At 33.2% G+C, this 72089-nt stretch overlaps 1 protein-coding gene across 5 annotated transcripts; it reads left to right on the top strand.

Annotated features, from left to right (window-relative positions):
• The first annotated feature begins 30582 nt into the window (after window positions 1-30582).
• LOC143083720 (E3 SUMO-protein ligase KIAA1586-like) lies at window positions 30583-41702 on the top strand. Of its 5 annotated transcripts, XM_076260004.1 has the most exons (8): window positions 30583-31000; window positions 31276-31544; window positions 31805-31923; window positions 32319-32442; window positions 32675-32937; window positions 33254-33400; window positions 34708-35913; window positions 40805-41702. In XM_076260004.1, the coding sequence occupies exons 4-6, from the start codon at window positions 32384-32386 to the stop codon at window positions 33361-33363; spliced, it is 432 nt and encodes a 143-aa protein (XP_076116119.1). In that variant the 5' UTR covers window positions 30583-31000; window positions 31276-31544; window positions 31805-31923; window positions 32319-32383; the 3' UTR covers window positions 33364-33400; window positions 34708-35913; window positions 40805-41702. The 5 variants fall into 5 exon arrangements, with proteins under 5 accessions (XP_076116119.1, XP_076116117.1, XP_076116116.1 ...); XM_076260002.1 differs by lacking the exon at window positions 32319-32442 and having other exon boundaries at window positions 35750-35913; XM_076260001.1 differs by lacking the exon at window positions 32319-32442.
• Window positions 41703-72089: the final 30387 nt, after the last annotated feature.

The following is a 72089-nucleotide window of genomic DNA, read 5'->3' as shown; positions in this document are numbered from 1 at the left end:
ACATCTTCTTTTTTTTTATTTACGATTCAATACGTTTCATGCATTTCTTGTTAGTTTGCACTAACCGAAGACAAGTGGATAAATCGAGGAACCAAACTGAGGGAATCGCATGAGCTCTTAAGGGAGTGATACCAAGTGCATCGACATGATAAGCGTCTCCTGAAATACATCCTGCATGTTCCATATGAAAAGTTACTCAGACAAAATTTTGAAATCGGGAAAAGGACAAAATCGGAAGCATTACAGATGAAACGACTTTTACAGTATTAAAAGATCTGAGAATGCGAAACCATGTGGTTAGTGAGACATATCACACGGGTCAGCTTGTGAGGACTGTAAAATGTTAAGTTTCAGTTGTCTTTTATATAACTGTGTGGGATAAGTTTTGGGTACGTGTAAGACAGTATTTGCTAACTGACTGTGATTATGAATCTTCCTACAAGTCCTATGATACTAATTATAAGTCAATTCCTTTAAGGTAGCTACATATGGACTGGTGCATATAGTCCTGGTCAAGACGGAAATTTTGTATTTGCTGTAGACAATGGTGTTTTTAACTATACGAATGTTCCCTTTGGAAGCGGTAAGTTTTATCTTCTAATATAGTTAAGTAAAACAAATATGGTTTAAAATATACTGTTTATAATAATAATGTCAGGTATGTGTAATTGAAAGAAACTTCGATATTTATGAAAAAAGCAGAAGAATTTTGAATTCAGAGTTTGGGATATATGGATAAAATTGATGTGAGATACACGTCAATGGGACAGTAACCCAACAACAACAAAAAAAGACATAACGAGGTCAAAATACTCCTGGTACTTTCATCAACAGAAGAAGTCTTAAATTCGGAGGTTGCAAAATTTCGAATAAAACTTTTTAAAGAAATAACATTCATCACTTCTAATATAAATGGAGTACGCGAATGAGAATACAATAAACAAAAGTACAGCAAACTTAATATCCGTTAAAAGACGATATAACGATAACGATACCACAAATAAAGGCAACAGTACATACCCGATGTTCTGATATCACAAAAACATAACAAGGAGCAATACCGGATGTTTCGAAAGTCTTTTTCTATGCATACACCTTCCACCATACAAATATACAGTCAGTTAAAATGTCATAATATGGAATGGGAAACTATCAATCAAATTGTATATAAGACATCTCTTCTAACATCTACAGATCTAAGTCTAAGAAAAGACAGAAAACATGTGGCAAGTGAGTTGAAACATTGATATATCGATCATTTCGGTCAACTTATTTGTGATGATGACATGTTATCTTATGTAGTGTGATTTTCAGTCGGTTACCTCTGTTAGAGCGGTTTTTTTAGTAAGAAGCGCATCCCTATGACTAGAGTCAGTAGTATGTGAACATACTCGATTAGGAATGTGCTACCTACACAAAAAACTAAGATATTAACAACTGAAGTCGGCACTACAGAAGATAACATGTCACCATCACGAATTGGTTGACCGAAACGATGTGTCTTTGTTTCAACTCACTTACCACAGGTGAATGTGTCAATTAAGAGATGTAAACACTATACGATTGGGCAGAGGGTATGTTATGAAACATTCATCTGGTACAGTCAAATCTGTATGTTTGAAAGCATTATTCTGAAAAGAATTTTCCTAAAAGGACTTTGTTTTTATAAAAGCAATCTCTGCTGCTTTCTCGAAATGACAAACTTTCTCTGATATTTCCTTTTAATGAGATTTTCCCCTTCGTATGCTTTCCAAAAACCATATCAAATAGAGAGAAACTAAATAAATATATATATATTGTATGCTTCTAAAAATAGATAAGCATCCTGCAATTATACTGAAGAGATGAGTAGATGATCATTTCTGTACACTAAAAATAAATACTTCGTGTATTGTATCAGAGATCCTTGTTTAATTCCTACAAGAAGGTAACACCTCCCGAAACGAAAGCTTATTTTAATAAGCTAGAGTTAGAGGAGGGGATAAGGTCTCTGCGCAATGCTAGGCGGTGTTGTCGTAGAAGTTAGAAAATAAAGTACAGGTTCCAGCCCCGTCGCCGGGGAGGAAGTTACGAATCAAATCTACTCTAACATCGTTAGGTTGATTTTCTAGGCACTTTATATATATTCTAAGGCCTGGTATTTCTTAATCATAAGAAATCCGATGGACAAGGTATAATTTGCGGTTGTCACTACACACAGGCAGACATATACATATATTTATTTACAGTGATTGTATGCTTATAAAAATAGATTAGCATCCTGCAATTATACTGAAGAGATGAGTAGATGATCATTTCTGTACACTAAAAATAAATACTTCGTGTATTGTATCAGAGATCCTTGTTTAATTCCTACAAGAAGGTAACACCTCCGAAACGAAAGCTTATTTTAATAAGCTAGAGTTAGAGGAGGGGATAAGGTCTCTGCGCAATGCTAGGCGGTGTTGTCGTAGAAGTTAGAAAATAAAGTACAGGTTCCAGCCCCGGCGCCGGGGAGGAAGTTACGAATCAAATCTACTCTACCATCGTTAGGTTGATTTTCTAGGCACTTTATACATATTCTAAGGCCTGGTATTTCTTAATCATAAGAAATCCGATGGACAAGGTATAATTTGCAGTTGTCACTACACACAGGCAGACATATACATATATTTATTTACAGTGATTGTATGCTTCTAAAAAATAGATTAGCATCCTGCAATTATACTGAAGAGATGAGTAGATGATCATTTCTGTACACTAAAAATAAATACTTCGTGTATTGTATCAGAGATCCTTGTTTAATTCCTACAAGAAGGTAACACCTCCCGAAACGAAAGCTTATTTTAATAAGCTAGAGTTAGAGGAGGGGATAAGGTCTCTGCGCAATGCTAGGCGGTGTTGTCGTAGAAGTTAGAAAATAAAGTACAGGTTCCAGCCCCGGCGCCGGGGAGGAAGTTACGAATCAAATCTACTCTAACATCGTTAGGTTGATTTTCTAGGCACTTTATATATATATATATATATATATATATATATATATATATTATATATACAACTCGTCTAAACATCAACCCAACAATGTTAGATCTGTAAATTTGCTTTCGCAAATTTTTCGTTCTTCCCTCGCCGGGATTCGAACCCATGCTACTGTGATATCGTGACACCAAATCGCCTGCACTGCAGCCGTCCCGCTAGACCACACGACCACCTGGGCTCTCAAAAAAAGAGCTTTCGCTGGCCGTGTGTTACCTTTCTTCGTCAGTTTTAATCTAGCGGCGTACTACAGTACATGATATATAAGGCATGAAGATGTTATTGTTACAGATCAGCTAAATTATCTGTAGTATATATATATATATGTTACAGTGAATTTGTATAATCAGTGATTATGTAGAATCCCTGAAATTTTCAGGGATTATGTACATTTGTAGAATCACTGGCCAGTTTAGGGATTATATATAATCACTAAAATTTTCAGGGATTATGCATAATCACTAGAAAAAAAGTCAGGGATTATACATAATAACTGAAATGAAGAAAAAGTTTTAATTTATAAAGAAAATGAATAAAAGTCAAATAATTTATGCTATAAATGATCATAATAAAACAGTATTACACTGTATAAACATAAACTGTAAAATGTTAAGCACAAAATATCAAAATGATAACCCAATTTTTTTAAAATGTTAGGCACAATATATTAAAATGTTAAACACAATATATTAAAATAAATGCCTCTCATCTGTTATTTCCACAATATCCACATTTTAGAAACCATTTTCATTCACATATCGAATCAGATTTTATGACCCGCTTAAGCGAAATAAAGTGTTCAGTAAAATATCTGTGGGTACCCCCCAAAAAGGGAATTAGCAACACCTATGTGGTTCGAGCAAGAAACCATGATTTTTGGCCAGGCGATATCCTTTTTCACACTTTTGGTGAATATATAGTTATCAAAAGTACCAGGATAATTATCATTTAGTTTTTTGGTATCCCCTTTCCTTTTTTACCCTGTGGAATCATGCTAAGAGAATATTACACCAAATGCCAGCTTCCTCTAAACTTTTGTTCTAATTGTCAATCCTTAGTTTTTCTATACATTTAAATACGTAAGTTCTCTCTGTTTAAATTTCTTGTTCATTTGAACAAAAAAACAAAAAAACAACAGATGTTCCATAATCGTCTTCATTATTTGTTTTCCATGTACCACAAATAACATGCTCTGTGGATTTACAAATAGAACATGAATATCCATTGGACTCTGGCTTTTAATAAACAAACAATACATGTAAAGTTATCGCTTTAAAGTGAATCTTGATAATATTAATTTTGAAAGTGTTCAACTTTATCTCTAGACCTTCAATTGGTTGTATCTTTAAGATCATCCTCTCTGTTAAAAAGCAAAATTATTTCATCTACAAGGAATATGAAAGTATGATTTACTCGTGTCTAATCCATTTTGCTTTAATTCAGCAAATAAAATATGTTTAAACTAAAATATGAAAGTAAAAAATGATTATTAGTCTATATGTATTATTCTTGTTTATCAAACAAAGGATCCTTAAATTATTCATAATCCCTGAAAAAAATATTAGGGAATTTGTAGAATAATTATTAAATTGTTCAGTGATTATGTAAAATCACTGGTCATTTTCAGGGATTATATATAATTACTAATGATTTTAGTGATTCTACATATTCCCTGAAAAATCAGGGATTCTACATAATCCCTGATTATACAAATTCACTGTTATAATCATTTCACCATGCTTGCATGATGTTGAACACGCGCGTCTTATCGATCAGCCCCTTTAACAAATACCGCTGCTTTAAAAGAAATAAAGCTTCTTTCAGCTATCATTCTTATTAATTTTAACTAAAATATTTATTTCTTCCGAATTATTATTAACAAGAATGTGTCCACAGTACACGGATGCCCCACTCGCACTATCATTTTCTATGTTTACTGGACCGTGAAATTGGAATAAATTCTCTAATTTGGCATTAAAATTAGAATGATCTTATCAATTTCAATTCTTTATTACTTTGAGCAAATGATGCTCATCAGTACAAATATAATATATATGCAAATACAATATATCATAAATAAATACATAAAACATACATAACTGATAAATGAATACATCCGAGAAGAATAATAATCTATATTAAGTATTGGTTATAACATGTCTGTTCTACGTTTAAATGCATGGAAAAGAAATTTACAAAGGTTACATATGTCTTTTACATTTTCTGTGCTCAACAACTGTAAAAGCGTAAATGACGATGGACGCTTATAATAATATGGCTTAATATACTGTCTCCTAATTGCATTATAACAATCACACTGTAAAATGAAATGAAACTCGTCTTCTATTGTATTTAAAGTACAGAGAGTGCATTTTCTTTCAGATCTATTAACACCGTGATATCGTCCTGTTTCAACAAATAAGTTATGTGAAGACAATCTTATTCTCGTTAGATACACTCTAAAATTCACATGTTTAGTAAGGTAAAATTGTAAACGAACATTATTTATACAGTATTTATATAAAAATCACTTTGGCGAGCCATCCAATAATTGATTCAAATGTTGATTAGCTTGATCAAATATTCTAGTTTTGACAAAATACTTAAGAGTGTCATTTACAACTAAATTATCTTGGTTATACCAGAAGTCATTCAGACCCAAATTAAACAATAAATTCTTCAGTTGATAAATCCAACTATTTCTGTTATTACATTGATTCCGTACCTGCTCTTTGTAACAATTTTCAAGAATACAATTATTCGTTGATAAAAGTTTAAACCAGTATCTTATAATATTATACAATCTAGAATATATCAAAGGATATCTTCCAAGCTCATAATACACCATTACATTTGTTGTACATTGTTTGACACCTAAAATATTTTTGCAAAAATCTAACTGAACTTTTTCAATATTAGGAGCTTTATGAAAGCCCCATATCTCACTGCCATAGCATAAAATACTACTTATATATGTATCAAACAAATTAAGGTATGTGAAAACATTCAAATATAAGGATGACACTTTTGATTTCAAGGCAAATACAGCTTTCCTGCCTTGCTCAGCTAATTGTTTTTGAGTTTTTAAAAATTTTCCGTTATAATTCAACAGAATACCTAAATAACAAAATTCATCAACAATGTCAATAACACTACCATCAAAATACCACTTTTCTTCAACCTTCACATTACCACCATTTCTAAATACCATTATTTTTGTTTTAGCATTGTTCACAGTTAAACCCCATTTTTGAGTATACAATACAAGTGTGTCTAACATATCTTGTAAACCTTTTACAGAATCAGAAAATAGTATCATATCATCGGCGTACATAAGCAAAAATAGAGACAATTCCTGTACTTCATACGGTACATTACCGTTATTTAAAAATTCCATTTCAAAATCGTTTACGTACAATGAAAAAAGGATTGGAGAGAGTACTTCCCCTTGCATTAAGCCAACTGTACTCGTGAACTGCTCTGAATAAAAACCATCAACTCGTACACATGATTTCACATTTGAATACATTGATTTTAGTATTGATAAAAGTTTCCCTGTTATACCAACTTTTGACAATTTCAACCATAAATTCAGTCTACATATTGTATCAAACGCCTGTTTGTAGTCTACAAAACAGCAATACAAACGATTCTTACTGGAGAGTGTTTTTTGAATGACAGTTAATAAACTAAACATCGCGTCAACTGTACTGCTGCCCGGCCGAAATCCAAACTGTGCATCAGTTATAATGTCATAGGTATCGGACCAAAGTAATAATCTCATATTAATAATGGACGTGAACAATTTGGCTAAATTACTAACCAAACTTATGCCGCGATAGTTTACAGGATCAGACGGATCGCCCTTTTTAAAAACTGGAACAAGTATCGCAACTGTCCATGTTGTCGGAAAGTAACCAGAAGACAATACCCTGTTGAACATTTCCTCTAAGAACGGAATCAGCACATCCTTATATTCAATTAACATTTCGTTCAGAATCCCGTCAATTCCATGACTTTTCCCACGTTTCAATTTGGAAATACATTTCAAAATTTCGTCCTGCGTGATAACACGGTCAAGTTCTTCGTATGTAGTGTCTTGTATACTCTGTGTGTCATTGACTATTGGAGTGTTACTTGATAACTCTTTAAAATGTTCAAAAAATGACGAAAGGGGGACTTCTGTATTATTAGAGCGCTTCTTTTGGAACATTCTATAAAACTTTTTAGGGTCGCTTTTACGTAGATGCTCCAGCATGTCACCTTCTTGACGTTTATACTGCCGTTTTAACTTATTTTCGAACACTTTGTATTGTCTCTTCGTAGAGATTAGAAGGGAACATGTATACTAAGTTTCAAGTTGATTGGACTTCAGTCAACTTCATCAAAAACTACCTTGACCAAAAACTTTAACCTGAAGTGTAACAGACGGACGAACGGACGGACGGACAAACGAACGGACGAACGGACGTAAGACCAGAAAACATAATGCCCCTCTACTATCGTAGGTAGGGCATAAAAATGCTTTGTTATGTATACATTGAATTTCTGTTATCAATAGGTTTTTGTCGGACTATAGTTAAACTCAACATTTTGATTGCAACAGGCGATACACGTATTAATTAATAAACGTCTCTTAATATAAGATAAGATAAGATATATTTTATTTCCAATAGTGGACCCATTACAGGCATAATCAGTACATTGATTTTTTATCACACAATTGCAATAGACAATAAACAAAAATAAAAATAGAAATACGTTTGACAAAAACATGAAATATAAATTGAGTTACAGTTCTTCTTTTAAAGCATGCAAAACAAACAATTGGTTAACTTGCTTGCTATATTTGTTTGGATGTTTGTAAACAACAGGTAGGTAGTCTATTTCAGTGTGTTTACTATTTACTGGAATATGATTGGACAATTAACCTTAAATTCATTTCATGTCAATTCTTATTGTCCAATCAAATCCCAGTATATATAAAAACAGACTGAAACTCCACCTACCTATTGTTTGCAAACAACCAAGCAAACATAGCAAGCATGTTGATCAATGTTTTGTTTTGCATGCTTTTATAGAAGAACTGTAATAGTACATGTAGTCACATGTATATCAAAATCTAAATATTTAGTGATTATTGACCATGCACTAGAACCAGCATGACATCCATTATAGAAAAGAAAAACACTTTGAGTTAAGTCCTTCCTCGTGGCTGGTGCAAATTAGCAAATAGTATTGTTGTTCATATTATATGGAATGTGATATAACTATTGTTTCTGCCCTTTCTACATATAGTTTCTTCGTATATTGCATCAACCCGTTTAAGAGCATTGTAAATGGTATATTTTCGATCTAATTTTCTTAGATGAATGTTTAATTATTTTGAGAACAAATGTTATTTTGAGGGTGACAAACAAATTCTGTCGCACACGTAATTTTCCGTATATCGTCAAGTTATACGGAATTCCTATGGCCGGCACTAAGTGTGCACCGCTTATTGGGGACCTGCTTCTGTATTGTTACAATTTATTACGAAAATAAGCAAAGACCTTTAAGAAATTTATCCTGCCGAACTGACTTTAAATAAAGATAATGCTGTTGTCTGTTCTATGGTCGGGTTGTGTTCTCTTTGATACATTCCCCATTTCCATTCTCACTTTTAACAATGAACACTACATCCTTTCCTGGATCATGATATCTTTAACGGGAAGCTCAGTCATACCAAAATTTATGATAAAAGAGATGATTTTTCATTTCCCATTGTTAATTGTCCATTGTTACCATTGTACCTTTGTCAACATCTTATGGTGTTTATATATATCAACTTGTTCGATTCGCTCGTGTAGCGTATTTAATTTCAACGAAAGAAATCTCTGTATTACTGAAAAGTTATTACACCAAGGATTTTCGATATCACAAACTAGTCTACATTAGTGTAGAGTAGTATGCTGATCGGAACTGGAACCGCATGGGATTTTGTAGCCTCTGGCCTTTGATAGTCTTGTATATTTTTAAGTTTACTACATTTATATATTTTGGAGTTTAGTGTGACGTCCATTTTCACTGAACTAGTACACAATTGTATTAAAGGGCCAGTCGAGGACCACCTCCGGGTGCACCGGGAATTTTCTCGCTGACGGTTGAAGACCCATTGGTGGCCTTCGGCTGTTCTCTGCTTGTTGTCTCTTCGAAATATTCCCTAATTTCCATTCTCAATTTTATCATAATATTAGAAGAGTTATCTGTTTATTTATGATTAAATTAAAATTAAAAAAAAATCTAGTTTATACCCTCAACATATTCCTGTGACAGTCCTTACCTCGTCAGTTTTTGTCTTGATAAGATATTTAATCCGGAGAATATGGTAATGATAATAGATATTTGATGTTAAATTATGTTTAATTATAACCTTCATATACTTGAGGTAATTTGCATGTGTAATTGTTTAAAATCCTACATTGATAAAAGCTGACTGACGACCTATGTCGTGTATTCTTTTAACTTGATAAAATTGAGAATGGAAATGGGGAATGTATCAAAGAGACAACAACCCGACCATAGAAAAAACAACAGCAGAAGGTCACCAACCTTCAATGTAACGAGAAATTATTAAAGTATTTTGTTGAAACACTATAAATCAAACACGGCTTATCATATTTTCCGAAACCAAACCATTATGTTATGCATTTATCTTTTTTAAATCGTGAACAACAGAAGTCTTTTTTTTTAAATCTCTGATAACCAATTTCTCTTACACCCCATTTACACTGGCAACGAAATTGGAGCGATCTTTATTTGAATTGATCTCAAAATGACCAGTTCGCGTTTACATTGCACAAGCAAGATCGTCTTAGTTAATCCAGTGCGTTTACACTATAACATAAAAAGCACCGATCTGACCTTTATTTCCATATCTAACTATAACATTCACCGGAAAAAAGATCGATCGCAATCAATCTAAACGTTTACACCAAAAAATAATCGATTCAAATAAGAATCTTTTTCAAACCACCTCAAGAGGTACAGTCGGTATATAGGTATAACCCTTTTCCGTTAATATTTCCTTGCGACCTGTCAGATACTGACAATATCAATTCAGATAGTGAAATATGCTGCATGTAACCTTTTATTGTTAGATCATAACGGAAAGAAGTGTTACATTTTGTTAATTTTATTTGCTTTGTTTATCTGTACTAATATGTTTGCATTTTAACCCGCCAGGAATTCATGTTTTGCAATAAAGATTATTTATTTGATAAATTTCCTTTTTTTTTAACTTGCCTATGTCTGCCGAAACATAGATGTAATAGTCGAAACAATAATACTTTCTACTCGTCTATATTACAAATATTCGTAATAAAGGTCAAATTACTTGTTTAAGTAATAGTACCCATCCAAATAATATTACACGAATACTTTATATCACGAACTATAAATGAGGATACACAAAATAAAAAAAACTAAGCGAAATTGTGAATCCCGCATTGCACGAAAAAATGTGTTGTATTTCAGTAAATAACACGTGTTTTGGTTGATTGTAAACACGTAGTTGTCCATCATGCATTGTGACTCATTTACTGGATTGGTAAAAAAAACTAGGTAAAAATAAATTGCGACACATGTAAATAAACAATTACATGTGCGAGAACATAAGTATGCTAATTTATGCATTTCCATATACATTGTAAGGTAGTGGTCCCGACCTGTTTAAAGTGTTTACGATGATTTAAACGTGTCTTTTCGAAAAGTTTTATGCACAAAAGCTTAGGGAGCTACAAGGACGTATAACTAACTCTAATATACGTCCTTGGGAGCTACCATTTGATTTTTATGGGGGGGGGGGGGGGGATGAAATTTAAAAAAAAAGGCAGGACAGGATTTTGAGTAAAAAAAAAAAAGGCAGGATAAGTAACTTGGCAAAAAAAAAAAAGGCAGGATGACAATTGTTGTAAAAAAGTCAGGATAAGCTAAGAAAAAAAGGCAGGACCGAATAGACTGAAAAATAAAAAGGCAGGACAGAGATTACAAATAAAAAAAAGGCAGGACACAATTTTTCATCCTAGCCCCCCCCCCCCCCCCCCCCCCACAAAAATCAAATATTGACAATTAAAGTAATAGAGAAGTTTGTTTCTGCCTAGACCCGAAGAGCAGATTTTGGACAATTTTGAGTAAATTCTGTATCACAAATAATTTCATTTTATGTGAATTTTATTGTGCGTATTATTATGCGTTTACTTTTCTGCATTGGCTAGAGGTATAGGGGGAGGGTTGAGATCTCACAAACATGTTTAACCCCGCCGCATTTTTGCGCCTGTCCCAAGTCAGGAGCCTCTGACCTTTGTTAGTCTTGTATTATTTTAACTTTTAGTTTCTTGTGTACAATTTGGAGTTTAGTATGGCGTTCATTATCACTGAACTAGTATATATTTGTTTAGAGGCCAGCTGAAGGACACCTCCGGGTGCGGGAATTTCTTGATGCATTGAAGACCTGTTGGTGACCTCCTGCTGTTGTCTGCTCTGTGGTTGGGTTGTTGTCTCTTTGGCACATTCCCCATTTCCATTCTCAATTTTGTTGTTTATGTATTACTCTATTCAAAAGATTTATTAATAGTTTTACATTCATAAATTTTTTATAAGTCCTATCTACATCAGGGGCGGATGCAGGAATTTTCGAAAGGGGGGGTGCTAACCCAGGGCAAAGGGGGGGGTGCAAAACATATGTCCCGATACAAATGCATTGATCGGCAAAAATAAAGGGGGGGTGCGCACCCCCAGAACCCCCCCCCCCCTGGATCCGCCACTGATCTACATATAGCTCCTCTTTAAACCGTCCTATGACCGAAAACCGGAAAAGAAAACATTTTTCTGCATAAAAAGGTCTCAAAAATTGCTCCGCTCGGCAGAAGTTGCTTGCACATTATTTCTTTCTAGCTACGCCCCTGAATAGTTACTTCCGTCTGACTTTATTTATCTGTGTATACATTTACCAAAGTGGCTAAATTACAAAATTTATCCTTTTTTTACCATTAATAGGATTGAAGACTGCAAGCTGTTCTTTAGAGAGGTAATAAGACCTTTTAAGTACAGGTCCGTGTAAGAGGCAAATCAAATAAAAACTGATAAGTCCATAAACACGGAATATGGTGAAATTTTGGGAACTTTGTAATCATTTATAAAAGTGACAAAACCATAGTATTACATCGATGTATGCCATATTTGTCTTGAAAAAAATATGTTGAATGCATTCGCCGTCCGCATATATACAGCAGTGTAATGGCATTGAAAGTACATGAAGTAGGTCAACATCGATATATTTGATTTTCTGTAAACAGCAGATGCCTAGCACACAATTTTTTTTATATTTGAAATCAGTTGATACATATCTTCTCTTTCAATGAATAAAAAGTTTGGAAATTTTTATTTGAAAAATGTTATTCACTAAAGTAAAGTCATCGAAACGCGTCATTCACCGTATTGTTTATCTCCCTTGCTTGGTTACCTCTTTTTAAAAAAAGGCGCTTAGTCTGCACAACAACAATAACAAATGGCAGACGAGATGGTCCCGCCAGACATGAAGGGCAGTATACCCCTGTGAGATGATAATGAATAATTCATGAATATGCATGAACATTTCATGAACTGTTCATGAACAGATTTCATGAACAGTTCATCATATCTTCATGAACATTTGATGAACAATTCATGAACTGAAAATCGACAGTAATGTTCATGAACTTTAATGTTCATGAACAATTCATGAACAAGAAAGGGTTCATGATCATTGTTGTTCATGAACATTTAAATGTTCATGAACCTTTCTTGTTCATGAATTGTTCATGAACATTAAAGTTCATGAACATTACTGTCGATTTTCAGTTCATGAATTGCTCATCAAATGTTCATGAAGATATGATGAACTGTTCATGAAATGTTCATGCATATTCATGAATTATTCATTATCATCTCACAGGGGTAAATTACTGTCAAGAAGAGGATTCTGGGGGGGATTGGAACCCACCCTTTTTTAGCAAGATCAATGCATATGAAAGGGTTTATAGTACATAGTTTGAACCCCACACCTTTTTTAAAATGGCTGGATCTGCACCTGTACCCACCCAATATTAAAACTAAAGTAACTATGCGTCAGATATAATAATATAAAAGGATACATGTAAAGTTTCTGCTTCTTTCTGTAATATTTTGTTGTCTCTGTTCTTCCAAGTAGAATCGCTGAATAAATGTAACTAAAATCTCCACGGAATCTGTTTTACTATCAAAACTGGCAGCTCCAGTTTGATATTTAATCATTCAATCCCCTAAAAGTATAAAAAAAAATCCACAAAGAATCAATTGTTCTAGATGTTTTAAAGCAATAAAATTCAATTGAAATGTTGTTGCCTGTTTATACACTACATCTGAAGCTGTTAATGAATCAAATTCATTTCAAAACCCTCCCCCTTTTTATCCCCTGAAGATTAAAAAAACTGGCTACTTATTATTTTCACAAAAGAACAATTCAAACAATTCAAAAACTATAAATTTTAGGTAACTACCAATAATCATATGTGGAAACAATTATTCATTTTGTTTATATAATTAAAAATAAATTTTCAAATATGCTTTCAGACTTTCTGATGTTGCTTTGCTCAAAGAAACCATAAAAAAATTATATTTCCTCAACAAATTATATTTTATAATAATATACACATGTCTGTCATGTTAAATTAAATTTGTAATGCACTTATCTGAAATCTTTCTGACTGGAAATGTCTTTTCCGTGTTTCCATCAGCGTAATCTCCATTTTGGTGACGTATTACCCAAGAGTGCACTTACGCTGACGTTGAGACTGTGACAATCTCGCCCCAGATAATATCGGCCAGAAGTTGATCTGTGCCGTAACGGAAGTATGAAAATAAATCAAGGGTGTCGCAAACAAATATTTATTAATATGCAGTTTTATTAAGTATAATAAAAAAAAAATCTTTAGTTTAAACGGCACATGGTGCATGTGAATAAACAAGTGGACTCACTTGGAAGGTATTTTTAGGGCCGAACTGTTCAGTACGATTAAAACCACGAGGTCAAGGTTTGTTTACATTGTACATACGTTGAGAAACGTCTGTCGTTGGGCCTATCTATCATTGATCTGATATTTTTCTAAGTTATTTATATGCCGGACGACAATTAATAGAAAGGCACATATGTGAACTTGGAGAAAATCAGAATTTACATCTTTAGCAGTTTAGGGAAAGGAAGAGTAAAAAAAACCTTCTTGCAGCAAACCAGTAACAGCAGTGACAGTCCCACACGCAGTGTTACCAGTTACTAAATCATCTATTATTCATAACACATGCATATGACAGATGAACATTTCAAGAATTTCAATGATCAGCTCGTGATTCATCAAAACTTCATGAACATTCATAAAATACTTTTAATGAACATTTCATGAATTTTTATGAGCAGCTACTGATTCATCAAAACTTCATGAACATTCATAAAATACTTTTAATGAACATTTCATGAATTTTTATGAACATCTAGTGATTCATCAAAACTTCATGAACATTCATAAATACTTTTAATGAACATTTCATGAATTTTTATGAGCAGCTAGTGATTCATCAAAACTTCATGAACATTCATAAAATACTTTTAATGAACAGTTCATGAATTAAATTCATGAACCTTCATTTATGAATTATTTATGAATTTTCATGTACCATTCATGAACATTCACGAACCATTCATGATAGTTCATGAAGTCATGAATTTCTTCTCGCCGGGGTAAGTCTGCAGGGTTTCCCCTGGGTCAATTATTTTTTTCGCCACCTCTTTCGCCAAAACAATATATTTTTCGCCACTCTATTATTTTTTTCGCCAAGTAACATAAATATATTTTTCCTGTTAATTTGTGCCCTTTTGTACTAAGAAGTAATTTTTACAACAAAACAAAAGCTTTTATAAATCACATGAAATTGATCCCTCATTTCATGTGTAGTCATTACATTGAAGGGTTACTCTCATTCGAGGGGTTGTTCCCAGCCTTTTGGATAGATTTTTTCATAACGACAGTTTTCTTTTCTTGACCATCGTAAATGAAAAAGTTGAGTCGTAAAACTATGCTTGAAACACGTGCATGTGTCACTCAAACGACTTTAGTAAAGTCAAAGGATAAAAGAATTAAAGTTTTAAATCAGAGATTTTTCTTGCTTTTGAACAATTGTCGTCACAACAACAGCTTTCTTTTCAAAACTTTCTTTAAAGGGAGAGATGTCAAAAGTTTGCTTCAAACACGTGCGTCGCAAAGATGTAAATAAATTCTGTATGTGACATTTATAGCGGAAGCCATTTGACCATATCATTTTGTGAAACAATTCAATCAACACCTTTATTAATTAGTCCTTTGTTGTCGATACATGTAGCTATAAAATGCAATCAGCTGATTATTGATTTTCTGTCTAAATCTTAATGAGGTCAAGGTGAATTCCCAGTATTGTCTGATCAGGTAAAGTCCGAGAAACTCAAAAAAAAGTAAATAAACAAGATGGAGGAAAATAAATCGGTTTATATTTTTCTTTCGCCAAATTCTTTCGCAAATGACTAATTTTTATCGCCACAATTATTAGTTTTTTGCAAATTGCGAAAATGGCGACCGCCAGCGGAAACCCTGAGTCTGTCTTAACCCATTCATGTGGGATTTAATCCTGTATGTAATCAGGATAAAAGTGTACGAAAGCTCACTGAATGTAATGAAGACATAACGCCGCTGTATTGACAGACCTCAGACTGCATGGAGGTTGCCAGACTATCCACGAACCAGCCGTGGACAATGCCAATGAAGGAGAGTTGATTATGATATCACTGAGATGTGTTTTTTTCAGGTAAATCAATATGCTGTCTCTGTCCCCACACTCTGTTTGCACAATAAGTAATACCAACTGGAGTCTTCAACAAAGATCCTTGGCTCACACCGAACAACAAGCTATGAAGGGCCCCAAAATTACTAGTGTAAAATCATTCAAACAGGAAAACCAAAATATGCTTATTTGTAAATCATGTATAAGGTTTTTCTGAGTTTGAGACTGTTTAGCAATTTTTTTATATATATAAAACATGATCAATTGGAACTTTATATAATTTTTCATTGTGTTCTTACATGTATCACACTAACTATAAAAAACAAAAAATTCCTTGATTTAAGATTCTAATGGAATAGATTCTTATGAAATGAATATAAATAAATGTACATGTAGTCTTTTATTTGGAATGAATTCAGTATCAATTTACATCTATAAAAATTGTCTTGTGCATTTCTTTTTCAGCATACAATTTTCACCTATGTTTTAGAATCTGTGAAACAGGATTGGTCGTGTGTGGCTTCACTTCTTGAGAATTTTATAATGACTATAAATATCAACTTCTTTAAAGTAAGACGTTGTTCTTCTATCAGATAATGCAGCATGCTACATGTACCACTGTGGACGTATCTGGTTATGCTTACAAGAAGTAAGAGAAGTAAAAGAACAGGTAACATACAATGTATATTACAGAAAAAATTGTGCTAAGTAAATATATGATTTAAAATTTTAGTTTCTTGTGTATAATTCGAACGTCCATTATCACTGTACTAGTATGCATATTTTTAGGGGCCAGCTGAAGGACACCTACGGGTGCGGGAATTCTCGCTACATTGAATACCCATTGGTTACCTTCAGCTGTTGTCTGCTCTATGGTCGGGTGGTCGTCGCTTTGATATATTCACCATTTCCTTTCTCAATTTTATATGGTAAAAGCAGAAGACAACAATTGAGAATTAGCATGATTAGGGTCGAAATCAAAAGTTCAATGTAGGATAAACACTGACCCCCTTACTCTCCTCTTAACTTAATTTGGGCAAAATAGATTGACCACAGGAAAGTATAAAATCATTTCAATTAAAGAAAAATTGCAGCAATTTTTACCCCCACCCCAAACTATTTGAATTAAGTTTATTATCCTTCATTGATTTTTTTTATGTTTTCCCTAAGCATGCTAAGTGACAGTAGTTTAATGTTTAAGCTTTGTACAACGTAAGACTGACATCTTCATACAATAAATATAGGCAAACGTAAACCTGTAAATATAATGGTTAAAAGCAATTGGATGTTATCTAAATTACTATTGTACAATATACAAACAAAGTAAAAAAAGTCTTGCCCTTCATGCATTAGGAAATTAGCTATAATCTTTATTTTTATTAAAGCACATATGTTTCTTGAGACATTGCTTTGGAAAAAACAACCTAGAGATATCATATAAGTTATATAAATATCTATAAAATAATATAATTATAGTTTTGGGAAAACTAAAGTAGTAAAATTGTTCACCATGTCAAAAGCTTTCTAACAAGAAATTTAATCAGACAACACTTGAAGGGTTATTGCTCTTTTTCTAAAGAAAATTTGGGTGCATTTTGTTATAACCTTGATATAATTCTAGATTTACAAATGTACAAATGTTACGTACAATGTACATGTATGTATACTCATAAACTTATTTTATGCCCCATGCCATAGTGGAGGTGCTTTAAGTTTAACCCTTGTTTATAAAAAAAAAGAGGATGTGGTATGATTGCCAATAAGACAACTCTCCACAAGGGACCAAATGACACATAAAGTAACAACTATAGGTCACAGTACAGCCTTCAAGAATGAGCAAAGTCCAAACCGCACAGTCAGCTATAAAAAGCCTGGAAATGGCGAGGTAAATCAATTCAAAAGAGAAAACTTACAGCCTGATAAATGAACCAATAATGAGAGAAAAACAAATATGTAACATAAACACAGTCTGCGACGTTAATCGGTAGCCCGCAGTCTTCACGTTGAACTGCTAAATCTACAGGCCCGCAGCTCAATTTTTGAAAATTTTTAGTTAGATTCTGTTGGCCTGTAGGTCTGATTTTTACAGGCCCAAGAGCAATTTTACCAGCCTGGGCTGCCTGGGCTGTCACTCGGCGTGAAGACTGAGCCCGAAGCCCGTGTCTAGTTTAATTAAGCTCGGACTAGTAAAAGTACACTGCCGATAGTCCGACCGGTCTAGTGCATATCTGTGTGCATTTTTTTAATCGTTACCGTAAGTTAACTGCCGACTGCCTACTATACAGAACAATTAAAAATAGCCAAGACCAACAAAAGCTACAAACAGATTTGGAACAACTAGAAATCTGGGCCGACAAATGGGGAATGCGATTCAACGCCAAAAAGTGCTATGTTCTATCCATAAACAAAAAAGCAGACAAATTCTACACACTTAATAAACACATCCTACAAGAAGTACAAGTGAACCCCTACTTAGGACTCCAAATCTCAAACGATCTGAAATGGAGCTTCCACATAAATAACATCAGCAAGAAAGCCAACGCCACCTTGGGCTTTCTTCGGAGGAACTTGAGGAACGTACCAGAAGCATGTAGGAAAGTAGCATATATATCCCTTGTAAGATCAACCATGGAATATGGCGCAACAATCTGGAACCCATATATGAAAGGGGATATTGACAAACTAGAACGTATCCAAAACAGAGGCTTACGATTCATAAAGAAAAACTACAGGAGTCGGGAAACAGGGTCCATAACTAATATGAGACGCCAGCTTGAAATGGAGACGCTAGAGGAAAGAAGACACAGCCTCCGTCTTATCCTGATTTACAAGGTGGTTGAGGGTCTGGTGCCGGCTCTACCAGCCGACAATTTTGTCATACCAGCAAGACCGAAACGAACAATTAAAGCCAAAACGTACTTAAACTGTGAAACTGACAATATCATCGAACGTCAAGTTATTAATAACACCAGAGGACTGAAAGTACCAAATAGCAACAAACCACAGTACAAACATTCATTTTTTGTGGAAACAACTATTCACTGGAACCAGCTACCAGATAAAGTTGTGCATGCAGGTTCTGTAGAGGCATTTAAGACCGCTCTACAAGAACACCGCCCATAACAACGGCGCTCTTCTCCACCGTGTATAAAAGCCTTAATAGGATTCTACACGTACCACTACAGATACAGAATGTGTCAATACAACGCCATCGAGATCAATAAACTGATACTCACTTCCTTGCAAAAGTAGCGTAAACCAGTTTTTACGGTCTCCCTAATAACCGATTGTTCAAAATAAATAAAAAAAGCGCAAAAACGGTCAGTACCACGTGTTTTCAAAATTTCAAATTTCGGTAGTTATTGATTAATTTGTGTTGCATATGTTGTAAAGGTGCAATAATTCGATATACCTTTCCTAATATAAGATGTTGTCTTGGTAGAATATACTGATAGGGCAGGAATCCCAGGGCTGGAGTTCACCACAAGTGGGTCGTCTGAGCTCCGGATATATTCTGCGAGGTTGCGCAGTAAATACTAACTGAAGTTCCGGTAACAAATCTGGTTGTGGCAATCACTTTCCGGACATTTACTACATTCCTCCCCGTTTTATTAAAACGTCAGCCATCAATGCTGACACTAATAACGATATGCTAAAATCCTTCACCGAACCAAAAAACAAATTCATAACTGTCAATCAATCAATAATCTGGTTAAAAGCATATATACAAATTCCTTCATCCTGCATTTAATTTATATTATACAGTTGACTGGCATTCCGAGTTGTCACCCTAGCTATTTCCTCGGAGTGTACGTCAAACATGGATGCGAGCTTCCAGATGATTTCCTTAAGTAGTCCAGGAGATGCCTCATTGTGTCCTTGAGGTTTAAGATAGGGTGAATCGGTCTCCAAAACTAGATCCTCCAACTTCATCTCACAAACGGTTGCTCTATATCCTGGATACTTGTTATCCATGAGTAGGAACGGAGAGATACCAAATTTACCGTTTGGAAACATGGCTTTACATTGTCTGTATTCTTCAGTGTCACCATTAAAACAATGCCAATGTATTGGATGATCTTCCTCTAGGAAATTGGTTAATGAATCCCTGCACATATTCATTATTTTCTTGTCTCCCCTGCAATGAATCACCACAGGAAGATGTTGCCTCTTAGCTAGTTTAAGCTGCTCCTCAAATACGTGGACCTGTTTCTTGAGTTCTTTGCTATTTGGTTTATCAGAGGAGTCTAACCCACATTCTCCAACTGCAATCATTCTGTTCACACAGATTAACATCTCTAAATCGGTAATCCATGAACTCAGTACACTCATCTCCTCCCCCTTCACTATCCGTGGATGTATACCAGCAGTACTTCTTATACGTCGATCTCTCCTGATTTCTCCCATCTCTTCTATTGTTGGCCAGCGTCTTGGGAAGGCATAATTAGCTATCAGATGTCTTATTTGGTATACTGATTCTCCATCTTTCCATTTGTAGATCGGTAAGCCAGAAAATCTGGCTTGTTGTTTCATCTTATCCAAATGGAAATGAGAATCAGTAACCATAATAGCCTTTTGGATACTGCATTGATAGAGGGATATTTCCTTTTCAAATGTAATAAGATTTTCGGCATCCTCAGTTCCTTTTAATAATAAAGCCAAAATTTTCCAATGTACCAAAGAATATATTGCAGATGGAGGAAATACAGCATGAATGACTTCCACATCAAATCTGTTTTTTTTATTGTAGAAATTCAATAAGGGTATATCTGTCCAATGGAATACAGCTGATTGACATTGTTTAAAGACAGCTTCTGTTCGTACATACTCCACCAGATGATCAAGGGTCTTTTTGTCATAGCGCTGGCAAAGTTCCAATAGGAGACCATTCATCAATTCTGTCCATACTGACTGGTACTCTTCTTTGAAAATATTATCAGCAATATTGCAGTTGTGGAGTTCAAGGCAATGATTTTCTAACATCTTGTTCTGACCAAATTGTTTATGGCAAGTCCAACATGCAGTTAGTGGATTAGTGTACCAGGGCAAATGTTGGTGAAATACATGCCTTCTTACATTAGTGAAACGACCTGGACATACCGGACAGAGTCTTGCCTTACTCAGATTCCTACTACTGCCTTTTATCCTGGTATCTTCCTCCAATCTTTCAGGGATTTCACCATCAAATGGACCATAATCAAGCTCATCCTCCATACTTAAAATAAATTAACGAACATGTAAATATATACATAATAATCCTATTTACACTATTTCAAAATATCTACTGTACATAATCATGTAAGTAGGATGGCATTTGTCTTTTGCGCCTACCTACTTGTCCCTGTTTGGACCCATTATCTAATTTGTCTGTATCGCGATTTATATCATCACTATTCGGAAGCAGCGAATTTTGACTCAAGTCATAAGCGAGTGTTGCGTCTAAATCGGACGGGATATCAATAAGTGAATGAAGATCTTTAATAATTATCTGTTCATTATTATAATTGTTTGTCAGAGAATCTGACACCAAGAAGGGATCATTGTTATCAAGATCGTCAGTCAGAGATTCTGACAGAGGATTCAAACCATTTTGAGTATTCTGATTCTCACCACTAAATAAAATATCCGGATATAAATCCTCCAGCTCCATATTAGTGTCTCGCTCCAATTTATTCTCAGCTCGTCCAAGAATATCATTTCTAAGTCTCTGTAACCATAACGGTATTTCTCTGTCAATGCACAGCTTGAGTCTATCATGATGCACGACTTCCTCTCTTTTTCTGTCTTTAATCTTTAGCAATGCTGGAGACTTAACTTCAATGACCACATATGGACCTTTCCATGGAGCTTTTAATTTTGGGGATATCCCTACTTTCCTGGCTGTATCTAATTTTAGTACAATATCTCCTACACAATATTTTCTAAAGTTGAGATTTAAATCATAATCTTGCTTTTGACGTTTTTGCGCAGATTTTAGATTATCTCTGGCGATATCATGAGCGTCCTTTAAAGAATTTCTTAAACTTTGAACATACTTACAAATATCTTGATCTGGAAAACGTTCCTTTATTTGTCCTAAAACCAGATCAATAGGCTGATTTACCTCTCGTCCGAAAACCATAAAATTCGGTGTAAAACCAGTCTGTCGATTCTCTGTTGCTCTGATAGCACCTGCTAGTTGTTGTAGGTGGATATCCCATCTGTTTTGATTCTTCTTTAAGAAACAACGGATTAATTGAGTAATTATTCTATTATATCTCTCCACCTGACCGTTGGAAGCAGGATGGTATGCAGATGTTCTTGTCTTGGAAACTTCAAGAAGATCACATAGTTGTCTAATAACCCTCCCATCTACATTTTTGCCTTGGTCTGTATGTAGCTCCATGGGACAACCGAATCTAGATATAGTGCTATCCATCAAAGCTTTTGCTACCACTTCAGCATTTTGGTTTGGCAAGGGACAACATTCCAACCACTTAGTAAATTGATCTATGATGACCAGAACATACTTATTATTCTGTTGAGTGACTGGCAATGGTCCAAGTATATCCAAATGAATACGTTCAAAGGGAACGCCTGAATGGTACCTACCCAATTCTGCTTTGGCTCTCTTCAAAGGTTTTTTGTATCTATTGCATATATGGCATGTTGAAACATAAAGTTTACAGTCCATTGTCATTCCATACCAGTAAACTGTGTGTCTTAATTTTGCCAAGGTTTTATCTTGTCCTAAATGTCCAGCTGATCGTAAATCATGACAAAGATGAAGCATTTCCTGTCTTAATTTCCTTGGTGTTATAAACAAGAGCCTTGGTGCAACTGCATCATCCCAAAAATAGTAGAGTATACCATTTCTAAACTCAAGTTGAGATTTTGACTGCCACAAATGCCTTACCAATGGACTACTCATCTGTAAGTCTTGTTTTGAAGGAGAGAAATCAGTAGATAACCAGGCAATAACAGTACTCAGATCTATGTCATTTTTTTGTGCGTCTCTTAATTCATTTTCAGTATAAGGCTGTAATATCTTCCCTTTTGTGGATGTGACATCTTTAATGCTTACAGCACGTACGGTTAGTGGTTTAACAAAGTCTACTTCTTCTTCAAATGTGGACCACTGACTCCGGGCTCTTGTACAGTATTTACAACCTCCACATGGAAGATTATTAAGTGGAATACTTGGCAAGTATGAATTGCATTCATTAAGTGTATCTGGGATTCGTGAAAGAGCATCTGCGTTTACATGTTTTTTACCTGGTCTATGTTGAACTAACATGTTATATTGTGATAGTTCCTCAATCCACCGAGCTAGTTGACCTTCAATATTCTTGAAATTTAACAACCAAGTAAGACTATTATGATCTGTACGGACAACAAACTGGTTACCTAGTAAATAATGTCTATACTGCCTTGTAAAAGTGACAATAGCCAATAACTCCTTTCGAGTTGTGCAATACTTTTTCTGAGCTGGTGTTAAAACCTTACTCGAAAAGCTTATCGTTCTTTCTTTTCCATCTTGTAGTTGGCTAAGTTCAGCACCAATGGTTTTGTCCGAGGCATCAGTATCAAGTATGAAGGTAGCTTCCGGATCAGGATAGGCTAAAACAGAAGAATTTACTAGTGCTATTTTTAGTTGTTCGAAAGCATTTTCCTGTTCTTCAGTCCATACAAACTCTGATTTTCCTCCTGTTAATTTATGCAAAGACACAGCAATTTCAGCATAATTCTTTATGTGTTCCCTGTGGTAGTTTGTGAACCCGAGAAAAGATTCCAGCTCCTTTTTTTTCTTTGGTCTTGGCCAACTTTTTACAGTCTGCATATTCTCCGGATTTACTGAAATACCATCTTTGTTTACAATTTTCCCCAAAAACTTGACTTCTTTTTGAAATAAGAAACATTTGGACGGTTTAAGTTTTAAATTGTAGTACTGAAATCTTTTTAAGATGTGCAGAAGTTTAATCAAATGGTCATCAAACTGTGGCCTAAAACGATGACATCATCCAAATATGCAAGGCATTCTTTCCATGTCAGACCTTTCAAAACCAACTGAATGACTCGGCTGAAAGTAGCTGGTGAGTTACATAATCCAAAAGGCAGTCGGACATGCTCGAAAAGTCCATATTTCGTGACGAAAGCCGTTTTATGTCGATCTTTCTCATCGATCTCTATTTGCCAATAACCTGCAGCCATGTCCAACGTACTCATGTAGGCACTTCCTCTCAAAGTATCCATACAAGACTCAATCTTTGGCAAAGGAAACACGTCCTTAGTTGTCACTTTATTAAGGGGACGAAAATCAATACAGTACCTCAGACTGCCGTCCTTCTTTCTTACTAAAACAGGACAGGAACACCAATCTGAAATAGAAGGTTTAATAACCCCCTTATCTAACATTTGACTAAGATGTTTTTCTTCTTCATTTTCAAATTTCAGTGGAGTTCTACGCATTTGTTGTTTAATTGCAGCTGCCTCCCCTGTGTGAATTCGATGTTTAATATCCCCATTAAACAATCCCAGATCCATGTCGCCTTTAGAAAAAATATTTTGAAATTCAATGAGTACTTCAGCAATCTTTATGCTACGATCTATGTCAAAATCTTTTACTGTTCGAGTATACAAATCTTTTAGGTGTTCTGGAATCTTAGAATTGAGTTCTTTTAATTTGTTTAGTTTATTTACAGAATTTCCATCTTTTAGTATAGTACGAATTTCTGTGGACGGTTTGACAGAAAATCTGTCACCTTTGAGCGGTTTGACAGAAAATCTGTCACCTTGAGGCGGACTGACAGAAAATCTGTCACCTTGGGAAGGATTGACAGAAAATCTGTCACCTTGGGACGGACTGACAGAAAATCTGTCACCTTGAGGCGGACTGACAGAAAATCTGTCACCTTGGGATGGACCAGCAGAAACCCTGTCACCTACACGTACCTTTTCCAATGTCTCGAAATTACCAGTTGGCGAACTGACAGAAAATCTGTCACTTATGTTTTCTGACGTTTTACACGAATTTGCATTATCGACATTGACAGAAACTCTGTCACTATGTACTTCGGGGTCTTCAGCCAAATCACCCTGATCAGTTACAACATTGTATATCTCCATACCAATACCAAATTTATGACCTCCTTTCAATGTGATAAAAGTGTCTGTGTCATTTCGAAATACAGCCTTCACGGATTCATCCTTAGCAATTAAAGCATTTGGGGACAGAAGACCTTTTAAATTGGATTTCGGCTGAATGATGATATCATCTGCTTGGGGATGATCAATTTCCATATCAACTATTTTAAAACTATGAGGTGGCACAACTGTTTTCTTTTTTATACTAATCCTGTATAAGTTTATTTCTTCTCCCTCGTTCCCAACAAAACAGACCGCTGGTATAGCCTCATTGTTTATGTGGACTGTGTAGTTTGCCATATCAATAACTGCTCCAAATTTCTCCAAGAAATCAATACCCAGAATGATATTATCATTTATGTTAGCAGTTACAAACCTCCATTTTGATTTTAACTTCCCTATTTCGATAGGTATCTCCTCTGTATATCTAGCATCAATTTTAGAATTTTTTCCAGCTCCTCGCAAAACTAAATGTTCCTTTAGTTTAATTGTTGACTGTAAAAGTGGTAAAATTGAAGTACTCAAAACAGATATTTGTGCTGCACTATCTATTACAGCCTTAAATGTTCTTCCTAAAATTTTCATCTCAATGAACAAAGTTTTTGATTTTTTGCTTTTATCAAATGAAAAAATTTCTTGAATCGAAAACTTCTGTTCTTGACCAGACATTTCTGTTGGCGGTTGGCCTGTATCATCTGAAAAGGTCAAGGATTGGCCTACATCCTTGGCCCTGAGTCGTTTAAAGCTTTTGGTGATGGAGATCTATTACGATAGGGAGAACTATTTCTGGGCTTCTTGCAATCCCTACTAAAATGACCTTCTTCCCCGCAATTGTAGCAATTACCTCTTGCAGGACTATTGTACCTTCTTTGTGGCGAAAAAGCTCGATCTGTTCTTTGTGGTGACCTTGACCTCATATTCTGACTTACTATGCTCAATACTTTTTTTACCATGATCTTAGTTTCTAATAAATCATCTTCTGTCTTCTGTAATCTTTTCTCGAACACATTCATCTTATTTGTTCCTTCGTCAGACTTCATAATTGCACGGACTGATGTTTCCTGTGTATCCTCATTCTCATCATTTTGCTCCATAAAAGAAACCCTTTTAATTTCTGCTCTTCGTGTACCCATTATGACTTTTTGATTCGCCACTGCACTTCGTACATATTGTACCGCTTGATCCAGAGCATCTGGATTTTTGTCCATAGCAGTCAAAGCTGCACGCTTGTCTACACAACCTTTAAGAAAAGCATCTGTTGCCAAAGTTTGTACGAAATTATCTGGTGTATCCGGGTAGCCATCGGTAGCCAGCTCCTGTGCTCTTTCTGCAAATTCCTCTAACGATTCCTCTTGCTCTTGCTTAAGATCTTGTAAAAGTCTTCTTACAATGTGTGGCGGTTCCTTTCTACCAAAACGCTCTTCCATTTTCTTGCATAAGCTTTCATAATTAGTTTGTACTAACTTTGGTCTTGAGCTGTAAAATTTCAAAGCTTTATCTCGCAAACATTCAATCAATTTATACAACCTTTGCTCACTCTGCCATTTGCATCTATCAGCTATAGTGCTAAATTGTAGATAATAAGGACGCCAGTCATTTCTGCCATCATATGTTGACATCTTTGGTGCTGTGGGACCACCATAATCTGAGTGTTTATGATCATTAGCATTATATTTTCCTTTCAATAATTGAACAGGACTACTCTTTTCCTCTTTTTCGGCTATTACTTTTTCTACTTTAAGCAAAGTTTCTTTCTGCTGTAGTTGAGTCTGAATTTTCTTTGAATATTCATGTATATCTTTAATCTCTTCATTCTGTGATTTAATCATTTCTTTCATTTGTTCAATTTGTTCCTGTTTTTGTTTTGTATAAACGTCTCTTTGTTGTTCAAACATAAGCCTCTGTTCTTCTATATGTGCTTTACTCTGTTCAGAAATTTTCTCTATTTTTGTTTGAAAAGTCTCTGCCATATCATCTCTGGATTTTTCTACCGACAAAATCTTGTGACGTAATGATTCAATGGTATTTTTCAGGACCTCTTGACCTTCATCAGACTCCTCTGGGTCCTCAAAACAAATTATTTTCTCATTCAACAGTGCAGTCCACAATGATTGTGGTGCTTCTGGAATCTCCTTTAAATTATCTAAATTAAGTAATCCGTCTTCTTCTCTCTTTGCAATTATTGCTAAGGCTCTAGTTTCACCTATCTTTTTAATCGCTTTTAACTGTGTAAAGTTAGCTTTGTTTATATTAATAGGTTTCGCCATTTTATCTTTACGCAATGTTTATAATTATGCGATTTATTAATTACAAAATAACCGTGTAGCGATTTGTCGCGGTCCTGTCAGTAACACTGACACAATAATATAAATATGCAGTTTATTATTTACTGAATAACAATGTAGCGGCTTGTCAGTAACACTGACACAATAATATAAATATGCAGTTTATTATTTACTGAATAACAATGTAGCGGATTGTCAGTAACACTGACACTGTTTTATAACTATGCAATAATTTTTCAGTGATTAGCCGTATTGCGGAGTGTCAGTAAAACTGACACCAGGAATTTTCCAAATTTTCAAAAATTTTCAAAGTAGATATTTCTATGAAAACAAATGGATGTATGGGCAATCGGTTATCAGAAATTCTGATATTAAATTTCCATGATTATTATACTCATGAAATATGTAATGTTCTTTTCTATAGGTACAATAACTGTTTGTTTTCTTTATTGTGATTTTTCAGTTTTGCCGCCAAAATGTCAGGAAACAATGAATGTCTCGAGTCGATTTAAAGTAAATTCGAACCGACTTCTGACACCAATGTTGTAAAGGTGCAATAATTCGATATACCTTTCCTAATATAAGATGTTGTCTTGGTAGAATATACTGATAGGGCAGGAATCCCAGGGCTGGAGTTCACCACAAGTGGGTCGTCTGAGCTCCGGATATATTCTGCGAGGTTGCGCAGTAAATACTAACTGAAGTTCCGGTAACAAATCTGGTTGTGGCAATCACTTTCCGGACATTTACTACACATAAACTAAATAAAATATAATCATAACAGAAAATAAAAAAAAAATGTTCATTTTTGCATCGGAAGACATTAATTCGTAACTGTCCGCTTGACATCTTGTGTATTTAGACGATTGGTTATTAGGACGACCTCTGTGACTGGTTACCGTTAATTTTATGAAGAAGTGGTGCCAGTTTTGTTTTCATATCGAAAGATAAAAGTACACACATAATTTTACATCGTTACATGGCTTCATTGTTGAGGTGGTTGGATAGTGCGAGACCTGGAAAGGCACCAAAAAGACCGTCTCGCACTTCTGACCAAGTTACAGAAGCAAAGAAAAAATACGAGGACAAGCGCGTCAGAGAGTTCAAAACCCATTGGACGGACGGTCGTCCCTGGCTCAAGTATGATAATGAGAATTCCGTTATGTATTGTACATACTGTAAGGAGCAGGGAAAGGGAGGGAAATTCGTATCTGGGTGTACGAATTTTAGGATTGACACCATCTAAATCATGAAGTCAGTTCGCCTCACATCAGTGCAACATCTGTTGCCGAGAGGCCACTTCCTCAGAATTCACTGGCTGCAAAGGCCATTAACTCTATAAAACAAACTGAATATGACAGACTTAGCATTCTCTTTCGTAATGCCCATGCTGTTGCTAAACATTATCTAAGCTTTAAAACTTATAACGTTATATGTAAACTGGATCAAGCTAAAGGTCTTGATGTTGGCAATAGCTACCTGAATGACAAAAAGGCCTGTGAATTTGTCAAAAATATAGCCTGTGTTTCCAGAAATGAGACCAGAGACCTTTTGAAAAAAACACCATTTCTGAGCCTCACCTGTGATGGGTCATCTGACTTCATAGGGGATGAATATGAGTCATTGTGGGTAAGAAGTGCCCAAAATGGAAAGATAATTGAAAAGTTTTTAGATTTGGGTACTGCTGAATCTGCAGGATCTCAGGACATATTTAATTACATGGAAGCTGTTTGCTTTGAAAATTCAGAGGACAATACCAACCAACTGTGGAGTAAACTTATTGGCTTTTGCTCAGACGGTGCATCAAACATGCAAGGTAAATTTATTTTTTAATTTATTTATTATGTAATATACAATGTGGATGGGGTTGGTATGGGCTTTGCTTATTGTTGAAGGCTGTACGGTGTCCTATAGTTGTTAATGACTGTCAGTGTCATTTTGGTCTTTTGTAGATAGTTGTCCCATTGGCTATCATACCGCATCTTCTTTTTTATATTTACAGTAGAAAAAATGGTATCCATGTTGTAGACTGTACTATGACTTATAATGGTTTACTTTTACAATTTGTGACTTGGATTGAGAGTTGTCTCATTGACACTCTGACTCATGCCACATTTTCTTATCCATATAGATAAAATAATGAGGTGTAGATACAGTTATTTATTTTCACCTGTGCTTGGTGCGTAGCAAATATGTGTATGTTCTCTGTAGCTATATGTGTGACAGTGTATGTACGTACTAGTTTATAAACATGAAATCCTTCATTCATCATGTTCATATAAGGCCACGGTTTTTTAATTTGATGGTTTACGGATTTTCCCCATGAAAAAGTCGGATCGGTCGGTCGGGAAAAAAAAAAGAAAAAAAATCATCTTTGAAGACAGAAAAATATGCAAAATCAATATATATTTCACCTTTCTAACAATATGTTTGTTATGCTATTTTATCATCATTTCTTAAATTTTAGTTCGATGAAATATTATTGCTCAAATGTTATAAACATCGCATGACATTGTCTAATAAATTACAGTAAAAAAAGGGGGGTGCACGGACAAAGACGAAATTAAATCGTCATATCAGAAACAAGAAAAATAAATTCGCGTAGCTCTTTATCAATTCCAGAAAACTTGGTGAATAATGATCTTCAAGCACGAAAACTGATAAAGAAAAAAATGTAAAAACGTTGTACGGAAATAAGTTTCAACACACGTGTTGAAAACCTAATAGACTCGTCCACTGGAAAACGAGATTATCGGGTTAATCTGTTGTCTCGCATTCCCGTTTTTTATCCAAATGGACGATAATTTTTTTATTATCTATGAAACAAGAAAATTCCAAATGATTTGATAATACTCAGTACTTCAACTTGATGCCTTTACCCTGTCCACATTTGGACAAGTCTATTTCTATGAGATGATGATCTTACGGACTGATGACAAATAAGGGAAACGAACTTATTGTGTAATTGGTTTTAAAAACAAGTTTCGTTCCGCAATATTATTTGCGCAAACGACATTTCAAGGTCAGTTATAACTGATTTGTCTATTTTTAGAAACGTAAACTGGAAGTTTTATTTTTTCACAACAGAAAGTGTTATCAATTTTGTTAGTGATTAATGCATTTCATTTCATAAAAAAAAATTATTTCATTATTTTTCAGGGATAATGCATTTGTTAGGGTCGGCGGGAATAAAAAAAAATGAAAAGTCAATTTTATTTTTATTCTGGAAATTGGAAAAATCGGGTCGGCGGATCCGTAAACCAACAAATTAAAAAATCCTGGCCTAATATAAAGAATACAAAATAATGGGTATAAAGAAAAGACAAATGACCTAAAAAATTAAAAGAATATTATACTGAAACATGTGTAATGAAAGAACCTCAATCTAGACCTTCATATTGATTTAAAGTAAACATGGACCGTGGTAAACATATAGAATTTGAAAAAATTCTAAACATGATAAAGGAATTAAAACATTTTTACAGTATATGTCTATAATTAATTTAATGTACAATGTCAATGTAATGTTACAAAAATAGTTTGTTTTAAAGACATATTTTTTTCAGGTATAAGAAATGGTGTGGCTGCTTTGATGAAAAGAGAAAACCCAGAAATAGTTGTTACTCATTGCTTGGCTCACAGAGTTGAGTTAAGCTTTAAGGATGCTATTAAGTCATCTAAATTGTATGATAAAACCATAACTCTTCTTCTTGGTAAGTTATTATGTTTGGCAATAAAACAATTAATAATTATCATGATTAAAAAGTCCTAGTTCATTCAATTCAAATGCATTTAGCTTATTATATTTTACATGTATGCATATGCAATGTATGTCATGCATTGATGTATAGCAATTTAATGTCAAAAATTTATACATATACACCATGGCATACATTGTACCCTTATTTATTAATCATGTAAATTTATTTACATAAATTTGTCTTACAGAAGATGTCTTAAGTCAAATTTTCAAATAACTATTTTACAGGTCTTTACTACTTGTACCGCAGAGGTCCCAAACAGAAGAAAGCCTTAAAACGAGCTTTCAGTGCACTTAACATGACGAAAATACTTCCAACCCGTGTAGGAGGAACTCGTTGGATGCCACACATGCTTAGAGCAATAAATGTTATTATCAAAGGTTACAGGGGATTTAAAGCTCACCTAGAAAGTGCTTCACATGAAAATCCAAAAACTGAAGGACTTGCCAAAATTCTAACTGATGTAGCGGTTGTCACATTCATGTTAAATTTAAAGGTATACATGTAGAATAATAAATCATTATTAAAAACATACATTTAGAAGTCAAAATATTTTTAAGATTGCTTTATTGATTTTTGGTTTTCTTTATCTTGACATGTCTGTTTTGATTTTTGACAATTGTTACTACTCTTATACGTACAATGTAATTACTGCTTTACAAATAATGAATGTGAATATGAACTGCATATTTAAATTTCCATGTATATGACGAACTTATATATGTATTGAATTTTAATTAATTGCATTTCATTTAGGAAATCATATCACCTTTGAACAGACTATCCTTGATTCTGCAGAAACAGAACCTAACATTGTATAATGGACATGCACAGATCAAAGCAACTACAGAAGTTCTAAAAATATGCAAACCCAAGTAAGTTATCTTGTAATTGCATATATGTCATAGCATAACTGTCTCTGATTGTACAGGTTATAATAAGGGCTATTTCAGAAAAAAATGTATGGGGGGGGGGGGGGGGGGTTGGAAGGCACTTTGTAAAATAATACATGGGTGATGGGTATCAGAGCAACTTTTCACGCTATAATGCACTATAATTCTCAATTACAATTGTCTGGGTGGTGGGTGCTGACAAAAACTGCTTTCCAACCCTCCCATACATTTTTTTCTGGAATAGCCCTAAGTAATTAAATAAATACCTGTAATCATCAATATCTCAGTCTATAAGCAAATTGTGTTTTATGGTGCAAGCAAAAATATGTTTCTCATTTTTTAACATGTTTAATGAATAAGTTTTTTTGTCATTTTAGAGTATGGGGACCATGAGATTCATCTTGTAACGAAAAATCTCAAGTCCACCTTAATAAGGTCAGGCATGGATATAGAGGAAGTTAACACAGAGTGGGCCATTTTGAAATCTTTAATATATCAAAGGTAATTAATGTTTCTGCTCATTGTTTGGGTTGTTGTCTTTTTGGCACAATGTTTCCATTCTCTATTCTATAAAAACTAATTTTAGCTTAATGTTACCTATAGGGTAAACAACTCCTAACTCTGTATTCATTTACTCCAATTTTTTGCCTTGAACATCTTAATATTTTTAAAAATAAAATATCCATATATGTCTGATATTGAATATTTACAATTTTGTGTATTAATTTTTTAGGTACAGTAACAGACTTATAGATGGTGCCTTGACATGGGGATCTGTGTTTGAAACATTCAGGGATGGCCTTGACAATATAAAGCTTGTTATAGATGCTCTGCTCAGTCTACCACCAACAAGTGTCAATAACGAAACTACATTCAGCAGAACCAAACTCAGCAAAGGCAAGAGGCGGGGTCATTTGAAGACGGACACATTGAAGGACTTGATCCAAGTCGAAATTGAGACTGCTAATGTTGAGCAGTTTAACCCAAAGCTGGATGGTAATTGTTCATTCAAAATTATTTTTTTGTCTGCATGACAGAAAAAATTGGATAATATTAGCTCAAAGTTGAATTTATTCCTGTTTACTTATTTTCAATACTTACTGTCCTCAGTTCACTGTATCATTGTATGCCTTTTAAAACACATACTTAATGTCTTATGTATTTTCTCCCATGCTGTTAAGCTCTTTCAAGACAAAGTTTTAATAAGTTTAAGTTTCCTCTTTGATTACATATTAGTCTGAATAATTGTAAACTTAATTAAAATTTCTGACAAACACTGTTTATTTTTTTTAAATAATTTGTACTGTTTCAGATTACCCCTTCAGACAGAAGAAAAAGAGTTGGCTATTCCAGACCATCACGGTTAACCGAGACACTCCAAACAAACACAGTCGACCAAGAAACTGTTGTGGTTGGTCATGATGAGATTGATACACCAGCTGCTGGTCAAGACATCCAGGTATTTATTGTATTTAAAATACATCACATAGTTCATAAAAGCATTCAAATATTTGTAATTTAAAAAAAAACCATAAATACTTTTAAGAATGAGAACCAGCAAAGATATAAATTTCTGCAATATCTTAATTCTAATACACAACACAGCATAAATTATTTTTCTTTGTAGAGAACTAATTACTATATATCATGCAAATTATTATAGTCCAAAGTTGTTGTAATTATTATACCCCCGCTTTAAATTATACCCCCGCTTTAAAAAAGGGGGGGTGTACTGTTTTACCGCTGTCTGTCCGTCCGTCAGTCCATCCATCAGTCCGTCCGTCAGTCAGTCAGTCCGTCCCACAAAAATTTCGTCACATTTTTCTCAGGAACTACAATACAAGGATTTCTGAAATTTGGTTTCAGGGTTTATCTAAGTCAGCTATACCGTGTGATGCATTTTCAGATTGATCACTTGACAACTTCCTGTTTACCGAACACTTGTATGATTTTACACATGATAGCCAAGTTGAAAATTTTCGTCACATTTTTTTCAGAAACTACAATACAAGGAATTCTGAAATTTGGCTTCAGGGTTTATCTAAGTCAGCTATACTGTGTGATGCGTTTTCAGATTGATCACTTGACAACTTCCTGTTTACCGAACACTTGTATGATTTTACACATGATAGCCAAGTTGCAAATTTTCGTCACATTTTTCTCAGGAACTACAATACAAGGATTTCTGTAATTTGGTTTCAGGGTTTATCTAAGTCAGCTATACTGTGTGATGCGTTTTCAGATTGATCACTTGACAACTTCCTGTTTACCGAACACTTGTATGATTTTACACATGATAGCCAAGTTGAAAATTTTCGTCACATTTTTCTCAGGAACTACAATACAAGGATTTCTGTAATTTGGTTTCAGGGTTTATCTAAGTCAGCTATACCGTGTGATGCGTTTTCAGATTGATCACTTGACAACTTCCTGTTTACCGAACACTTGTATGATTTTACACATGATAGCCAAGTTGAAAATTTTCGTCACATTTTTCTCAGGAAATACAATACAAGGATTTCTGAAATTTGGTTTCAGGATTTATATAAGTCAGCTATACTGTGTGATGCGTTTTCAGATTCATCACTCGACAACTTCCTGTTTACCGAACACTTGCATATTTTTACACTATTAATATTATCCACTTGCGGCGGGGGTATCATCAGTGAGCAGTAGCTCGCAGTTTACTTGTATTCAACCATGATGTACATCCACATCAAATTGAAATGATTAATATTACAAGGTTTTGATATATATTTTTTTCAGATGATTGTTATCAACCAAGAAGAAGATTGCAGTACAGATGAGGATGAGGACAGTGGTGAAGAAAGTGAAGATGAAAATGAACTTGCTGAACAGGAGTTGTTCAGCAAATTGAAAAAAATCATGAAAAATCATGAAAAATTATGAAGAATAAATATATAATCAATTGATATAAGCTTTCTTCTATTTTTGGTCTGCATCAGAAAGAGTGATCTCTTTAACTTTCCAAAGTCAAATTTGAATAAACAATATGTGATGGCAAGGGGTTTATATCTACATGTATACATTTAATTTACATTTACATGTTTGTCTTCAATTCAAAGAATGGAGTCAGTTTTGTCAACAGCTTTGAGAAGGTTTTTATTGAAGGAAAGTAGAATTTTTCATATAACATGGAAAAAAAACTCTACATTTTTGACAAGATTTATACACAAAAATGTAACCTCAGAATGCAGGATTTTACATCTAATATTCCAAAATTTTCTTGGGGGGGCATGCCCCCAAACCTCCCTAGCTGGTTCGGATCACTTCGTGATCCTCACCAGGGACACAGATTTTATCCGGTCCAGTACATATAAATTCAGGCTAGTATTTTTTTTTTTTTACTACCCCATAGGGCTAGTTATTCAAATAGTTTTTGGCACAGACTGTAAACAAACAACAACCACTGTATGTCTGTACTCTAACTATTTATACAGAAAAGAAGATGTGGTATGATTGCCAATGAGATAACTCGCCACAAGAGACCAAATTGACACAGAAATTAACAACTATAGTTAACTTTAGATTGCCTTAACCAAATGTTAGTAAACTGTTATACAATGCTTATTACCACTAAACACAATCAAGTTTGAATATTGGGGGCGTCACTTTAGTCGTTCTAAAGTTATGCCCCTTTACAAATGGTAAAATTGCTATTTTTTTTAGTTTTCTTCCTATTTCTGTAGTTTGCCTTAATCTAATGTGATAAAACTTTTATACAATACTTTTTAGTTATTTTGTGTATATTTAAATTGCAGAGTAATGAATATCTTATATTTCATAGGGATCAATATACAGGGATATTGCTACTCTGAGGCCCATGCAGGAAAGTCATATTGTGATTCAAAGATGGCAAATAAGCGCAAAAAGATAAAAAGTTGGGTTGCAAGTTGGAAAAAAACATTGTAACAGCAGCTGATATGAAAACTGTCCTTGACTCTAGAACAGGTAAATTAACAAAATGTACATTGTTCAAACAGAAAACATAATTACAACACAAACTCACCGCGATCTAAATGTGACCTGTTAAAATAAGCAAATCTGGTTCTATACACAATTTCAGAGACAGTCTGATTCTCTTAAGTAAATTTCATTTCACAAATAAATCTGACATGATAATGACAAAATGTTAGACGAGTCACAGACTGAGGCTCACATACACATCAGGGGCGGATCCAGCCATTTTAAAAAGGGGGGTTTCAACTATATGTCCCCATTAAAATGCATTGATCGGCCAAAAAAAAGGGGGGGGGGGTTGCAACCCCAAGACTCCCCCCCCCCCTGGATCCGCCAATGCACATGTTACATAACCCATATTTAACAGAAAAAATTAAAGCATTGGATAAAATGATCCATGGCATGTTGTTTGAAGCCCCATGTGTGATATTATATTAACATAATTTTTCTGGTCTGTGTATCCATCTGCTTGACTGTTTGTCTGTCTGTTCCTTATAATACCTACCCCCACAACAGAATTTTATGATACTTGGTAGATAATAAGGACAAACTATGTAGATGTGCATATCAACAGGAAATTACGATTCAATTTTTTTCTATGTTACTCCCCTTTGAACTTATTTGCTTTAATTAACCCTTTCATGCCGAATGTATCCTTTTGGTACACCCGCGCGCATGCCGAATGTATCCTTTTGGCACACCGTTGTAGATGCCGAATATTTCTATTTTTAGACGGTCACAGTGCAAACAGTAAAAATAATGTTTAAACATGTTTCTTGGCCCCGTTGCTTCATGGATGTTATGATAAACATCAAATGCATTCGATATTTTAGTATCGGGCGTAAAAACACTGTTGAAATATGTTTTTTTAAAGATTGTTGAGGGAAAAAAAACTCGTGAAAAACAAAATGGCGGAATCATAAACAATCGTGGTCAGAAGTTTCATTTTGAGTTGAAACATTTAGAAAACTTGACCTGGGGTCATGAAAGTGGCTTAACTTGAACAAAAGTAGTTATTGTACGTATATTTTGGAGTTGTGAGAAGGATATTTGTAAAACAATCTGAAATCAAGACTTTGATTGTCACCATCAGGTGCACGACTGTAAATTATTATTTCTCGTTGCCGTTTGACAGTCAACCTTTAATTACCGATTGAGTCAGAGTCTTTTGTCATCGTTTCAGACACTCTCATGAGTCTGTAGTGCTACGGGTTTTCTTTCTTTTCATTGAAAGGCTGTACTGCAGTATGTACTAAGGTCGACAAAACGAAAGTCCAATTTCATTTAAAATAGAACCGGATATTGACAAAATTGACAGCTGAGTCTATAAATAGTGTGGTTCATAAAACATGTGTTGTTACATCTCAAAGCTTTATTATTTTACATAAAAATGCCAAGATGATTATTTTATTTTAACAAATCGTTTTCTTTCTCATTTAAAAAAAATATTGTAAAAGAAGGGAAGTGGAAAAAAAAAAATTGTTTTGGAAGGGAAGGGAAAATTATTTTTTTAGAATTGGGAAGGGGAAAAAAAAATTTGTTGAAGGGTAGTGATTTTCCCCCAAAGTGAAATAACATAATGTGTTGTCAGCTGCTTCTGATTAATCTTGAGATTTCATCATTTATTATTGTACAATGAGACAATTCTCCATCCAAGTCATAATCAGTTTGGGGACAACCCCTTAATGTTATTAATATCCTTTTTAGTAAATACATGTTTTATGAGGGATCAATATAAGTTTTAATATATTTGTTTGTACAAAAGGGCTCATATTTTCTCAAAGAACTATATATCTATCTGGTATTAAATGGTCAAAACATGTCCAAGAATTTTGTAATATTCCTGGACTTTAACCATTTTAACACATTTACTTTAACAGTTTAATATTATTCAAAATAAGTGAAAAAGTTGTTTAAAATATGATGTAACTCTCCTCTTTTTGAGTACAAAATTCTAAGTTTTCAAAGGTTTTGTATAGAAGAACTATACAAATCCTTGGTATTTCTATTTTCTTTTCTACATCAGTAAAATGACCCCTTGTCTGAGGGAGGGTTGTTCTCAACCTGATAATAACAAACACAGGTCAAAGTACGGCCTTTTACACAGGGCTTTGATACAGACCAAACAGCAGGCTATAAAGGACCCCAAAATTATTAGCGTACACAATTCGAACAGGAAAACCAACGATCTAATTTATATATCATGTATATCCAAATGGGAAAATACCAATGAACAACATCAACAAACGATAACTGCTGAACGACAGGTCCCTCAATCAATCAGGACAGGTGCATAAACATGCAGCGGCTATGGATAGTTTTGTTTCGCCAGCATACAATATAATTGCAGTTGAAGGCAAATCCTTCAGAAGTTCTTTGTACTTTATTCTAACATCGAATTTTTTTATAGGGAATATAAGTAAGGGGGAAAGTAACCAATTTTTTGTTCTTTACGCTGTTATAAATTTATATCGGAGCACTCCCGCTTTGGATAAATAGGTTTCATGCTGAAACAAATATTCTCACAGATATTTACAAAGTGGTGGGGTGCTTTTATGTTTAAAATCGTCATATACAGGTTAGACTGTGATTTTAAAAACAAATGTTGATATCTTTTTATAATATTTACACAAAAAAAACGGTGCGGGAAATGGACATGATTACATTTCCGGATGCGGGAAGCGGGAATATAAAAAAAAAGAAAAAAAGTCTGTTTTGAAAAAAATAGGTGCGGGCGGGTCCGTCGAACAAGGAATCAAATTGGTGTGGCCTAATGGGTTTATTTACTAACTTTTATTTATTGGAAAGCTTTATCTCATTCACATGTGGAAGAATTAAGGCATTACTGGGATTAAGTCATAAAGTAAAGAAGTCCCATCGACTATTATTGCAGTTAAACAATATTTTTAACTAGTTCAGTAATTGCACATCAAGGCTGGGGGTATTATACAACTCGTCTGGAAGAGTTATTGTCCGTTTTCGAACCCGAGTTATCTTTCTTCTTTCGAAACCGTAAACAAATGGTGGCCAAAAATCTACGTGAACGACAGTCTCGATTTACAAGTATTTTTGCCAAGAAAACGAAAACGGAAACGGGTTTTGAAAGAAAATAATTCAGTAGCTCATAGAAATAGAATTTCGAATCACACGTGTGCTTAAGAAATGTTGCTGAATGGAAGTGAAAGTGATATACGGTCATGACGGTAGGCAATGACAAAAATTATCTTCCGACTCAATCAATCTACGTTTTCAACACGCGTTTTTAAGGTAAACTAATTTTCACTCTATGAAAAGGTTACGGACGATCAACCTATGATATTTATCTACATTTTATCAAAATTTGACCGCATAACTCGCTACGGTTGCCGAGTTTTCAATGACCCAAACTACGAGGTCGTTTTTGCTGAAGCACATGTCAAATTAATCCCGGTCAGGCAAACGGCTCGTGCAAATATATTTCGGCCAGGAAATCCCGCGAAAAAAATAAATTCAGTAGCGAAATTGTTAATGTACTTCTGCAAAAGTGTCATTGTAACTCCTCTGAAACTACACAACAGAACTTCATGAAACTTTGTAGATAATAAGGACATACTATGCAGATGTGCATATCAACAGGAAATTATGATTCAATATTTTTTCTTGCACAATTTTTTTTTACTTACACTTACTATATTTCTTTAATGATAATTTGGGGATGTGGGGTATGTCCAGGATTTTGGCCAACCAACCAAGATGGCCGCCATGGCTAAAAATAGATGATAGGGGTAAAATGCAGTTTTTGGCTTGTAACTCAAAAACAAAAGCATTTAGAGCAAATCTGACATGGGGGTAAAATTGTTTATTAGGTCATGATTTATCTGCCCTGAAATTTTCAGATGAATCAGACAACCCGTTTTGAATTGGTAATTTTAAGGAAATTTTGCTGTTTTTTGGTTATTATCTTGAATATTATTATAGATAGAGATATTAATAACTGTAAACAGCAATCATGTTCGGCAAAGTAAGATTTACAAATAAGTCAACATGACTGTAATGGTCAATTGACCCCCTAAGGAGTTATTGTCCTTTATAGTCAATTTTTAACAATTTTCATAAAATTTGTAAATTTTTACTAACATTTTCCACTGAAACTACTGGTACAAGTTCATTATAGATAGAGATAATTGTAAGCAGCAAGAATTTTCGGTAAAGTTAGATGTACAAACACATCACCATCACCAAAACACAATTTTGTCATGAATCCATCTGCTTCCTTCACATAGACCAAGGTGAGCGACACTGGCTCTTTAGAGCCTCTAGTTTGAATAATGTTATAGATAGAGATAAACTGTAAACAGCAATAACGTTCAGCAAAGTGAGCTCTACAAATCAGTGAACAGGATCAAAATTGACAATTGACTTCATATGGAGTTATTGCACTTTAAAGTCAAATTTTACAATTTTTCGTAAATTTTTGCAATTTTTTTCAAAAATCTTTCCTGAAACAACTGAGACAAATTTAAATGTACTTGGACCCAAATAAAAATTATGGTATTTATTTTTTTTTAAAATGTAAAATGTGTCCAGTGACCCTGTCTGCCTAAAACATGGCAGACATGGCTAAAAATAGAACATAGGTAAAAAATGCAGTTTTTGACTTTTCCATACATGTATCTCTGAAACTAGAGCAAAAGTATAAAGGTTGCATTATTCCATGCATCAATTGTAAATAAAAATATCATGTGAGCAACACAGGCTCCTTGGAGCCTCTAGTTTAAAATGTTTTTCTTTTCTTCAAAATATCATGTTGATCTATGCTGTAATGTACACACATTTTGTTGAAGTTGAAAACATGACCTTTGAAACGGTTTATAATTCCCCTCATTATTATTTCTGTTCACAGGTGTTGCTGGATGTCAAGTCTCTAAATGTGCTAACAACACCTCATAACACAAACTGATAACACACAAGTTAGAAGGAATAAATGATTTTAATGAGTTGTGAGTTGAAAAAGATGGTATACTACTGAGGAAAGCCTACAACATCGGCAAGGTAAAATTTATTCCTAATAAATCCGTAGACCAAATGGATTTTGGTAAACGACAGGAAAATAAAACAGAATAATGTGTGATAATATCAGGATTTGATTTACCTGTTAATGTAACTGGAAAAATCAAAATGCCTAAAACAGTTGGTGCAGTTAATCTCCATGAAGGACCAGAAATAAAAAACAGAAAATGGTGAAGACTCATCCAGTTAACCTCTCGTCACTCAGAAAGTTCTGATTATATGCTGTTCTTTTGCTCAAAAGTTGGCTGTGTCATTAGATTTGCTACCTTAAATTGACTTGAAAACCATCTATTGATAGCTATATATATATATGTAGGAAAGCATTGTTAACAGTTGCAACAGGAAACAACCTGACACTAGTGGGCCAGGTTGTGAAATGAAGTGGTATTTACAACCAAAAAAAATATTTACAACCAAAAAAAACCAAACCAACATCAACAGATGGGACTGAAAATGAATTTTCTATAAGTAATAGGAGATAGGCTTTAAAGAAAGACAGGAGAATATCAAGATTTCCTTATTATTTTTTTTATAAAAGTATTTGTCACATATTATTAAAGTACATTTTACTAAGCATGCTAAGCAATCACTCTTTTGAATAGAAGGTTAAGATACATATTTGATCAATAAAAACTAAGTTATATTAGAATATATGTTAAAATGATTTTGCTTGTACCATCATGACCATATAATTATTTAGTTTTGAGAAAATTAAACATTTGAACAACTTATTATCTATCTTTTTTTTTATTCTTTACTTCCATTATCTCCAATTGACTTTCTTGCTTGTAGTAAACATTGAATTTAAGTTCAATATTATCAATATGCAAATAAGGGTGGTTTCACTTTATACATGTTAGTTCACTAAAGGGATAAAATTCAGTATGCAAGACCATTGACTTTTGCATATTTACACATTGACGAAGAGAATGGGGGCACCTGTTTATATTTGATTTTACTGCTTGTAACACTAAACAAATATTTTGCAGGAGTACATGTTTATCACATCTTAAATAAAAAAAATCAATGTGGGAGACACAAAACATAGTAATTGTTTGCTAAAATTTCTACACTAAAGTGCTGTGTGATATTTGGATCAATATATTGAGAAAACTATTTGGTTCTAAGAAATCAAATCCTTCATTTTTATCAATTCAGACCCTGTTGATGCTTGCAAGATAACAACACAATTATTGTGGACTTTGGCTCATTACTAATCGGCCTAGCCACAATCAGATGTGCATTTTGTGTTTCACATGAAGTCAAAAATGAGTATCACCTCAGGGAAAAACTCTTTTGATATTTTGGTTCAAAAATGGTTTAAATTATGAAAAATTGCCATCGTTAGGCTAACACTGGAAGCATTTATATAATTACATGCAGTTTTTGAAAGAAATATTTAATATTTTTATTAAATAAATGGTGTTTAAAAACTGTATAATTTTCTTTAATGGTTGCCTACAAGACATGATCACCAGTGACAGATTTTTGGTCAATGACAAAGACAACAAAATATGTTTAGAACTATTGAATATCAAACATTTTAATTGAAAAAAAAATAACAAGAACATGTTTGACTCATAGTTATTTCAAACAACAGTAGCTTTCTTTGATCATTAATCTTATCTGATAAAACTGTATCTAAAATTATCTATAAATAACAAAACTTCCAAAAGAACCCTTTCTTTTGGTGTATAGAACATTAAAATAACTTGATGCAAATTCTTACAATAAACAATCAAACTTAGCAATACAATTTATATGTTTTGTCTACGGACAAGACATTGTATTCATATTTAATGAAATGCATTATTAAAACCTAATTTTGATATAGCTGAAAGTGTTATCTTGAAAAAAAAAACATACATTTTATCAGGTTTATCTATCAAATGATGCTCAACTTTGAGGAAAATGGAAACAAATACATTTTGATAATGTCTACGGACAAGACATTTTATTGATATTCAATTAGATGCTTTCAAAGATGATTGTTAAAGTTAAGATTAAAAGTTACTAATTAAGTTTTAAGTGGTGTTTTTTAATTTTGGAAAATATAAAAATGTACCCATAATTCTTTACATATCTCAATAATTTATTGATTAAGCCAAAATGAAGACACATTCTTTTAACTGAAATCCATATATCTGACTGTTTAAAACAATCAAACTATTATTAAAACTCAATTTTGACATAGTTGAATGTGTTCTCTTGAGAAAATAACATACATTTTACCTATCAAATTAGGCTGAACTCAAGGAAATTGGATACTAATATATTGTGGTAATGTCTACGGACAAGACAATTTCAGTTAAAAAAAAATCTGTTAGAATTAATTGTGACTATATTTGTGTTGAAAATACTGAGTTTTAATTTGAATAGACAACTTTCATCACCTATAAATAAGATTTAAGTTCCATAGCAGACAAATAATTGAATTTAATACTTGTTATGTACAAGTGTCTTGTCCGTAGACACTTCCTCATCTGCTGTTAATACTGAAATGCAAAAGATAAAGTTAGAGAGAGAGAAATACTTTTTCTTCATTTGATTTAGTTAATCTTTTAAGGTATGCAGCAACTGGAATAAACAATATTGAAGTAAAATAAGGTATGCTTTTTATGACTGATAATCTGACACTTTTTAAAATCCACTCCTGTAAAGTAATTTTACAAAAATTGAGAACACTTAAATTACCATTTATTTATTAAAAATAAGATATTTCTAAGTTTAAATAACACATAGGACTAATTAAGACCCATAAAGCCAAGCAATATTGATAAAAAGACATGTCTACGGACAAGACATGTGTCTACGGACAAGACATTCTGACATATTTTTGAATTTTTTCCTCTATTAATAGATGGTAGAAAAACATGTTAGTAGTGTTTTCATATCTACAAAAGAACAGGAACTTAGCAATGCAACATTAATTTAATTATGCTTCCAGTTTACTAGGGAATGCATGTCTACGGACAAGACATTTTTTCACTTTATTTGTATATCCAACTTTGATGGCATATATCTCCAGCTAGGGTACTTCAAATCTGATAAATGAGGTAGTTTTTGATAATGTATATACTAGAAGAGAAAACAAAACACATAATAGCATAAATTTGATTTATTTTTCTCTTTTATCACTACACTGAGCAAGCTAAAAACAAAAGTACAAAATTTCATAACAAGCGCATAGTATTCAACTTTTTATCATAACTTTGTAACCACTGAAGATTTTTTGTTGCAACAAACAGTAAAAGAAAGATAAATAAATTGTCTATAGCAATGAACCCATAATGTAGTTCAAATTAAGTTCACTTATTAACTATCAATTGATTAAAACAGCGAAATTTTAAATGAAACAACATAACGTGAAATTTTGCCCATTTTCAGCGTGTATTTTAGTGTTTTTTTTTCAAAACGGTAACACCTATACATGATATTTGATATTCATTGTGAAGCCCTACATTCTCTTCTTCAGTTCAAAGATGTATTACTTATGTAAAGTTTATCTTCTTGTCTTTACAAGTCTATAACATAGACCCAATATGAAATGCACATCTGATCTTGGCTAGGCCGTAATGTAAATCATAACATTTTTCCCCATGGAAATAGTTCAAGCGACCCTCCTCCCCAATCATACACAAACAAACTATATATTGTTCCACTCAAAATGCAAAATATTAACCCTTTAAACCCTGATATATCATATGTATAGGAATTGGCATGACATAAGTGAATATTTCACCTATATTTGATCAGCATGGGACGTAAAAATCATAAATAACTCTGAAAAATTGACGATTTTGATGGTGCTGCCACCTACAACAGCGAAATATTTCCAAACTTTTTTTTGTTTCGATTTCTTCTATAGGGCTTCTACTAAAAGGGAATATATAATAAAAGTGTGTATACTGTTGCTGTTTCTTAAAAAAAATATAATGAAATTAGATGAAATTTGCATTTTTCTAAAATTCATTTTGATCACATTTCCATGGTTACGGTTGCTAGGGAAGAAAATATTTGAAATCAATTTTTAATCTGTTTTCATATTACTATACATATGAACTCTATTTAAAGTATAAACTTGCAACAAAAATTCTATTATTTAAGCAAGATAAATTACTTTAAAAACGTGCATTTTTGTAGTTTTTCTTGCTCATTTTTAGCGGCCATCAAGGGGAAATTTGAAAATGAATATTTTTAACACAAAAATTATTTAAAAAAAAAAAAATCATATTCAAGTTCTAATAGGGTAAATCCATATCTAGACTATGAAATTTGATCAATTTGCCAACATGGACTTATCACTGTTTGCCTGATTCTTACATGGACCTGCAGCTGTACTTAATATATATATGAGACAATATCTGAAAAAGTAGTTTTTGGCAATAAGAAAAAACCAAACAAAATTCTTTAGACCGGGTATTTTAATAGCACAAATCGAAGAACACGCATTGGGGATCTAGGAACTGTTGTCTGTAATTCAAACAATTGTTTAAAAAGGAAACAATGGCAATTTTAAAATTAGTACAAAAAAATCCAGTTCTTTCCTGTTACCAAAGTGAATCAATTTAAAAAAGTTTCTATTGGGAATACAGAATAAGTTTCAGACACTATTTGTGGTTTACTAGTATATCCTGCAATAGTTTATCAAATGCCAATTATTGATTTTAGCATTTGCAATACAAAAGGTTTAGAAATATACTTTAATATAGTCAGATATGTCGGTAACATGAAAGAATCTTGAGTAACAGGACAACGGTAACAGGACAGAGTTGGTAACAGAAAGGATTTTTCTGCTTTATTTTAAAGTTTAAGAAAAATACATCATTTTAGATTGGTCACAATTGGAAGATAACAGCAAACAATGTCATTTATTCTTTGAAACTGTATTTGCAAGATGAAAAATCTGCCTAGGTAATGAAAAATGCTAATATAAATTCCTTTCTGTTACTATCTACCATACTAGAATTGCACAATGTTCTCTGCTGTTATCAAAAGCAAAAAACCTATTTTTTTATTCAATATACTGTATATTATTTTGAAATTTATTTGATATGGTGGTGGTAACTTGTATTAAATGAAATGGTTGGCATATAGTAGATTAACTTTTCGATTCTTCTGTGAAAATGTCTTAAACATCCTTCCTGTTACTGATGATGGTTATGCTTTACTTTTTATCCGGTAACATGACAGAACGTAACAGAAAGGAATTACCCGATAGTTTTTGTCCTTTTTATCACATTATTAAATGTAAGTGTATTTCCTGTGACATATAACTTTTAAAAAGATGATATAAAAACACACCTTATGTTGTGGAGCACACTTAAAAATATTCTCAGAAAGTGTAAGAAAAGGCTATAACAGGATAGGACACCAATAAGTATTTTTCTATAAATTCTTACGTTGGATGGGCTTGAATTTTCAAACTATTTCTTTGTACTAATGCATTCAGAAAATGATGCGCTTCACAATACATAATGGGAAAATAACTATTGGTCTTGTAAACGTTTCCACAAGTAAAAAAAACTCAGTGGTAACAGGAGGGAAATCACCCCTGGGGACAAATTTTTTTTCTCTTAAAATTTGCAAAATTTTATTACATGCTTTAGTTATAATATAAAAAGACAAATGAGGGGCAAGTTTATTATATAATATATCATATATGTGAGGATCGGACGCCTGTTTAATTAATTTGGATATTATTTAAATGATTTAGTTTTCAAAAAAACACAGGGGACAACATGATTTTAGGGGGGGTTGAACATTTAAATTACTTATAGTATAACTAATCGCCGTATTTGAATATCAAAAATAAGACAACGCGTGACCGAACGACACATGGATTAAACGAGTGCGCATCACGAGTTTAATCCATAGCGGCGTTCGGTCACAAGTTTTTTTATTTTTGATATTCAAATACAGCGATTAGTTATACTTTTTATTACATTGGCTAATGGCCTTTTTTATGAAATTAGTGTAGATAATGTAAGGAACTATATGTTTTTCCTACGCATTGACAATTTGTTTTGATCCGACATTATCGACGTCTTGACAACACCTATGGTTGTATGACGTCAGAGAGTGAAATAACCACGTTTATTTCACATCTGAAATTATCGGTTTTTATTTAACTGGGAAATCAATGTAATTTATTACAACCAATGTAATAAAATATTTTATTGGAAGAAATATATAAGAATAAGTGTTTAATTGGCAAGAGTTGGTGCATTATATAATTTAGTTTATACTGAAACTTAAAATTTTCAAAAAAGATGGTTGAATAAAAAAATAATTGCTGGTGAAGTGCGGGACATGGAAATTAGACTTTTTCAGATATTGTCTCATATATACTTTATTTTACATGAAGGGCGAGCGCTATTTTGTGAACCAGTGGCAGTGCTGCAGCCTGAATATCTCAGGGCAGAAGGGTGCAATAATCCATTTTCAGGGAACCATTCAAAACCAAAATAAATGCCAAAAATTCTCAAATATGTGCCCTTAAAGGGAAACTTCGCAAAAAAATCAAAAATTGATATTATGTCCATTCTGTATAAAAATGCTCAAATTTATAGATATTAAAGTTTTATTCCGCTAAATAAGAGATCACCATCGATTTTAAATTTTGAGTATCAGTTCTCTACTCTCCGCCATCTTGTCACCTTCTCCGATGAAAAATCCCGATATGTCAATAAACCACAAAGGAACAAAACTACAGTAAACGATGTAGTCGTAATTGCGTGTCGATATCTTGTCAATCGTACGGTTGTTTTATCTGACTGACTAACTTGATACGGAAAATGGTCTTATATTTTTAAATAACCATATAGTCTGTTATTTTTAAACTGATAATATTGTAATTAGTTAAAAAGTCAAAGTTCAAATCATAAAATGATAAATAAGTGTTCCGTGGAAATTGTTTTCGAAAATCTAATTCGTTCATAATTCTTTCAAGTAATAAACTTTATTTAAATAAATTCGGATCTTCCCTCATCTGCGCCCCTCATCTGATCACCAGCATGGCTAAAGGTATTACTCCCAAAGGTATTGGAAGGGGTGTAAGGTGACACGTCCAGGTATTCAATCGATTTCCTGTCCGGCGGGCTTGCAAGTTCATGCATCGTTTCACTTCTGTAGGTATTGATCAGTGTACACGACCGTTACTTATAACTTTCCATTTTGAACTATCAGGTGCATGTATAATATACATTTTTGTCTTGCGTGTCCGAAAGTGATATAATATACTAGTCATTACTGAACTCATACGCTTGTTTATAAATAACATTTCTGGTGTAAAGAATATTATTTATAAAAAAAAAATAATACAAAAAAAAAATAATTGAAGAAATACAAATCTATTTACATACTTTTCCAAGGGTTAATTTGGGAAAATGTAATATATACTCGTTGTCAATAGTTTAGGACAGATTGGAACATACCAGAATTATTGATCTAAAAAAATGTGCGCACTTGTCAACGATTCGTGTATACATACGCCTGGTAGAAAGTTACGGAACTATAGTCAGTAGTGCAATTTAAAATATGTATACATGTATACATTGAACATAAGAAAGAAACATACATTTTGTGTAAATTGTGGTAAAAGTTTTGTAAATAGACTAGTCCACGTATGCCAACAGTATGTAATCAACGAATTCGATAGACTATTGTATACCAAAAGAAGAAGAAGAAAAAAAAGAAACAATTTGATTTAAATACAGGTCAATTTATAACTTGCTTTGGTTCATCGAAGTTAAGAACATAGTAAACTCACAGATTTATATATCAATTAAATTGTTCTCGAATAAAGGAAGAAATTCGTCATCATCACAATTGTTCCAACATTTATGTAAAATATATGCAACTGGACGTACACTAATAATCCCCAAGGAATGTGAATATTTTCTAGGAAAACTATTGAGTATCAATTTCGGGATTTATTTTCTTTCTTGATATTCAATGACAGCAATTTAAAGAATAAACTGCTTGTCGGATATTTGTCCGCTTTAGGGATATTCTTGCAAGTTGAACAGACTTATAATAACATTCAAAAATAGGGAAAGATAACATTAAATTCGTTGTCTTTTAATTTTAAACATCGTTGATCAAATAGTTATTTAAGTATATATATACGTTGGGAGACGACGATTATTATAGTTGTCTCAGATTTTAATTAGGACGTTCCTGATTATGAATAAATTTGGTTGACGTTTATCACACTTGAAAAGAATATCTATTCGTAATTTTTCGATTCCATTACAAAAATATTTTTTTCTTTATTCGTACATATTATATTCCGCTTCGGTAGAGTTATCTTTAGATAGTTTCATATATTAATTAATACATGGCTTTCAAAAGTCTAAATGTAAGTGTTCTCGTACATTTTTTCGCCTAATAAAGACAAATAAAAATGATTTAGTAAAGCTATTTCTAATTTCTAAGTCCCCCTTTTTTATGAGACATGAATCAAGGACAAGACTTGTATATCATTTCATTCTGACATATGAATTAAGTTTCCCGTCTTTAACCGAAAATTGTGTATTTCTTAGTAAATTAACTTATTTGAATTCAAATAAATAATAGCACCAAATATGATTAAATAATTCCACGGCGACCAATTTTTATTTGTCACCAACTTGAATATGTATTTTTAATGTGTGTATTAAATCCTACCACTGATTCGAATAGACAGTAACACCTGGCAAGGTGTGCCCTAGAGGCGTGGTTAAATACCGAAGTGCAAATAACAATTTACCTTTCAACAAGCCATCTACGAGTATTGCCACAGAACCGTGAATACACACATCGTATAAACCTAGCCATAGCAGAGATAGTAAAAGGTCAATAATAGTACACCAACATATTGTCTTTACAGATTATTGTACTTTAATTTGTTCACCTTATCAGTCCGAAAATGCATTTATTAAAAATAAATTTATAACTTTTTGTGTTGTCTACAAAAATAATTCGAATATATACGTTTAACATAGATAATTTATCTCACGAATGAGTACAATTGAACGTCTGTGCGTTTTATCTTCTTATTATCGGATGGTTATTAGATAAAGCATAAGTCATCGGCGCGCTTACGATTACGTTAAAATATGATTAAAAACCAAGACTTTTAATGATTGTATTTTAAATCCCGGCATGCAAAAATCAGGAGAAAACGTCACGACCTACAGGAAGTAGTTGATATTTTTTCATTAATTATTGAATTTCTCCGTTTATTACTGCACGTATAGCGATAAAACTTTGTGAATATATATATTATGTCATAATGAACATATTTAAACCATAAGTATAAAATCGTGAATTTTCCCTTTAATATTCATTAAAAATGTACTTTTAAAATTCTTCAAAATTAACCATTTTTATCAAACATTACTGTACAGAACTGTTAACACATTTTGTGTTATTAGCACATATATTTAGCCAGTTATTTTGGCTTCTTTTTAATGTTTGTTGTACATTGTTCAGGGAGTTTTAATGTCACTTTAAATTTACAGGGCTTCCACAAAATATTTGAGCCAGCCGGACATTTTTTTTTTCAATCCCTTTTTTATCACTGTAGACCTTGGTTGTTTTCGGGTTATCTACATGTAGGTACTGTAGATTAACTGGAAAATAAAAGTCTTTCAACCGCAAATATTATGGGCTGTTTATTTAGCTCAATGTTCAAAGTTTTGGTTTCCAAAATAATAGAGCTGTGGATAATCCAGTTTTGTCTACTTAACTTTTAATCAATGTCATAATATTTTCTTACCAGTGTCCTTTTTCGCTTATTTAAACGAGTACCATGTTAAGTTTTTATAAGAAATGGCTTTTATACTATTCAAAACAACAACCTGAACACTCATCCATTTTGTCATGCCAGGTATTTGCAAGGGATGACTAACATGACTAATAAGAAAAACACACAATTTTTGGACACGGTTATGAACAATTTTTTGTTCATAAAACTTATCATTATGTTCCCTGCGTGAAAGATCAAATATATCAATCACTTCCTTGTTGAAGTAGTTGCATCAAACAATACCATACAACAGCTTTAAGACATGACAGCTATCATTATGTGAATAAAATCTGAAAATCATGAATACATGCAACTTAAAAATAAACGTTCATAAAAATATATCTAAATTTGGTATCCATTGTGACGACCTCATTTTCATGGTTCAGTGGTCTTAGTTAATTTTTTTTGTTTTGGTCAATTTCTCAGATACTATTAGCATCCAGTCTAATTATATTTGGTGAATGGAATGTTTGTAAGGTGTACATGTCTGTCTGGCAATAATCATCTGACCTTGACCTCATTTTCAGGGTTCATTGGTCAAAGTTAAAGTTTGTGATTTGGTCTATTTCTCGGATACTATAAGCATCAAGTCTTATATTTGGTTTGTGGAATGTTTGCAAGGTCCTCATGTCTGTCAGTCAGTTTTCACTTGACCTCGACCTCATTTCATGGATCAGTGAACAAGGTTAAGTTTACAGGATTAAGTCCATATCTCAGAAACCATAAGCAACAGGTCTTCTATATTTGGTGTGTGGAATGATTGTAAGGTGTACATGTCCAACTGGCAGGTGACATCTGAGCTTGACCTCATTTTCATGGCTCAGTGGTCAAAGTTAAATTTTTGTGTTTTGGTCTATTTTGCAGATACTAACTATAAGCATTCAGTCAATTATATTTGGTGTATGGAATGATTGTAAGGTGTACATGTCCAACTCACATGCATCATCTGACCTTGACCTCATTTTCATGGTTCAGTGGTCAAAGTTAAATTTTTGTGTTTTGGTTTATTTCCCAGATACTATTAGTTTTCAGTCAATTATATTTGGTGTATGGAATGATTGTAAGGTGTAAATTTCATCTGGCAGGTGTTATCTGACCTTGACCTCATTTTCATGGTTCAATGGTCTTAGTTAATTTTTGTTTGTTTTGGTCAATTTCTCAGATACTATTAGCATCCAGTTAGTTATATTTGGTGAATGGAATGTTTTTAAGGTGTACATGTCTGTATGGCAATAATCATCTGACCTTGACCTCATTTTCAGGGTTCATTGGTCAAAGTTAAAGTTTGTGATTTGGTCTATTTCTCAGATACTATAAGCATCAAGTCTATTATATTTGGTTTGTGGAATGTTTGTAAGGTGTACAATTCTGTCTGGCAATAATCATCTGACCTTGACCTCATTTTCATGGTTCATTGGTCAATGTTAAATCATCAATGATTTGGTCTTTTTTCAGATACTATAGGGATAGTAGAACTATATTTGGTAAAGGCAATAATTGTAAAGGTGTGTATGTCTGTTAAGTAGGTGTTAGTTGATCTTAACCTAATTTTCATGGTTCATTTGTCAAGGTTATTTTTTAATGAGGTTAATTCGAGATACTTTTAACAATAGGAAAACTTTTGTTGTATGGAATGAGTCTATAAACTACATTTCTGTCTGAAAGGGTTTAGTTCACCTTCATCTCATGTACAGCTTATTTAATGTAATGCTTGTGGTATAAACTTCTTTTTTATACTTTCAACATAAATTATATTATGCGTGTCCACTCTTGTTTTAAAAGATTTCAGGCAATTTAAACAACTTTTGATGTTAAAATGATACAATTGAAACTTTCCTGAATTTCATTAACTAATTTATGAATTTATTAATTGCTAAGAATTACAAATGAGAAACTATATTGTTCATTGTTCATAACAACAGACACAGAAATATCGGGACACTGATGATCATGATGATACAAACATTGAAAATTTACCCTAAATGCCAAAAGTAATTTATGTGTGACATGATAAAATAAAATCATAATACATCATTTACATGTAATATGTGCATTTGTAATCCATGGAATAAATACGTAGTTTATACATGTAAAATGTTTATTACATTTGTTCATAACCTCCTTGTGTCTGAGTTATGAACACCATAATTCACCTGTTCAAATGGAGTTTATTGTACACTTGGAACTTATGCCTTGTTCACATGTAATGCAAATTAATTCTCATTATAGAATGCGCATTAGAAAATGATTAACATTTCAATATTTTCAATGTGCATTGAATTCGCTTTGATGTCTGTGTGAAAGCGTTTGACGTCGTCAATTCACATTTGAATGCCCATTCAATTCACATTATATGTCCCTGTGAACTCACAGACGCTTGTGGAGTGGACCCCCCTTTTTTATTTGTTACTGTTTATGTCAGTGAGTAAGTATATGACCTGATGTCCAATTACTCATATGGCCACTTGTTTGTTCATACCAATAATCATGAGGAATTGTTCAGCATTTAGTCCAGTAGTGTTTGTTCATACCAACAACCATGAGTAATTGTTCAGCATTTTTACCATGATTACTGTCTCTGGATAAGTATATAATGCTATCTCCAGTTTCTCATATACTAAGGCACTTATTTGTTCATACCAATAATCATGACATGACTGAGGAATTGTTCAGCATTTATTTCTGTTAATTTCTCTGAGTCAGTATTTGATCCTATGCCCAGAGTCCCATATAACCACTTGTTTGTATTTTACCAATAACCATGATAACCACGAGAAATTGTTCAGCATTTATTACTGTTTATGTCTGATCAGTCCATAGGTGGATTTTTGAAAGGTCAAATTTCTGATCATATGGGCTATCCAATTTACCAGCCAGTGATCATGGTGATAGTCCAAATTTCCTCCTCATCAAGTCCTATTACAGGACCTACCTGTTGTCTATTTATTTGTTCTCGTCTTGAAAGTGCATGAATTAGTTGCCACTGAACATTAAACAACCAACAATCAATTAAACTTAAGCTTAACAGGGGTAATGCCATCTGCGGTGTTAAAATACATGTAACTACGCTTAAGTCTATTTTTCTTTGCAATGTAATGTTTTTTCAAATGCTAAAATTTTATCTTTGTATACATGTTTGCTAAAATTTTATCAATTTTCTGCAAAGCTAAAATTTTATATAAGTTGTGGATGCTAAAATTTTAGCTTTTGGTCTGAAAAAGAACCAGCTAAAATTTTAGCTCTCCTTTACATTACTTACTGATTTAAGCTAAAATTTTATTTTTTGCTTCAGGAATGATGAAGATTGTACAGCAGAATAAAAATGATTGCTCATTTGGGATTATCTCTTGTCCTTGATATATAGTTAAACAAGTGCAGAGATATTTTTGCCTGAGCTTTTGTTCTTTTTCATCAATGTTCAGAAAGAAGAAATATAGAAGAATAAAGAAAAAATTGGTAAGTTTTTGAATATTGATAAAGTTATAAAATTTTGAGGTAAAATTTTAGTTTTTTGCAATTTTCTTTAAAAAATCTACTCTTGAGAAAATGAGACAGTCTCAAAATATAAAATCCTCCCTTTATCGCGTTTATCATAGGTTTTATAACGAATGAGAATGAGATATCAACTTGAGGTTTTTTTTAAATTTCAATATAATAATGAATGAGTTTTTGGCGAGTTTATTATTCTACCTAAATTAGATATCGAGAGTTGATCTCAAGCGATATCCAATTTTCATGAGTTGTTTAGTCTATTTCTCTTATGGCCAACACTTTCAATGTGTTAAATTAGAAATTCCGAGAAATATTTGTCAAGCTTTTTTGCACATTCCAGTATGACATCATGTGTCATAACAAGTGTCAAACATTGACATCAGACAATTTGAAGACTTTTTGTACGCTTGAAAATGTCATAAAATTTGTCAAAAAGAAGATTATTAGGTGAAATTTGTGAGTATTTTGTATATAATTAACGAAATCACATAGATATATAGGATGATGTGGTATGAATGCCAAAGAGACAACTCTTCATCCAAGTAGCAATTTATAAAAGTAAACCATTATAGGTCAAGGTACGGCCTTCAACGCGGAGTCTTTGCTCACACCGAACAGCAAGCTAAAAAGGGCCCTAAAAATTACTAGTTCAAACGGGAAAACCAATGGTCTAATCTATATACCTGAAGGCTCTAAAGAGCCTGTGTCGCTCACCTATATTTACTGATGATTTGATAATCATGTAAAATAAAGTTAAAATCATAATTTTATTGTATAAGATATCATAAGATACTATAATAATATCTAAGATAATATCAAACACGAATGTGTCCATAGTACACGGATGCCCCACTTTCACTATCATTTTTTAAGTTTAGTGGACCGTGAAATTGGGGTAAAAACTCTAATTTGGCATTACAATTAGAAAGAATATATCATAGGGAACATGTATACTAAGTTTCAAGTTGATTGGACTTCAACTTCATCAAAAATTACCTTGACAAAAAAGTTAACCTGGGACAGACGGACGGACGAACGGACCCACAGACCAGAAAACACAATGCCCCTCTACTATCGTAGGTGGGGCAAAACAAAAAAAACCTACAAAATTTACTAACTGGAGGCTGCAATCCAACAACTGGTGGTCAGCTTTGCCACCAGTCAGATTTGCTCTAATGCTTTGGTTTTAAAATTATAAGCCAAAATCTATATTTTACCCCTATGTTTTATTTTTAGCCATGGCGGCCATTTTGGTTGACTGGCCGGGTCACCGGACACATTTTTTAAACTACATACCCGAATGATGATTGTGGCAAGTTTGGTTAAATTTGCCTTAGTAGTTTCAGAGGAGAAGATTTGTGTAAAAGATTACAAAAAATTACGAAAAATTGTTAAAAATTAACTATAAACATTATTGCTGTTAACAGTTTACCTCTATCTATAATAATATTCAAGATAGTAACCCAAATGTAGGAGCAGAAACCCATCAACAGGTTGTCCGATTCATCTGAAAAATCAGAGCAGATAGATCTTGACCTAATAAACAATTTTACCCCACGTCAGATTTGCTCTTAATGCACATGATGCATTGGTTTCAGAGATATAAGCCAAAATCTACATTTTACCCCTATGTTCTATTTTTAGCCATGGCAGCCATCTTGGTTGATTGGTCGTGCCACCGGACATATTTTTAAACTAGATACTCCAATGATGATTGTGGCCAAGTTTGGTTTGATTTAGCCCTGTAGTTTCAGAGGAGAAGATTTTTGTAAAAGTTAACGACGACGGACGATGACGAGGATGACGGACGCCGGACGCAAAGAGGGCCAGGTGAGCTAAAAACCGAAAAACGAGAAAGACGTATGCACTACATAAACAGACGACAAATACTCAGTCTGCATACCAGTTGCCATGGACGAAATGTACATCGTCTTTAACTTTGAAAATCATCAATGACCTAACGAGTAGCCAATAGAAATGCCGTTATATTGTTTTGATGCTGTATAAGCCAATCAAATTGACAAATTATTTTCTTATCATTTTATCGTATCACTCTCCGTGCAGTTTGATATATACGGGAAATATCTATGTATGCAATGCAAGCAAGATAACAGACCACAACTATAAGAGAATATAAATATTGCATTATTTATAAAAACTAACACTATAGTTTGACAATAAATCAAATGATTTTTCAAAAATGAAATTTCACGCAATAGTTTTGGACACTTATACGCGATAATAAAATGAAGAAAGAAATAACACATTAAAATCCCATTGCGCAAATGACACGAATGGCCACTCATGAATAAGATGGTTGAATAAGAATACTTGTACAAATTAAATAGGCTTCAAAGGAAACATACCAATCTTTATCAATACAGGTGCGGATCCAGCCATTTAAAAAAAGGGGGGTCCTAACCCAGGACAAAGGGGAGGTAGGTTCCAACTACATGTCCCCATTCAAATTCATTGATCGTCCAAAAAGGGGGTTGGGGGTGGGTCCCATTATGTTTTAAAATGATATTAATATAATTCACTTCTTTTCAATCGAATGATCGATACATGTAGATGTATTGTCAAGCGGCAATATAACATGACTTTGTATATTTGTAGATGTGGTGCATACATGTCATAAGTGTTTCTCGTTTCTCGTTTTATTTTTGTATAAACTAGACCGTTGGTTTCACACATGCCATTTTCGGGACCCTTTACAGCTTGCTGTTCGGTGTGAGCCTTTGCTCATTGTTGAAACCGTATAAAAAAAATGTTGACCTATAATGGTTTTATTTTACAAATAAAATATAGTTTAAACTACGTCACCATCCAAACAAGCTAAATTTACGATGAGGAACGAAAATTCGTCCCATTTGTCGTAAATTTTATTGTACAATTTTCCGTGTAAAACTGAAATATTTCATTCTAGGAAAGGATAGTTATAAGTTTTTCAACTTTACAATTGATTTACATATGTACTTACCTTTGGATAAATGTCGGCAGTATATTTAGAAAGTGTTTAATTATTTAACGAAAAAAAATCACCAAGATAACAGTAAGTGTTGTTGAATATATAAAAGTGAATGCAATTTAGACGGTATTTACATAAACTGCGATTCGATTTATAACAGTACAAAAACAAGTCTATTGACAAAAGGGCGCAATTAGTAATCATAGGAAAACCCACAATCTGTCGATGTGATGTTATACTATTGTTTCAGATTTCTGTTTGGTTGTTTGTTATGTAAATCATCACCGCCATGTCCGGTCCGAAAGAAAGAGTGGCACGTTCCCTATACATTAAAAACCCTTGCTCCAACAATTGTATGGGCCCTTCGAAGGCATGTTTAAGGAATACATTTCAATCCCAATTCAATATACCTTAATTTTTAAGGCAGTCTAAATTTTCCGGCCTTCAGGACCTACCTAATATACACTCATGTTCTTCAATTTATTCTCGACCGAACATACATGCTACTTGTATTTTATAAACTTGATGTTAAGCAACTAACAATCAATTGATCAATCATTAAAAACAAGATTCTAATGCAACAACGTTTGTAACGTTCATTTTGATTGGATAACGTAACTTTCTTACATGGCATCAATTGACAATTGATGCTATGGGACGTCCGCGCAAGCGCAGACGGCATATGACAGATTTTAAATACATGTTTTAACGTTGTTTTCTTCCAGTTTCATTAGAATGGAGATAACAATATTGTATTTTAAGCTCCGACGGCATCAATTTGGGATTTGATGGTCGCAAATACCCGCTTACTGTCTCCGCTAACGCGTCGCCAGTAAACTTAATTTGCGACCATCAAATCCCCAATTGATGCCGTCGGAGCTTAAAATACAATACAGTTATCTCCGAAACAACATGTTGCAACCTAAAATGCTTGAATAAATAGTTCAGTGAAATGAACTGAAATGCATTATAAAAGAAACTAAACCAAAATATAAGATACTCAGAAATGGCAAACTTTATTGTAACATGTGATATCAAAATATTGACTTGAGCTTACACTACTGTACTAGATTAGGGGGAATGTTGGGATCCCGCTAACAAGTTTAACCCCGCCAAATTCTGTATGTATGTGCATGACGCAAGTTAGGAGCCTGTAATCCAGTTGTTGTTGTTTGTTTAAGTGTTACATATCTGTTTTTCGTTTATTTGTTTTGTACATAAACTATGCCTTTAGTTTTCTTGTTTGAATTGTTTTACATTTGTCATTTCTGGGCCTTTTATGGCTGAATATGCGGTATGAGCTTTGTTTATTGTTGAAGTTACATTTGATTGCCTATAGTTGTTAATATCTGTGTCATTTGGTCTCTTGTGGACAGTTATACGTGTTTCTCGTTTCTCGTTTTTTTTTATATAGATTAGACCGTTGGTTTCCCCGTTTGAATGGTTTTACACTAGTAATTGTGGGGCTCTTTATAGCTTGTTGTTCGGTGTTAGCCAAGGGTCCGTGTTGAAGGCCGTACATTGACCTATAATGGTTTACTTTTTTTTAAATTGCAATTTGGATGGAGAGTTGTCTCATTGGCACTCACACCACATCTTCCTATATCTAGTTGTATCATTGGCAATCATCTTCTTTTTTCTATTGAGTGATTATACATTCATTACGGTTTATAAATATATATAGTATGTATACAGTATGTATAACAAATGTTGGTGAGATACTTCAGTCCTTTATCAAATGGTTGGTAGAATACATTGCAAGATGCTAAGCGTCTTGTGGCAAATATACAGTATTATATTAGAAAAGAAAGGATGTCTGGTATCCCAACCATGTCACATGCACGGCAAAAATAAAATTAAAAAAACCAACAAACAACAGATAACAATAGGAATAGAGCAGTTCTTGTTATTCTTCATCTCAAAGTTACCATGATGCCTTCCAGGGGCGGATCCAAGATTTTCGAAAGGGGGGCGTAGAGGAAATTTGTTTCGACTTTTTTTTTGCTAAAATCACGGAAAATAATATAAAAAAAGTGCAAGTACGCCCTCTACGCCCCCCCCCCTTCCCCCCGAATCCTCCACTGCCTTTAACACGGAGACAAATAACTCTCTACTAACTGCAATTTTAAGACAGCATATACAACCGATTTTAGATTAATTCTTTACAAACTGACGGTCATGCAACAACTGTGAATTTAAAATGAAGGCGGGGTCATAGAGTAAATACATGTATATGTAAATTAAGGGTATGTTATACAAAGTTTCCCATCGAAACAGGAAGATGGAGAAATGTACCACGAAATGAGAGAATTTGTCCTCTTTGTAAATTTGGTCTTGGGGATGTATACCACTATACATGTAAATGTGTCAATCGTGAAGTTAAGGATTTAAGGGGAAAATTCATACCTCCATAGTATTCAAAATATCCAAATGAAAAAAAGCACTTGACATGCTTAAATCTTGTAATAGTAATGTGCTGTCTAAGCCGTCAAATTTTATTCAAAAGGTAGAAAAGATGCTTGCCTTATTCAAAACTGTAATAAAAACAGACTTATTTCTGAAGATGTAAAATTTAAAAATGTATACTGTTTGTATAATGAACAAGTGAAACTGCGATCTACTGCTCACTGATGATACCCCCGCCGCAAGTGGATAATATAAATAGTGTAAAAATATGTAAGTGTTCGGTAAACAGGAAGTTGTTGAGTGATGAATCTGAAAACGCATAACAGGGTATAGCGGACTTATATGATTCCTGAAACCAAATTTCAGAAATCCTTGTATTGTAGTTCCTGAGAAAAGTGTGACGAAAATTTTCAACTTGGCTATGATGATAAAATCATACAAGTGTTCGGTAAACAGGAAGTTGTCAAGTGATCAATCTGAAAGCGCATCACACGGTATAGCTGACTTAGATAAACCCTGAAACCAAATTTCAGAAATCCTTGTATTGTAGTTCCTGAGAAAAGTGTGACGAAAATTTTCAACTTGGCTATCATGATAAAATCATACAAGTGTTCGGTAAACAGGAAGTTGTCAAGTGATCAATCTGAAAACGCATCACACGGTATAGCTGACTTAGATAAACCCTGAAACCAAATTTCAGAAATCCTTGTATTGTAGTTCCTGAGAAAAATGCGACGAAAAATATTCACGGGACGGACTGACTGACGGACTGATGGACGGACTTACGGATGGACGGACTGACGGACAGACAGAGGTAAAACAGTATACCCCCCTTTTTTAAAGCGGGGGTATAACTATGTTGTAATTAATATTGTGTATAATATGCTCCTGTTACGCAGTTTTCTGCGGCTGAGTTTTCTTTAATAAACTATGAAACTATGAACTATGAATTGAAGAACAAAAACACGGAGTAATATCAATTAAATAAATCTTAAACATTTACTGCATGTCATTATTTAACCCGACAATCACATTAAAGTGTGCAGAATGTATAAACAACCACGGGCACATTGAGGTATGTTTTAGACTTATCAACCAGTTTGTCCTTACGTAAGCCAATCGTGCCACCAATTTTAGAGCAGGATATGATTTCCATTCCAAGCACATGGAGTTACCCCTTGTTTTGGTTGGGTTCTGGTTGCTCAGACTTCGGTTTTTGGTATGTTTGGTTTACTGGTGTGTGTCATGTTGTTCTTTACTTTCGTTTTTTCTCTACGTGTATTTCCTACTTGTGAATTTAAATAAACTTTTGATATCTTTTAGTTCTCATATTATTTGAAATGAAATAATAGAACATGTATATTCTAGATGCTATCAGAATATTTATCGCAGTTAAGTTAATGAGATGCACAAATTAATAGTAGTAAGACACAAGTTTAAGTTGAGTTTTTGAGACAGATACAAGAGAATGAGAATGTTATTTGTCTTAGAATGTTGTACAGTGCAATGTACTTGTTCATAAAAATGTCAGAGTTATCTTTCTCTGCACTAGTATAATAGTATTTTATAATTGTGTTTTGTAGTGTCGTTATTTGAAAGTACCGTTATTTGTTATTGAAGTCCTAAGACCTCTATTTAACAACCCTTACAAAATTTTCAACCGAGTGCTGTTATATGATGCATACTTCCACCCGATTTCATTTATGTATTTGACACACTTGCTTAATGATTGTCATACAACACTATATTTGCACTTAACATAATTAAAAGGGAAATTACCATACCAAAACTGTATTTGAAATTACCAGCCGGATCGTTATATTCGTTATTCGATATTCAATATGGAAGCGGGATGCTTGCAGTCGGATTCGATATTCAAATAAGTTTAAAATCACCAAAAAATATATTAAATTTGATTAGATTCAAAGCATGTTTTTCATAGTTAACTGGAGTGAAAAGATACGTAGAAAATCGTTTAATGTCCACTTTAAGCTGTCGTAAATTCTCGCGGTCCTCGAATATAAACCATTATGTAAGTTGTATATTTGTATTCATATTATATATATTTCGATAAATAAAACGACATCAAATATGTAATTTAATATTTTATATATTGTACAAAAAAAAATGAGAATGGAAATGGGGAATATGTCAAAGAGACAGCAACACAATCATAGAGCAGACACCAGCCGAAGTCCAATGGGTCTTCAATGCAGCGAGAAACTCCATCACCCGGAGGCTTCCTTCAGCTTGCCTCCTAAACAAATATGTAAACTTAGATATTTGTAATCGAACACAATTCCTGTTAGTAAATTTCAGACTCAATTCAATACATTCAGATTCACTCAATCCAGAAAGATATTCAGTAGTCAGCTCTCGTTCATAACTTAGAAAAATGTTTGTCTTATTGTTAGTAGAAACATGAACTATTGTAATTGGAGAATAAACTAACAAATTAGTTATTGAGTGTTGGATAACTGTCTTTTGGAGTATTCATAACATCTCAATTTACTCATATACATGTATTACAATATTTTTTTTATCAATACCAACAAAGCAAAAATACATTGATAAGCATTAATTACATGGCTAAACAATAATGTTACTAGTGCTGCAGGATCTGACCTTTTTGGATGTAAACAAAAATGTTACTAGTGCTGCAGGATCTGACTTTTTTGGATGTAAACAATAATGTTACTAGTGCTGCAGGATCTTACTCTTTTGGATCACATAAGTCAACCCGGTTCATCTTTTGTTATTGCAAGCTGTTTTACTATTTATTCTAACTTTAAGATATCAAACAAAATTTATAAGATGTTTTATACAGTTTATGAGATATCTTATTAAATTTATAAAATAGCTAATAAAGTTTATAAAATAGCTAATAAAGTTTATAAAATAGGTTATAAAGTTTATAAGATAGCTTATATAGCTGACAGGATGTCTTATGCAGTTTATAAGATATCTTATATAGTTTATAATGCATAGTTTATAAAATATCTTATGTAGTTTATAATACATAGTTTATAAAATATCTCATATAGTTTGAAAATATCTTATATAGTTTATAACAGATAGTTTATAAAATATCTTATATAGTTTAACACTATCTTATAAAGTTAATAAAATATAGTTTATAAGAGATATTAATTAGTCTAATAAATTAAATAAGATATGTTATATAGTTTAAAGTTTCCTTCCGACGTTTTTCTTCTTTTTGGTTGAGTTGTTGTCTATGATGTTGAGGTTAGAAAAGTACCAGTTCACCTGTTATTCAAGATTTTCACATTCCACTCCTATATACATTTTAACTTGTTTAAAAAAATATAAGAAAACTTGCTACTGAAATCTAATAAATTTGTTTGTTGATGAAGACGTGATTAATAAACGTTGATTAATAAATTACAGATGTTACAATTGCAATATACAAACTGCATAATCAATTTGACAAGACAAAGACTGCTACAAATCAATAATGCATATCTTGTCATTATGATTGAAATATTTTTATTTCTGTTTACATGTGCGTATATGGAAAGCTGTAGTTTCTTTTCTTTCATGGTTGACTCTTCTTACATTTTAAAAAATGCGTCGGGGTTAAACATATATTTTGAGATCTAAACTCTCCCCTTTACCCCTATCCAATGTAGAAAAAACAAACACACAACAATACGCACTGTAAAACACAGTTGAAAAGACGTCCGAGTCCTATGTCAGAATAGGTAACAAAGAAACTAAACAAAATGACAATTATGCATACATTAACAAAGGACTACAATCAGTTACTGACATTACAGCTCCAGACCGCAATTAAAGTGATCGAATGATTGTCTTCATCATATGAATATATGTTATGTATTATTATCAAATACAATTTACTTTTTAAATATTAAGAATGAACACAAATGCGGCCATTTCCATTGAAGTCGGAAACCGTCTAGAATTAATAAAGCATGACTTAATGATGCTAGTACCCGATATGTGTGCATTGTATTGTAAAAACTCGCCCATATTTATGTAGCAGAAGTATTTTACTTTCCGATAAATTGCTGAAACACTTTTGTTAAACTGCTAAATGTTTGGGTCAAAAAGCGGTCTTATCGGACCTACTCTCAAGAAATTCTGTCAATATGTTTCAAAATGTATACTTATGTACTTAGGGACAGGACAATTTATTTTAGAGGGCCCCTTTTTCCAAAATCCCTTTCCGCCATTATTTTCAATTATTTTCGTGTTTAAAAGTTTAATATAAGCATAACTATACAAGAAATAACTTTTATTTGCTACTTACTATCAATTTAAAGTTTACTATCAACACTGGTCACTAATACATTTTATTGAGAAAAGTTATTTCACTTCGTACCTAATCACATATTTTCCTTCTCGCTTTCTAGGAGTAATCTTTCTAATTTTTCGGGCATTTGATTTCTTTTGGGTCTTAGGGCATGAATCGTTTCCACAAATTTTCTGTGTTTGAAGTGCCATAATTTTTGATACATTTGACGTTTATCGACAGAACGGATCAGTTTTGGTTTTTACATGTATTACAATTTTTTTTATCAATACCAACCAACCAAAAATACATTGATAAGCATTTCTTACATGGCTAAACAATAATGTTACTAGTGCTGCAGTATCTTACCTTTTTGGATGTAAACAATAATGTTACTAGTGCTGCAGGATCTTACTCTTTTGGATGTAAACAATAATGTTACTAGGGCTGCAAGATCTCACCTTTTTGGATGTGAACAATAATGTTACTAGGGCTGCAGGATCTTACTCTTTTGGATGTAAATAATAATGTTACTAGTGCTGCAGGATCTTACTCTTTTGGATGTAAACACTAATGTTACTAGTGCTGCAGGATCTTACTCTTTCGGATGTAAACAATAATGTTACTAGTGCTGCAGGATCTTACTCTTTTGGATGAAAACAATAATGTTACTAGGGCTGCAGGATCTTACCTTTTTGGATGTAAACAATAATGTTACTAGGGCTGCAGGACCTTACTTTTTTGGATGTAAACAATAATGTTACTAGGGCTGCAGGATCTTACCTTTTTGGATGTAAACAATAATGTTACAAGTGCTGCTGGATCTGACCTTTTTGGATGTAAACAATAATGTTACTAGTGCTGCAGGATCTTACCTTTTTGGATGTAAACAATAATGTTACTAGTGCTGCAGGGTCTGACCTTTTTGGATGTAAACAATAATGTTACTAGTGCTGCAGGATCTTACCTTTTTGGATGTAAACAATAATGTTAAAAGTGCTGCAGGATCTGACCTTTTTGGATGTAAACAATAATGTTACTAGTGCTGCAGGATCTGACCTTTTTTATGTAAACAATAATATTACAAGTGTTGCAGGATCTGACCTTTTTGGATGTAAATAATAATGTTACTTGTGCCGCAGGTTCTGGCCTCTTTGGATGTAAACAATAATGTCACAAGTGCTGCAGGATCTGACCTTTTTGGATGTAAACAATACTGTTACTAGTGCTAAAGGATCTGAACTTTTTGGATGTAAACAATAAAGTTACTAGTGCTGCAGGATCTGACCTTTTTGGATGTAAACAATAATGTTACTAGGGCCGCAGGATCTGACCTTTTTGGATGTAAACAATAATGTTACTAGGGCTGCAGGGTCTGATTTTTTTGGATGTAAACAATACTGTCACTAGTGCTAAAGGATCTGACCTTTTTGGATGTAAAGAATAATGTTACTAGTGCTGCAGGATCTTACTCTTTTGGATCACATAAGTCAACCCGGTTCATCTTTTGGTATGGCAAGCCGTTTTACTATTTATTCTAACTTAGAGATATCAAACAGAGTGTATACGATTTTTAAAATAGTTTATGAGATATCTTATGAAGTTTATAAATAAAGGAAACAGTAGAATACCGCTGTTCAAAACTCATAAATCCATGGACAAAAAACAAAATCGGGGAGCAAAAAAAACCCGAGGGAAACGCATTATATATAAGAGGAGAACAACGACACAACACTAAAATGTAACACAAACAGAAACGGACAAAGCATCAGACAAAATCCCACGGGAATACCAAAAAATACATCAAAACCAAATACATGAATTTGAGATAGATGAGTACCGTGACACGTTCCTTAAGGGTTGTCGCCCATACAGTACTTCTCTCCATTCAAAATTAGAATACGACGACGAATAAAACTGATCCGTTCTGTTGATAAACGTCGAATATATTAAAAATTATGGCACTTAAAACAAATAAAATTTGCGGAAACGATTCATGCCCTAAGACCCAAAAATAATCAAATGCCTGATGAATTAGAAAGATTAGTAAACTTTAAGTTGAGAGTAAGTAGCAAATCAAAGTTATTTCTAGTATATTTATGTTCATATTAAACTGTTAAACATGAAAATGATTGAAAATAATGTAGGAATGGGATTTTGGACACGTCAACAAAGTAACACAAAATAACACAAAGATCAAGCATGTAGCAAAGGAACACAAAATAACATAAAGATCAAGCATGTAACAAAGAAACACAAACTAATATAAAGATCAAGCATATAAGAAAACAAAATATAAGAATACACAAACCTACCACTTTTTCAATAACACAATGACGGGATGTATAAGTACAAAGGTAGGTCATATATGTAACGAAGAAACAAAAAAGGAAGCATATAGATAAAACGCAAAGCCAAAAATAAAAGACGTGCAACAAACAAGTTTTCGAAGTAACAAGCAAAGGCATATAGACAAAGCACATTGCCAAAATGAAAGACTATATTCATACCAGGCAAACATGCATATCTGTTTTGATGTTTGAGAATGGAAACGGGGAATGTGCCAACGAGACAACAACCCGACTAAAGAGCAAAAAACAGCCGAATGTTACCTAGGGTCTTCAATACAGCAAGAAAATCCCGCATCCTACATGTATGTAAGGATATCATATTATAAACCAATTATAGGCAGAATCAAAAGTTCGGAAATCTGTTCTGTATACCTTGTATCATCAACATACATTTCTTTTCATGATCAAGTAAAAGAATATCAAAAGTTATATGACGCATTGCGTTGATATACGAATTAAAAAAAATCATATTTCGCAGAAAAATGTATCATTACCCTTTATATATACAATTATTTTATTAACTCTTTAAGAGAAACATGTAAACATTTGCAGAATTTTTTCATCAATACGTAATTAACATTAATTTGTACTTGTCTAGACAATGCTATTTGTATTTGTACTTGTAACAAGTGTAACTTCTGTATGTATATTATTTGCATAATCAATTTGATAAACGAAGAAAAACATAATATGTTACAAATCATATTTGCATACTTTGTAAATATTATTGAAATTATTTAATGAGCTTTAACTTACAATTAGAACAAAACACTCTACAATAAAGTGCTGCGCTTTAGCGCATGCTACACCCGTTGCTCTTTTAACTTGTCTTTTATTGGAAAATCCCCTCTTTTTTAAGAATAAAAGTTCGTAACACGGAAATGTAAAATCTGAAATTGATAAAAATTGAAAGAGAGCTTACATCAATAGATATAAACAATTCACCAAAGTTTCAAGGACATTGGTGAAAGCCTTTTTGAGTTGTTGTCCGAAGTGTTAAAATCCCCCTTTTTTATGAATAAAGCCCCATAAATCCAAAACTTAAAATCTGAAATTTATAAAAAAAAATTGAAAGGGATCTTACATCAATAGATATAAACAATTCACCAAAGTTTCATTGACATTGGTGAAAGCCTTTTTTAGTTCTTGTCCGAAGTGTTAAAAATCCCCCCTTTTTATGAATAAAGCCCCATAAATCAAAAACTTAAAATCGGAAATTAAAAAAAAACGAAAGGGAGCTTACGTCAATAGATATAAACAATTCACTTAATTTTCATGGAAATTGGTGAAGTGTTTTTGAGTTATTGTCGGAAGTGTGGACGACGGACGGACAGACGGACGGACGGACAATGGTATACCATAATACGCTCCGTCTAAAAGACGGACGTATAAAAGTATAAGGACACAATGATAAACTACCAAATTAATGAAAGACCCCAGTTTCTGTAAACAATACTCAATATCTGTATCAGGCAAATACGTTTGTTATAATGATCAATATAAAATGTTGTGTAATAGATATATACCATGTATTAGACAACATTCAACCAGTGCCAAAATACATAGACGTTTACAACTATAAGTCATCGTAAAACCGTCAATAATGAGCAAAACTCATACCGCATATTGATGCAGCTTTAACAGGTTTCAAAAAATATTATATTGTTGTTTGGTGTGAGCCAAGGCTCCATGTTGAAGGCCGTACCTTGACCTATAATGGTTTACTTTTATAAAATGTTATTTGGAGTTAGAGTTGTCTTATTGGCACTCACACCGCATCTTCCTTTCTATATTAGAATGGTGAAAATTTGTGAAAACCATATGTCCTATCCGTTTTGGCACAATAAAGTAGTTTTTGTTTATTTCTTTAAACCTTACTATGATTAACCAATAGTAATAATGGAACCAGGGTTATAATTTGATATTTATTTATGATTTAAGACGCGTGTTTGGTCTAGATAAGACTTATCAGTGAGGCTCAGATTAAAATAGTTATGAAGCCAAACACATACAAGGTTGAGGAGCATTGAGGACCCGAAATTCAAAAACGTTATACAAAATACGGCTAAAGTAATATATGCCTAGGATAAGAAAATCCTTAGTTTTAAAAAATATATAATTTTTTAAACAGGAAATTTATAAAAATGACAATTTAAATGATATGCATGTCAACACCAAAGCAATGACTACTGGGCTAGTAATACCTTTGGGGACGAAACATCCACTAGTAGTGGCATCGACCTAGAAGTTGTGATAGTTATCAAAGGTACCATGCTTATACTCTAATACGCCAGACGTGCGTTTCGTCTACACAAGACTCATCAGCGACGCAATATAAGGAAAAAATAATGTATTGAAGGATAAAGGAAATATCACTTTCTGTAAACCATACTCTATATCAATATATATCTGGCAAGTATTTTTGTATTAAAGATAGAAAATGTCAAAAAAGAATGATATCAACTTCACTTTTCCCCATGTTCTTTGAATGCAAACTCAACATATTATATTACCGAATAAAGTAAGGATCCATGGTTCAGAAATCTGTGGTCTATACCTTGTATCGTCGACAAACAACTTTTTTTTTTAAAAAGGAGTACTAAAAATTGTTTGAACAACTATGTGTACTAAGAGACTTGTTATTGTATATCATAATGATTATTCACGATTTTACATGTACAACATCAAAAAGTACATAATTTGATAAACATCTTGTTAATCGAAGAAAGTCTGTTACAAATCATATTTGCATACCATGTCAGTATCATTGAAGTACTTTACTGAGCTTTAATATACAAATAAACCAACATATACAAAAATTTTAGGACACACTCATATATTAATAAAATCATAGAAGGATCAAAGTTTCTTGAAACTGTTTTCATATCTATAACAGGCAAAAATATTTGAATCGATGTCTAAACATGGAAACAGCATTACACAACTTCTATAAATCATTTCTCGCTGCATGTAAGGTCAACGTATAATATCAATGAATAAAGGAAATACATGTACCTCTGCTTCAGAATTCCTTGTCTATAGGCCGTGTATATCTATGTATATCTTCGAGAGGACTAACACTATTTATTTTAAGCAGATATTAAGGAGTATAAGAAGTGTTGTTATATTCTACGTTTCCTTTTTTTATATATTAAAGACACATTAACAAGCATTTAAGTAGTAATATTTATTTCGTTGTCGCCTATTTCAACTTTTGAAATACATGGTATGTTAAATATAGAACAATTCCCAATAAAATATCAATGATTCAAATTTAATGCAGACACTGTACCCATAGGATGAATTAAACCAACTTACTAACAAAGGTCAAGGACGACAGAAGTCCCGTCGATTCCTGCACATGTATAATGTAAATTTTACCTAAATACCATTGTATAACACATGTAAGATTGCATAATGGACCAAACATAGAAATAAATATATTATTGCATTGTTATATCGAAAATCATAACTAAGATTACCCTAGTCTAATCTTGTCTAACAATGTAAAAGATGTAGATCAACTTCTGCAACAATAGCCTTTCGACATTAAATTAAACGTTGTGAGCTCAATCCCTCATGTGACAGCTACGATCGACTCTACATTTTCTACTAGAGGTGTTAGTTATACATACCGCATGTCAATGGTCGAATGCCACGATTAAACAAAAAAAAAAAAATGCTGAAAGTGGCGCTGAATACTAATCAGACAATAACATTATGTAGAGAGGTTAAAGTTTTTTAAACAACGACCCTTAAAACGTTTAACCGGTTACAATTGTGTCCACATTTGTAGATATTAAATATAGAATTTATATTTGAAAGACTACACGTATACAATAAATTTTTAGAAGTGCAAATGTTTAACTTAAGATGAAAGATGTTGCACGCCTAAACAATGTTTGCATATTCAGTAAAATTGAATAAAAGCTAAACACCATATGTCGCTAATGATTTGTTCACACCTACAGCATTCCTCGATTGAATACTTTAATTTCCTGTGTTATTTAAGTAGCCACTTCTTTTAAAAAGTTATCTTATTATCATTAAGTCTGCTATTACAGAGCATGGTAAGTTATTATTTATTTACTTAGAAATGAAAGTCCGTCTGATCTGATAATGTCTGCTTTTGTTGTTTGTCAATGAATTAAAGTTGTTAAACACAATTGATACTTTGTTTAACATGTTTAAATAAACCCATCATAGATACCAAGACTAAATTTAGTATATACGTCAGTCTACAAAAGACTCATCAGTGACACTCGAATCCCAAAAAGTAAAAAAATGCCAAATAAAGTACGAAGTTGAAGAGCATTGAGGACCAAAATTCCGAAAAGTTTTGCCAAATGCAGCTAAGGTAATCTATGCCCGAGGTAGAAAAACCTTAGTATTTCAAAAAATTCAAAAATTTGTAAACAGTAAATTTACAAATATAACCATATCAATGACAATTCATGTCAGCACAAAAAGTGCTGACTACTGGGCTTGTGATACCCTCGGGGAAATAAATCTCTACCAGCAGTGGCATCGACCAAGTGGTTGTAAACTCATCATAGATACCAGGACTAAATTTAGTATATACGCCAGACGCGCGTAATTGATGGTATATGTATAATATATAGTCCGTTGTGTAGCTCGTGGAATATGATAAATATTACCAACTCTACTCCTCGCCGTAGACGCAGTCATGGTCATCGTCATTATACATCACCTGCTCTGTACGATTTGATGCCATATAAATAAAAGCGGTTAGGTATCATAACTATTACCCCTTAAAACTTAAGTTTCTGTTGTGTCGTTATTCCCCTCTTATATTTGATGTGTTTCCCTCAGTTTTAGTTTGTAACACGGAATTGTTTTTATTTCAATCGATTGATGCATTTCGAAAAAAGGGATACATCCTACTTTGTACAGGATCACTCTGATTCAACAAAACTTTTTTTTTTAAACTGAAGTTTTCAAGATGCTTGATTTCTTGATAGACAACATATCTGTTACGTTAGGAGGACATGTTTTTCATCAGACTTTTTAGAACAAATTGTGCTGCTCTTCTATCCGACTTGTTTTTAACTAATATACATAGGAAGAAAGATAAGAAGTTAGCAATATTCTTTTACTTTACTTTCCACTGTAAAGATGATGTTCTCTCACTGAATGATTAAAAAAATGGTGACTATGTTGAACACATCTATCCCCTCGAACTAAAGACAAAGGATACAATAGATACAGTTAAGTCGACCTCATATCTTGACATAAAAAACCTTACGACAAAAGAGATGATTTCATGACTGACATAAATCAACACAAGTAGGTACATTGCAGAGAACGCAGAAAAAGGGGATTTTGAAATAATCCTACAAAATTACATCAGACATAATGTTTTTTTTTTTAATAAGGAGGACAGAAAAAAAAAATGCAATGCATTTTTTTTTAGCATTGAGTAATATTCAGTTGAAAGAAAAGTCAAATTCAAATTTCAGCAACAACATATAGCACTGTTCTTGGCATCCCTGAAAACAGTGCAAATTATAAATCAACTCCATCTTCAAGCATAAGCTGTATTTTTGAGAAAAAAAACCCCGTCTTTTCGGCTGCTTATGGCTACTTTGAACTTATGTCTTTAATAGCATAGTTTCGAACCTGAAGCTAACAGTCACAATGTATCATGAAATGCATATAAGTACAAAAGCACATATTACTAAGTGACGATTCCCCTCTGAATAACCTTGAATATATAATGAATGTTTACAAATTTTCGTTTTAGTATTACAGTATCATGATGAAATTTTGTTGTTTGATTGTAATCATCCTCTACACAATTCATGTTTCTACTGG

Source organism: Mytilus galloprovincialis, chromosome 7, assembly GCF_965363235.1.
Source record: "Mytilus galloprovincialis chromosome 7, xbMytGall1.hap1.1, whole genome shotgun sequence".
Lineage (NCBI taxonomy): Eukaryota > Metazoa > Mollusca > Bivalvia > Mytilida > Mytilidae > Mytilus > Mytilus galloprovincialis.
The sequence above is the reverse complement of the archived record's forward strand: the minus strand, read 5'-3'. Positions and strand labels throughout refer to the sequence as shown.

What these genes read in the sequence shown, in the direction of transcription:
- LOC143083720 (XM_076260002.1), top strand. Translation starts at nt 30,880, where the DNA reads ATGAAAAGAGAAAACCCAGAAATAGTTGTTACTCATTGCTTGGCTCAC. An exon ending in AACCATAACTCTTCTTCTTG is followed by an intron (nt 31,001 to 31,275) that starts GTAAGTTATTAT and finishes ACTATTTTACAG; the next exon opens with GTCTTTACTACTTGTACCGC. An exon ending in CATTCATGTTAAATTTAAAG is followed by an intron (nt 31,545 to 31,804) that starts GTATACATGTAG and finishes CATTTCATTTAG; the next exon opens with GAAATCATATCACCTTTGAA.